Source organism: Pyrus communis, chromosome 13, assembly GCF_041283825.1.
Source record: "Pyrus communis isolate YQ-2024b chromosome 13, ASM4128382v1, whole genome shotgun sequence".
Taxonomy (NCBI): domain Eukaryota; kingdom Viridiplantae; phylum Streptophyta; class Magnoliopsida; order Rosales; family Rosaceae; genus Pyrus; species Pyrus communis.
Genome location: NC_142577.1, coordinates 13,706,737 through 13,778,825, shown reverse-complemented (window position 1 = coordinate 13,778,825; position 72,089 = coordinate 13,706,737). Strand labels below are relative to the sequence as shown.

The window sequence follows — 72,089 nt, the reverse complement described above, 5'->3', positions numbered from 1 at the left end:
CAGAGCCCCAAGGCCCAAGGCCCATCTTTTGATAATTAATTACTACATCCCAAAGCCCAACCCCAAGGTTGAGCCCAATTTCATTCTCAAAAGTCCATTACTCCAATCACTATCTATAAGAGACAAAACATTATAAAGTGAGGAAACCTTTTAGGAATGGTCAATATGGGACAATGAAATTTCTACTCAAAATTTCCAACAATACCTCACATTTGAGTTGAAATTTCATTCAAACTCCAACAATACCCCACATTTGAATGCAAATGTATGACTAGGCTGCCTAAAACTGAGAGAGAATAGACATGATATGCATCGAGTGAAGTGTCTTTTGGACTTGAACCTACCCTAGTGAAAACATATCGGGTTTACTTAGTGACGCAGTGGATGTGGAAGATCTTGAACTGTTCACCGCAGTAGTAAACCGAGACAATATGCTACACACATATCACGTCTGCCACATGGCAATTCATATGGTTGTGTTCATTTTGGCCCTGGACAGATCTCGGATTTCGTATGAGCTTTAGAGAATTTAGCCATTTCAATTCTCATAAATGCGGCCCCATTTACTCTTATATAGGTGACATTAATTAAGAATAGTCTGTTATATTCCTCTTGATAACAAGATATTAATGTCATTAAATGTATAAAACATAACCCCTCAAACTCAACAGACAACACACATTTTATCATAAGAATGGGTAAGTTGTGTGTTCAACTTTTGAATCAAACCCAACCAGTTTGCCTATTAAACCTAGACCATGGGATCTCCAATCAGCTAGGTTAGGTTTCCGCCCAGTTCGATTCATTGAATTGGCTTGAGACCCATTCCCCTCAATGTAAATAATAATTGCTGTCTTGGTAGGCCTTTTATCAAAGGATCAGCTATATTTTCTTTTGACTTTACATAATCAATGGATAATATTCCATTGGAGAGCAATTTCTTAAGAGTATTGTGCCGACGCCTGATGTGTCCCGACTTGCCATTGTATACATAACTTTTGGCCCTTGATTGCGCAGCCATACTGTCACAATGTATACATATAGCAGTTACAGATTTTGGCCACACTGGAATATCCTCTAGAAAATGTTTGAGCCACTCGGCTTCGTCACCAACCAAGTCTAAAGTTATAAACTCAGACTCCATGGTGGAACGAGCTATACATTTCTATTTAGAGGATTTCCAAGATATTGTTGCACCTCCCAAGGTAAAAACATATCCACTTGTCAACTTGGATTCTGTAGTGTCAGAAATCCAATTGGCATCATTGAAGCCTTCTACAACAGGTGGATACTTTGTCTAGTGTAATCCGTAGTTAAGTGTATTTTTCAAATAACTTAACACTCTTATTAAAGCATCCCAATGCGCTTGTGCCGGATTACTTATATATTTGCTAGGCCTACTTACTGCATAAGCTAAGTCTGGCCTAGTTGAATTCATCAAGTACATTAGACTTCCAATTACTTGAGAATATTCAAGTTGAGATATGGCATTGCCTTTATTTTTCTCCAACTTGCATCCAGCATAAAAAAGAGTTACAGCAGGTTTGCAGTCAAATTGACCAAACCTTCGTAATATTTTTTCTGCATAATGGGATTGTGTAAGGACATACCCTTCACTATTTCTCTTAATTTAAATTCCTAAAATGACATCGGCTTGACCCAAGTCTTTCATGTCGAAATCTGAATTCAACATTTTCTATGTTTTGTTTATTACATCTTTATCGCTTCCCATTATGAGCATATCATCCACATACAAGCAGACAATAACGCAAGTTTTATCATTACTCTTAATGTAGACACATTTATCAAATTCATTTATTTTGAACCCATGTGTCAACAAAGTATGATCAAATTTCTCGTGCCATTGTTTTGGTGCTTGTTTAAGTCTATATAATGACTTAACTAATTTGCACACTTTGCTTTCTTGTCCTTTAAGCACGAACCCTTCAGGTAGTTCCATGTATATTTCTTCATCTAGTTCTCCATTTAAAAAGTTGTTTTTATATCCATTTGATGTATATCAAAGTTGTATACAGCCGCAATCGCTATTAACATCCTAATTGACGTTATGCGAGAAACTGGAGAATAGATGTCGAAATAATTCAACCATTCCTTTTGGCGATAAACTTTGGCTACTAAACGTGCCTTGAATTTATCAATGGTTCCATCCGCCTTAAGTTTCTTCTTGAAAATTCATTTATGACCAATTGGTTTACTACCGGGAGGTAAATCAACCAATTCCCATGTGTTATTTTCCATAATGGATTCCATTTCACTTTTAATTGCTTCCTTCCATAAAGGAGTCTCGAAAGAGGTCATTGCTTCTTTAAAAGTTCTAGGTTCATTCTCGGACAAGAAAGCAATGAAATCTGGTCCAAAGTTTTTAGAAACTTTGATTCTTTTTCCTCTTCTTGGTTCCACATCTTGGACACCAGAAGAAGAGGCTTCATCATGACTATGATCATGAATACTCTTTGTATTAGAACCAGATTCTTTTTCTTTGTAAGAAAATATATCCTCAAAGAATTCTGCATCTACTGATTCTAATATAGTGTTAACATGTGTGTCAGAAATCGATGATTTTACAACAAGGAACCTATAAGCAACACTATTTTTTGCATATCCAATGAATACGCGATCAATAGTTTTAGGTCCTAGTTTCGTTCTTTTTGGTAACGAAACTTGCACCTCTGCTAAGCTACCCCACACTTTTGAGGGTTTTATAAGTGGGTTTATGTCCTTTCCATAGTTCATAAGGTGACTCGTCAATCTTATTTTGAGGAACCTCATTCAATATGGTATTTGCAGTAAGTAAAGCTTCACCCCACAAATTGTGTGGAAGCCCTGAACTATTTAACATGGAATTAATCATATCTTTGAATGTTCTATTTTTTCTTTCGGCAACACCATTTTGTTGTGGTGTGTATGGAGCCGTTGTTTGATGTATAATTCCATGTTGTGCACAAAAATCTGAGAAGGCAGTAGACTCATACTCTCCTCCTCTATCGGATCTAAGTGCTTTGATTTTTTTTCTCAAGTTGATTTTCAACTTCGGCTTTATATGTCTTAAACATATTCAAAGCTTCGTCCTTACTATGAATCAAATAAACATAGCAATACTTACTGCAATCATCAATAAAAGTGACATAATAATTCTTCCCTCCACGAGTTGGTGTGGATTTAAAGTCACAAAGATCACTATGAATTAATCCAAGTAATTCATTTGATCTTTCCAGAATTGACTTTCTCGTTTGCCTAGCAAATTTAGATTCAGTACATATTTCACACTTATGATTAAAATCAATTTCGAATTTAGGTAATAATTCTAAATTAACCATTCTTTGCATGGAATGAAAACATGTCATAATCTAGCATGCCAAATATTAGAAGACTCAACAATATAAGTAGAAGCATTTATTTCATTAGCATCATCAATGGTGGATTCAAAATCTGTTGTCTCTCAGGTCGAAGAAATCCAGAAATTGATCTATGAACTGCACTTTGAGGGATGCGAGATCAATGAGCATTTCCAAGTTGGGGTGATAATCGAAAAGTTGCCAACTTCCTAGAATGACTTCAAAATTTATCTCAAGCACAAGCGTTGTGAGATGAATATGGAGGATTTGATTATGAGGCTACGGGTGGAAGTAGACCACAGAAACGCAGACTGTTCTGGAGGGTTTGTTACCATTGAAGCCAATGCAAATTATGTTACGGGAGGAAACTCCAAGGCCAAACCAAAGAAGAATACGGCTCCGAAAACCAAGCAGTTTATACAATTTGCCCTTGCTCCAAAGGGCAAGAATCTGAAGAAGATTAAGGGTGCATGTTATGTGTGTGGCAAATCTGGTCACAAGGCACAAGATTGTTATCATCGCAAGGATGGAAATCATGCCAACGGAAACAACAACAACCATGCTAACATGGCAACCACCAATGAAGAATTGGCTGCTGTTGTGTCCGAGGTCAACATGGTCTCAAATGGGAGTGAATGGTTGATGGATACTGGTTCTACCAAGCACATCTGAGCTAACAAAAATCTATTCACTGAATATCATCCTGCTACCCATGGAGAAAAGCTATATATGGGCAATTATGCCTCATCTGCGGTAAAGGGCAAAGGCAAAAGTGGTACTCAAATTCACATCTGGAAAGAGTCTCAACTTGCTAAATGTGCTACATGTTCCTGAAATGAGGAGGAACTTGGTTTCTAGACCTATTCTAACTGCTAAGGGCTTTAAACTTGTAATGGAATTCAACAAATTTGTACTTACCAAGAGTGGGATGTTTGTTGGAAAGGGTTATGTGGCTAATGGCCTCGTGAAACTCAATGTAATTGTCATTAATGATGCTAATAAAATAAATGCTTCTACTTATATTGTTGAGTCTTCTAGTATTTTGGCATGCTAGATTAGAAGACTCAACAATATAAGTAGAAGCATTTATTATTTATTAGCATATATAATTTTATCACAGATTGTTGATATATATCCAACAATTATCTGTGTGGATGATCTTATCCATGATGTCTTGACTATTAGGCCTCACTTCAAGGAGGTAAACAACTTCCTTTGGCCATTTAAGCTCAAGGCACCTCTCGGTGGTCTAAAGAAGAAGAGAAATCATTGTGTTGAAGACGGTGATGCTCGAAACCGTGAAGACTGTATTAACAGGAGGATGAATTAGATTAAAGCAAGATTTTTTTTTTCTTCTTGAAATTTTGAGGTGTTTACGTATTTTATTTTTTTGTCAATCAAATTTGTTAGACTTTTAGTTCTCTTATTAATGGTTACAAAAATGGTTCTGGGCCGTTGGTTGCTTGGGTTGGTACTGAATCAAGTGGCCTCAGCGTGGAGCAAGGTTGATGCAGTGGAAGGCTGAAGCAGAACTGCAGGTAGTGGCAAAGACTCCAAAAATATTAGATGAATTGACGGGGCCTCTGATTCAAAATGAGACATAAGTTCCTTGTAGGGAAATGTTATTTTATTAAATTGAACATGACGAGAAATGTAAACCTTACCGCAAGCAACATCTAAGCAGTGATATCCTTTGTAATTTATTGTTGGAACTAATTCGCGCACCGCCGTGAAAGGTGGAGATGCATGAATCTGTTTATCTATGAGACATAACACAACCGTGGGTTAGTCAAAAACCCAGGGGAAGGGGGTCTGCCGGTAAAAAGATCTCTGACGGTTACGTTAGCAGTATAAGACTTAAGAGTGTGCAAAAGAATTAGAATGCGATAATTGTGCTATTACATATAAACTTTAGAAGAGTGTATTTATACCAATCGAGGATAAGACCTTTAGGATAGGGAAATCGTATTAAACCAGAAGAATCTAAAGGATATCTAGAAAGTAGATATTACTACCTCTTAGGAGTGTGATTATGATCCAAAAACTTCTTGGTGATATAACTTATTAATTCCTAATTGTAGGAGTATGGAGCCTCGACTTCTCTTTGGAAGTGGACTTCTATTAAATGAGAGGAAACTAATTAAGAAAGAAAATGAAGAAGATAATAAAGAAACTTTGAATTGCTTTCAAAATTGCTTGTTTCCTTTTAATGAATAACTTACATATTTATACAATATTTGATTGCTAAAATTAACTAAATTAAAATAGTAATTTTTTTTTTTTTGAACAAACGATATTATTTAAATTGATGGGTGGGGGAGTGAGCTAAGCATCACAATGGGTTAGTAATAATATAGTTCAAATTCACCTTTGGTGATAATCAAACTTAAGAACTCTCACTTACAAGTGTAAAGGAATACCACTTGAGAGTAGTACTAAGTGACAAATAATAAATAGTTTTAAACCATAAAGAATGAATAACTTAAAACCTCAAACTCATTAAAACCATTAACCTTTCTATGGTTGATAACAATTCATTATAAACCATTAGGTTCTTATGGTTTTAAGTAATTTAATAATACAATATAATTAATTATTTTGGTAGATCCTCCTGGATCATGGCTCCCCCATTTAGAACACTTGAGCTCCTGATCAAGCTAGACTATGAGATAAGGAAACTCTATTGCTGCCTGGTCTTGACTATACCACTTTGACTTGCTAGGAAGTTGCCATTTCTTACCAATGCAGAAATTTTCAAATTCCCATACCTTGTTTCATGAACCTTTTGCTCCAAGATAATGTCCTTCTCCAAAGGATCTTTTCGCTCCATCCTTAAGTCATCAACTGAATGAAGACGAGTGTCTTCGTCAGGATCATCATCCAATAAAGGTGGTTCAAAGAACTTCAAATTCTCAGCATTGATGATCAAGTACATATGCATGTATGGTGGTAGAATGAGTTGGAAGGCATTATCACCAACTTGTTTGATGATTTTGAACGGTCCAGAACAGATAGGCTTTTGTTTATTTCCTTCTCCTTGTAAATGCTCTTTAACAAGGTATAACCATACTAGGTCACGTTCTTTGAAGTTGCATGGCACACGATGCTTGTCATGATGGTCTTATAGCATTATTGTGACCGTTGTAAGTATGTCTATACCTCTTTATGGATCTTGCTTACTTGTTTGAGAACTGTTTGTGCTCGAACATGTTCTTCTTACTTTCCACTAAGTGCATTGGCACTTACAAAGAGTACCATATCAAAAGTACTTTGTGGTAGAAAACCCAAACAAACCTCAAGTGGAGATTTGAGTGTAGAACCATGAATTGCTTTATTAAAAGCAAACTGTAAATAAGGGAGACTTTCATCCAAGCTTTTTAGATGCTTGGAATTATAACCTTTATAAATATACCATAGTCCGATTAACGACCTCTGTTTATCTATTGGCTTATGGATGAAATGGAGTGCTACGCTTCAACCTGGTATCATCATTCCTTATAGTCACCGCCAGAAATGCCTAAGAATCGATTATCTCTATCTGAAATTATCGACACGGGCAAGCCAAAATGTTTGCACACATGTTGTAAAAACAACTTAGCTGCTTATGGAATAAGAATCACCATTGTCCAATAATGCTCTTCTTACATATAATAAGAATCACCATCTTGCTGAAACGATCTACTACCACAAATAAGTAGTCAAATCTAGACTTGGTATTAGTTAATCCACCAATAAAATTCAATGAAATGCTCTCCCAAGGTGTCCTAGGTACTGGTAATGGAAGATACATTCATGACTTCTTATTAGAAGGCTTCAATGTGTTGCATATAACACAACCCTAATTGTACCTTGAAACATCGAGATGCATCCTTGGCCAATAGACATAACAACGAATATTCAATATTGTTTTCTGTACTCCAAAATGTCTGACTACTTTCGAAGTATGAGCTTCATGAATCCACTGCAATATGTCTCCATCATTTGAATGCATAATGTGTTCCTTTGTACATTAGACTTTCTTTCAGTTGGAACTCACTAGTCTTTCCTTGTAGCTTCGCATAGGCTAAATTTAAATCAACATATGTGTCATACCCTTTGGTGTACTCTAAAGGAATAATAGGTTGGATTACATAGCCTCCATTAATGCTGAAACTGATGTTGGTGGTCGAGATAACATATTTGCCAACTTATTAGTCGCTCCCTTCTGGTACTTGATCACTATATTGAATTGTTGTAGGTAAGACATCCATTTATATGGCGGGCTTGTTGCAACTTAGACTGCGTAGTAAAAAATTGTAGAGGTTTATGATCTGAGTGAACCACGACTTCTTTCCCTAACAAGTAAGATCTCCAAATGCTTCACTATTTGACACAAGGCATAAAGATCCTCGTTATAAGTTGGATAGTTCAATACTGGCCCACTGAATGTCTGAGAATGGTATGCAACTGGCTTGCTATCCTGAAATAAGTCTTTGAACTCCTTTTGCAATTTTCTAATTCGGAACATTGTAGAGATATGATAGATAAAGTCACAGCTCCATAACTCTAATCTTGTGGTCGAATCATTAGTAGAATAAATCTTCCACACAAATCAACCAACCTCTTAGCTTGGTTAACTGTTAACAAGTTTTCGGTACTTTGAGGTGTATAGGCGTTGACATGGAACTCCCTATCCTTCATAAGACAATAATTACGAAGCCTTTTGTAGTGAATTGCATCACCATCTCATAAATATAGACTGCCGAGAATGACTTGGCACACATCTAATGGAACCACCTCGCATGTCACCTCATCAATGAAACGATTGGTGATTGCAAACTTAAAGGTACATTGCTTTGTGATCTGCAAGTCAACGTCCTTCTGAATCCATCCTAATGGGTATGGCTTAGGATGAGTTGTGGTGTTTAAGCCCACTTTCTAAACTTGAGCCTCTGAAATCAAGTTTTTTCGACTTCTAGGGTCAGTGATGCTTGCACTTCTCATGAGACTCACCTGAATATTCACATGAAACAACTTTTTACGGCTATGAGAATTTACAACATATGTTGGTTTGGTCATAAGGGCAAGAGTAACATCAGGCTGCCTCAGTTCTGGAAGCTTTTTTACCTGTTGCGTAATCAAGCTAGCCTTTCTATCATTTCTCCCTTGGTTGTTTTTCACCTGCTTCTATCGCAACTCAGGGTGAAGTGTCCAGCACTTCTCTGTGGCATGTCTATTTGTTTGATGGTGATCACAATAGTTCTTCTATGTTGGATTTTCCTTGCTTTCTTTCCCTTTTTTTCTTCCAATTAGATTTACTGTTAGGTTTCTGTTTGTCATCTTTCTTGTCAGCTCTTTTGTTTTTGGCTTCAATAACGATGACCTTAATAGTAGCTTCTTCAATAGTATCTATAGTGAACAATTTCATTTCTTTCCATATATAGTTAGCAATACCACTGATGTACTTCAAGAACACATCGTGGTCATTGACATTGAGTTCCAAAACCATAACTTGGTTATAGAGCTCGGTAGTATACTCTTTGACAGTTTGCCTAATCCATAATTTGATCTTCTGAGAGTAAAAGTATTTATACACAGTGAAATAAGTTTCTAAGGTTTCTATCCAATTGTCTAACTTGTCTGCATCAACATCCCCTCTGTAACACATGGATATCAATCTTAAAATCAATTTTTATGGTATTTGCGAGAGTTTTATTCTTGCCTGATGATTCTTCTTTGTTATGCTCGGTTTCGAGATTGATGTCATCATCATTTTCTGTCTCTTCATCCATCATCTTCTTGAGCTTCCGGTGAGTCTCACGTGAAGTGGATACACTGGAGGACTTTTGTAGACTTAAAGCCATGAACAAGTTAAGAAACTGACTTTGTCGAAGTTTGAACTTGTTGTTCGAGTTTGGTGATTCGTACCTCTCCACTAGATGTTCCATCGCTATTCTCTTCTGTCATATTTCCTCCCTTAGTCCTTGGTTTTCCATGAACCTTTAAAGGACTTGAAAGTTATTCTCTCGAAATTTTGTGTTAGCCACGAGTCAGGACCATAAACCACCGCCACCCTTTTCAGATTTGAGACTCTGATACCACTTGATCCAAAAACTTCTTGGTGATAGAACTTAAGAATTCCTAATTGTAGGAATATGGATTCTCTACTTCTCTTTGGAAGTGGACTTCTATTAAATGAGAAGACACTAATTAAGAGAGAAAATGAAGAAACTAATAAAGAAGCTTTGAATTGCTTTCAAAATTGCTTATTTCATTTCAATGAATAACTTACGTAGTAAATATTTTTAAACCATAAAGAATGAATAACTTTATCACGCCCCCAACCCGGGGTTGGTGGAAAAATAAGACCCCGCGCCCGGAACGCGAATAAAAGTAAAAACAAATAAAAGGAAATTGACACGGGTTGGAAAAATAAACTCCTCTTATTAAAATAACTCCATAATCCTTACAGGGTGTACACAAATAACAAATTATAATCCTTAAACTTCTCCTCAACAACAACCTCAGCTCTTCTAACACCTGTCTTGCCAAATAACTCATCTGTAAAATAATAGGTAAATGGTGAGCAACAACCAACGTCGTTCAGTAGGGACATAACCTTATCACAATAATTGACAATACTAAATTAAGTGTCATAAAATCATGTAATCAAGTACCAAATCATTATCAATAACATTGCATGAGTGCAATGCAATACTCTTCATCTCTACCCATTAATTCATATAATAAAATATGCGGACCTGCACGTCCCATACCGTGCATTTTACCTCTGCAGTGGTGGTTCGGATTTTCTAATATACAAATTAACCCCTTGTAACTCAACCATCCCAATTTCCCCTTTTGTTAGTCATCTTGCCAAAACCCTTTATCGCCAATCCCGAATTACCCAAAAGAAACTGTGCACTGTGGACTCGCTTGAGACTTGGTACCTACTAAGAGTTTGGCTCAACTACACAAAAGATCATTTCCAACTACTCTCATTTCCAATTCCTTCTCACCACTGAAACTCCAACCACACGACCAATTATGAATGATTCACAAATACTTTCATTTATCATTCACATATACCATAGTATATTCTCAACCAATAGCATTTTACCAATAATTCCATAACCAATAACAAGTAAACATGCAAGAGCAGTATTTGTCCAATTAGCAACCCAGATCACATTAATCAACCAACAAGATTGCCAATAATAATATAATGCTTCACGAAATTTAATAAAGCCAATCTCTGTAAAGGTCTGTCGTATTTCCCCTACCTAGAGTCCAAAACAAGCAAACAATATCTCTTATCAACACCTCAATTAAACACAACCGTTGCGGTAACTGGAGTCCCTAATCCAACAAATAAACTATATCACTATATAATCCCTATATCTAGCAACCAATATAAACTCCTTTATTTTAGAATTCCGATATTGGGCTTAACATCACCTTATCTCAGTTGGACCCTTAAAACATTTTTCTTTCTTATTTGGGTCCTCCAAAATTTCTTAATTATATACATGCTGCCTTGCTGTAAAAGCAGCAAGCTTCTGTCTCCAAAACAATTCAAAATCACAGTTCTGTCCCAAGCCTTTGGGTAATAACAAAACTACCCCAAATTTTCAGAGAACTGTAAAATGGCCCCAAATCTGAAACTTATATTTCAGTTTGGTCCCTGCAGCGTGAATAGTGATATTCATGGCTATTTTCCAGATTGGTTCCTCCTGTCTTTCAATCCAAAACATGTCCAAACCCATTTATCATGATTTCTAAGTACCAAATCACCATTCCAGTTCACCAAGTTTCCTTCATTTCGTAACAGCCACAAAATACCAAGGTTTAATAACCATGAAATAATTCTAGGGTTAGTAGCAGCTATCCCATGTAGAAATTAACCTCAATTCGTTCAGTTAAGCTTCCAATAAGCTTAATCCACCATAAACAACATTTAAATTTGAAGATTAAAGCTTGTGTAGGAATAAATCCCAAAAATGGCAGCTTTCAAAATCTGCAGTAAATCCATAAATTATTACCTGAGATTTGTAGTACTCTTTGTTAGAATATATAGTCAATGGTCCATGATTGTGACACTTGTCACAATCTTGGTGTATTGGTTCATTAGTAACTAGTTTTGTAACTGCCTATATAAGGCAAGGTTGTTGTATTACTTAGTAAGAAAGAAATACACTTTATAGAAATAATCTCTCCTCTTCTTCTCCTCTTTCTCTCTCCCTACTCTCTCTCTAGTTCTTGCATACTATAGAAAGATTATAGAAAGATATACAGTTCAATTCATGAAGATTAACATGGTATCACTTGCCATTGTTGCTGACGCGTGATCTTCGATCCTTCTTGCTTCCGCTTCTTCCTTCTTCATCTTCGGTATTCTCGGATTTTCTCTGATTGGACTCAATCTTCTTTGTTTTTAGGGTTTTGTTGGTGATTATTCATTGTGATCGATTGCTGGTTCAGTTTCTGGTTCGATTTGTTGTCTGCGATCTTTGCACATTACATGTTTGTGAAAATTTCCGACTGAAATTGGGGTTGTGTTTCAAGAATCTGCAATCTTGCGTGAAACATGGTGACTGTGTCTCAACTACAGTTACTTCAATCTTCGGTTACAAACCTTATTTCGTCGATCTCGATCTCTATTAACGTCAAGCTTAATGACTCCAATTATCTTAATTGGCATTTTCAGATGCAACGCTTACTAGAAAACAATGGTCTTATGGAATTTGTGGACGGCTCGACCTCTTGTCCATCTCAACACCCCTCATAAACTGGTGAATCTGGTATTAATCCTTCTGTATCTTCTATGTCTAGTGAGAATGATGCTTTTTTGATTTGGAGAATGCATGATAGGGCTATAATGCAATTGATTACTGCGACTCTATCACCTGTGGCTATGTCCTGTGCTATTAGGAATCAAAGTTCAAAAAATCTTTGGAATCGTTTAAAGGAGCAATTCTCCACTGTATCCAAAACAAGTATCTTTCAGATGAAGTCGAACTTGCAGACAATTAAAAAGGGGTCTGATTCCATTTCAGTTTATCTGAAACGCATTAAAGAAGCTAGGGATTATTTGTCAGCTGATGGAGTGTTCTTTTAGGATGAGGATATTGTAATACTCGCTCTTAATGGCTTGCCTTCTGAATACAATACTTTTCGTTGCGTGATCCTAGGTCGTGAAAGTGTCATTACCCTGAAAGACTTTAGGGCAAATTTACTTGCTGAAGAAGTCATTGTTGAGAATCATTCGAATGCTTCCTTTATGACTGCTATGGTTGCTAATTCTCAACTTAAAAATGTGTCATCATCCTCACAGTCGTTTGGCAATATTCATGGTCAATCTCAATTTACCTCTGGCGGTTACAAAGCTTACAATGGGAATAAACATAAGGGCAAAGGAAAGTATCAGGGACACAGATTCTTCAATCCCAGACCTGTGTACTCAAATCAGGCACCTGGTTTGTCTACTTCTGCATCAGGAATTCTTGGTCACTCTCCAATATCTTCAGTGGGGTCTTCCTCTACCTCTATGTTTCCTACATGTCAGTTATGTAACATTGGTGGTCACACTGCTCCATTTTGTGGTGTCAAGCCTCCAGAAAGGCATGGCTGTCAAATCTGTGGAAAAACGAATCATGTGACTTGGTTTTGTTTCTACAATGATAAAGGACCTAACTACATTGGCTCTCCTAGTTCGCCACATTCCAATGGGTTCCCATCTGCCCCTCCTAACTATCACATACTGCCTCATTCACCTCAGTATTCATATCAAGCATCTCCACAACCACACACACATCAGTTACAGCAATCTCCAATGCATGCTATGCACACTGTGTTCAATTCTACACCTCAACCAGCAACTCCATCAGCACCTCCCCAAGTTTGGTTGACTAATTCTGGAGCAACCAATCATATGACTGCTGACAGGAACAACATATCCTTGGCATCACCTTATCCTACCAGTGGGACCATACAAATTGCCAATGGTGAAGGTTTACAAGTCTCCCATATTGGGAATTCTATTATTCATACTCCAGCAACACCAATCAAATTAAATTATGTGTTATATGTTCCCAAGATAACACACAATTTATTGTCAGTACATAAGATTTGCCTTGATAATAATTGTTGGCTAATCTTTGATGCCTTTTGTTCTTGGATTCAGGACAAGGCCACATGGAGGATTCTCTACAAAGGGCTATGTAGTAATGGACTATATCCTATTCATTCCCTTTACTATCCCAACTCCGGTTCTTCACAAAGTTCACTATCTGCAAAAGCTTTTCTGGGACAACTTGTTAAATCTCAGCTTTGGCATCATATGTTAGGTCATCCAACAAATCATGTTGTTTCTCTTATGTTACATAAAGCCAATGTACCTGGTACCCCTTCTAAGTCCTTTGTTTTGTGCCATCATTGTCTTGAAGGCAAATTTAGCAAATTACCCTTTCCAACTCATGTCAATAAGTCTGTTAAGCCCTTTCAAATTGTGCATAGTGACTTGTGGGGTCCTGCACCTTGTGTTTCTGTTGATGGTTACAAATATTATGTAATCTTCATTGATGAATATAGCCGACATTGTTGGCTTTTTCCATTAATAAACAAGTCTGATTTGTACTCTACCTTTCTTGCATTCTATTCTTTTGTACTTAATCAGTTCTCTACTACGATTAAGATTTTACAAAGTGATGGTGGGGGAGAGTATATGAGTCAAAGGCTTCAATCTTTTCTTCTGGACAAAGGTATTGTTCATCATAAGTCATGTCCATACACCCCTGAACAAAATGGGTTAGTTGAATGTAAACATCGACATATTATCGAAACCACTGTGACATTATTGCAAACTGCTACACTGCCACATCAATTTTGGTCTTATGCATGTCAAACTGCTACCTATCTGATAAATAGAATGCCAACTGTTATTCTTCAAAGCAGGTCACCATTTGAACTCTTATTTGGCAGTGTTCCATTGTTATCCCATCTTCGAATTTTTGGTTGTGCCTGTTTTCCTTTGTTAAAACCATTCAACAGCACCAAACTTCAACCCAAAACCACCAGGTGTGTTTTCCTAGGCTATGCTTCTAAGTATAAGGGATATATGTGTTATGATGTGCCTAAGAAACGGATTTACATTTCTAGGCATGTTATTTTTTATGACCAACAGTTCCCATATGCAGATTTACTGACACAAGCCACCATTACTCACCCTAATTCATCAGTTCTCACTTCATCTTCCCTTCCCATAGCAGTGGTTAATACAAACAATGTTATTGTGTCTTCATCACCAACATCTTCAAATCCTTCACTTCATCCTTAGTCCATTACTAGTGCACATGCATCCTCTTCTCAGCTCCCTGTGGTACCTGATCCAAATCCTCTAATAAGTACTGAGAACACTGAGTTTCATCCTGATTCTCTGCAAGCTGTTTTGGATATTCCTCCAATCAATTTACATCCCATGCAAACTCGAAGCAAAAGTGGTATTTGTTAGAAGAAGGCTTTCCTTGCATCTGCTCAAACCTGTGAGGGGATTGATTTGTCTCTAATTGAACCAAGCTCTTATAAGTCAGCTCTTAAAAATCCTATATGGTTCAAAGCTATGCAAGAAGAACTAGATGCTCTCCAAGCTCAGGGTACTTGGACTCTGGTTTCTTTGCCATCTACTAAAAATCTTGTTGCCTGCAAGTGGATCTTCAAAATCAAAAGACACTCTGATGGATCTATTGCTCGACATAAAGCTCGTTTGGTAGCTAAATGGTTTAGTTAAGAACCAGGTTTGGATTATGGTGAGACTTTTAGTCCTGTGGTTAAATCTACTACTGTGAGGTTAGTCCTTGCTCTTGCTGCACATTTTGGGTGGGATCTTAGACAATTGGATGTTAAAAATGGATTCTTGCATGGAGTTTTGGAAGAAGAAGTTTATATGGCACAACCACCTGGTTTTCAGGATCCAATTCAGTCTCATTTAGTGTGCAAACTTCATAAATCACTCTATGGCTTGAAGCAAGCTCCTAGAGCCTGGAATGATCGATTTACAAAACTCTTGCCTCAGCTGGGATTTGTCAATACATATGCAGATTCTTCAATGTTTGTCAAATATGTTGAAAATAAAGTTGTGATATTATTGCTTTATGTGGATGATATAATCATCACCGAGAGTGCTACAACTTCAATTCCACAGGTTATCAGTGCTCTTACTACTGAGTTTGATATCAAAGATCTGGGGCTCTTACATTTTTTCTTAGGCATTCAAATTTCCAAGACTCCCAGCGGATTGTTTCTGTCCCAAACTAAATACATTCATGATTTGTTAGTGAAGACTGAAATGCTTGACGCCAAGGCCTGTGATACACCATGCCTTCTATATAGTCGACCTCTTAAAGATGATGGTGATCCTTATTCTAATCCTGGTGTTTATAGAAGCATTGTGGGAGCTTTACAGTATCTTACTTTCACTAGGCCTAACATTGCATTTTCAGTGCATCAGGTATGCCAGTTTATGCAGCAACCTATGGTCGCTCATTATACTGCTGTCAAACGAATTCTCTGGTACTTAAAAGGTACCATGAATGTGGGTGTGACCTATACTCGCGGAGATCTTCACCTCAAGGCCTTTAGTGATGCAGATTGGGCAGGAGATCCCAATGACAGACGATCCACTACAGGGTTGGTTGTGTTTTTAAGATCAAATCCCATATCTTGGTCTTCAAAGAAACAACAAACTGTGTCTAGATCATCTACTGAAGCAGAATATAGAGTTCTTTCTTCCACTTCTGCAGAATTGGATTGGATTAAGCAATTGCTTGTATTTTTGCATATTCCCGTGCCTATACCTCTAGTTCTTTTCTATGATAACTTGTCAGCTATTGCCTGTCCTTTAATCCTGTGTAACACCAGAAGACTAAGCATGTTGAAATCGATGTCCATTTTGTTCGCGAACGGGTAGCCAACAAACAATTGACAGTGCAGTTTGTTTCATCCCAAGAATAGTTTGCTGATATATTGACCAAAGGTTTAAGTGGTCATCTGTTTAGAACTCATTGTATCAATCTCATGCTTAGTTCATCAAAGCATGAGCTTGCGGGGGGATGTTAGAATATATAGTCAATGGTCCATGATTGTAACACTTGTCACAATCTTGGTGTATTGGTTCATTAGTAACTAGTTTTGTAACTGCCTATATAAGGCAAGGTTGTTGTATTACTTAGTAAGAAAGAAATACACTTTACAGAAATAATCTCTCCTCTTCTTCTCCTCTCTCTCTCTGCTCTCTCTAGTTCTTGCATACTATAGAAAGATTATAGAAAGATATATAGTTCAATTCATGAAGATTAACATTCCCCGTATATTCGTAAGCAAAAACGAAATCAAATTCGAACTTCCAAATCAAAAGTTATGAGGAAAATGGGGTTTGATTTAGACAATGAGATGAAGCTCCTTGCTTCCTCTCCGCATCTTTCCTCGAAGAGAAGAAAACCAACACTTTCGATTCAATATATATATATATATATATATATATATGCACCAGCACCTTTTCTCTTCATTTGTTCCAATGGTAGCTTGCCATGCGTACGCAAGACGGAAATCTGATCTCTCTTTTCCTTTTCTTTTGGTCGGATCAGGATCCTCTCCTAATCTAAGGATGAGGATCCTCATGACCAAGGGATGTGGGTCGTAGATGGAAATTCAACGGTTATAATTATTATAACTTTAAAGGGACCTCCCTGTTTGTAGCCGTTGGATTTTCATCCAACGGCCCACATCCCTTGGTCATGAGGATCCTCATCCTTAGATTAGGAGAGGATCCTGGTCCCTTTTGGTCCATCTCGACTCCAGGTGTTGTAAAGATTAAATGACACTAACCATAACACCCTTTCGCTGGTCATCCCATCTGTTGTCACGTGGAAAAAATCAGCCACACCTTGGCTTACACATGGCACTTCATCATTGGTTCAACTTGTAAATTCCATTAAAAATTCATCTAAGCTCCGAAAAAAAAAAAAATCCAAAAAATGATACAAACTCATAATGAGGTTCACTACCTTCATATGAAACCTTTTGAATAAATAAGCGTAATATATTTTTCCAAATATTTCTCTTCTGCGATAATAAATTCTTAGGATATTACAAACTTAAACCTCAAACTCATTAAAACCATTAACGTTTTATGGTTTATAACTAGGTTTTTATGGCAAGTGGCAATTTACCACTGTGGTGGAAAAGTGTTGAGTCATTGTATGTTAGTGTGGGTTCGAACCCTAGGTTTTTATAGTTTTAAATAATTTAATAAAATAATATAATTAATTATCTTGATAAACCATCCTAGATCAGATTACTTACGGCCTATACAATCCTTAGATTGTAAGGACTCCCAGAATATAGGAAACATGTTGATTCCTTACTAGATTACGTTTCTGTATCTTGCGAAACAAGCATGGTCAATCTCAACGAAGTCGTTCCGTTTCAGCAATGCAAAAGAGGCTGTCGAATCCATGACCGAACTTTTGAGATATTCGTATTTCAATCTATCTTACTCCAACCTAAAAAAATTTTAGCCCATAATTATCATAACCAATAAACACGCATTTCATGACTTTGGGCATAAGCTTGTGTTTATTGTAAAGAACCAGACGGGGACAACAGGTGCATCCAAAATGCTTTAAGAAAGCGATAATGCCCAAGATTATGTAGATGCAATCGATTAAGAAGAAATGTGTTAGGGGTGAAAGCCTCCACCCAAAAGCTTGGTGGTAGATGAGACTGAGTGAGAAAACATAGTCCAATTTCAACAACATGACGATGTGTTTGTTCAATAATGTCATTTTGTTGTGGTGTGTAAGGACAACAAATTTGTTGGACTATCCCATGACAAAGAAATGTCAGAATGCAATACTAGTGAATTCACCACCATCATCAGTTTGTAGCACTTTAATTTTGCGAGTTGGTCAATTCTCAAACATTATTTGAAAGTGATAAATATAAGCAGAACATTAGATTTGCGAGTAATAGGAAACAGCCACACAAATCGAGAAAAATCATTCACAAAAAGTGAGTAATATTGTTAGACAAAGTTGGAGCAAGGCCCAAGACATCAAGATGTAGAAGATCTAAAGGATAAGAACTCCAGAAGTCTGGGAAGAAGAAGGTAATCGACACGCCTTGCCTAATGGACAAATGTGACAACTATTATTGGAAAAGACTGCACCACTAAGAAGAATGTGGTATTTATTTGCTAATATTTGAAAAATAGCATCAAAAAAATGGCCCAAGTGGGCATGCCACACATCAAGAGTTGTCTGTTCACCATAAAATACAATCTTAAGAGTGACATGAGAAGCAGCCTGAATATAGCAGAGATCGCCATGGTTATGCCCAATCAAAAGTACATGTCCCGTTCTCTTGTCATTCACACGGAAACACTCATCATCCATCCAAAAAAACAATGATTATCACAACAGAAGCGATGAATTGACTATAAGTTCTTCTTGATGGCAAGTACATACAATACATCATTAAGATAGAGATCCATGTGAACTAGAGACGATGGAATTGTCAATGTGATACATGGGTAAGTGAACACCATTCCCAACAATAATTGAATCAGTAATTGTTATGGCTCAATTTGAGTAAGGTGAGACAGACCATTGGTCACATGATGGGTTGCTCTCGAGTCGATGACCCAAGGTGTGGATGATGAGGAGGCAGCATGACTAGTGGCGTTATATCCGAAATTGAGAACCATGTTAATTTTTTAGGTTGCGAATGATCTAGTTGGTTTGGATTGAGGACTTTGTGTACGTCTTGAGCATTGAGCCCCTTTTTATCGGGGAATGATTCATGCACTTGGCTCCTTGTTTTTCCTTGTCGTTGGACTGCTTCTTATCTGTCTTCTTCTAGGCGGCTTTTGGTTCCTCCTAAGGTTGCTCAGGTGTCTTGTGAACTTGTCGGGCTTTGTCCGAGAGTGCATGCTTTTTTGCTAAATTGAAGAACCTTGCCAAGGTCAAGTCTTATCCCATGATCAATTTTCCAAAAAAGGGTGGCATGCAGAGTCCATTTGGGAAGGCTCCAATGGCTATCGTGTTGTTGCATCTGGCAATCTTGGCATTCTTTGCCTTGAATTGTTTCACGTAACTGTGAAACAACTCATTCGGCCGGGTCTTTGTTGATGTTGAATATATTGATTTATTTCTTCTTGATTGAGTGGTGAGATGATATTCCTTGGTGAAAACCAAGGAAAGTTCGTCGAAGCTCTGGATGGACCACCATACCAGGGTATAGAACCAGTCTTGCAACTCACCTCATAGGGCAGTGTCAACATATTAAGGCATCGTTGTTCCTATAAAGGAACATTGCACTATGGTAGTGCTTTATGTGCTTCTCCTGATCTTCATTTCCCTTGAATAGGGTGAAATGCGGCATGCTAAACTGATAAGCTCATATTTATATATATTTGACATCAAATTCACTTGTCTTTTCTTAGTTAGTTCCTTATATTTTTAAGTTATTTACTTTGTTTTTGTGTTTTGTATGATTTGTCAATCAAAGAAAAGAAAAATAGCAAGTGGGATTTTAAGTAACAAATTCGTCAAAACTCCATGTGCAGTTCAGCTGACTTTGGAAGCAAGTTGCAGACAGCTCAGAATGAATTATAGAATGAGCCTTATATGCTTGGAAAGCTACGGATGTCTATTTTCTGGAGCATTTCACGGATTGCTAATATCATGTTTCTAGAAGAAGTTATGGCTGTTTTAACACTAAAAGGCTCCTAAGAGGTTGAGCAGTTTGTAGCTGACAAGAAAGCATTGAAAGCAATAAATCCAATAAATTTAGCAGCCAAAACTGATGCAGCCAAGAATGAGTCAGCTGACACCTATTCAAATATCAGAGGAAATGGAATTAAAGATGAAGATTAAGTGGGAGTAATTGGCATAAAGGTTGCCCAAAGACTTACAATTGTTTTACCATTTCCTCTCACTTATTGTCATCACTAAATAGTTGTTAGTGGGGTGAGTTATGAAAAAAAACTGTGGCAGCAAGCAAGAACAAAAAGGCTGCAGGTTGCAGTGAAAAAAGATAGGAAAAAAAGAAAGGAAAGGAAGGAAAAAAGGCAAGGATGTTGCGTTGGGGAAGGAAGGAAAGGAAAGAGGAAATCTTGGCATTCTCTTCTTTCGATTTTATCTTCTCAAACTCATGTCTTTCTTTTGGTTTTATTTGAGAATAATGTGTAACTAAATTTTTAGTAGTTAAGGGCTGTTTTGAAGCCCCAAATATGATTGCAAGTTTGTTAAGACATTTCGTTTGAATTACTTTTATGAATGGATGAAAATTGGTTCACTATTTATCTCATTAATGAATTCTTTATGTGTTTTCTACGGATGAATACTTTGTAAGCATATCTAGGATTCTAATGCTATGAATATGTGTGTGCTTGCCCTTGTCGAATGAGGACCTACATATGTTCTAGAGCAGTACTTGTTAATTAAAATTAACATGTGAATCAATTTCTAGGATAAGTAAGACAATGCTAGTACTTACAATGCCTTGTGATGACTCAAACTCTTTTCATTCTTAATGATTTCTACTTGTTAAATCTATGAACACGCCATTCTAGATTGCATGCTAGGGACTAATTTAAGTTGAAAATGCCATTCTCTTAACATACCACATAAGAAAGAGTAATAGGTTGAGTTCTAACATTGAGCCAACTTGAGCATCTTCATCCAGAAATGAAAGGAATTTGAATGAAACATAACATGTTTGTATGATTATTTGGTGGTGGATTGCAATACCCCTAACTCGTTTTTCTTAATTTGTGAATTACTTAAAATATGTTTCTGTTCTGTTTTTGTTCGATTTAATTTAAATAGCAAATCAACTCCAAAAATCCCAAAAATTTGTTGACTGTAGCTCTGTGTGTCTAGTGTTTGCATATAAAATTTCGTAGACTTTAGATCAGTATAAGTCGGTCTAATAATTATTTTTCGGTGGCTGGTCAGTAGGGATAGTAACCCAGTTTTTGTGACATTTTAAGTAATTAGATAAAACAATCTTCTGCGGGAAAGACCGTTATTTTCATAGGCTACAATTGATAAATCTTAGTGTTAATAAGGAAAATCAATAGGATATTTGTGTGCTACTTTGTGGTGTGCTTTTAATCCTATCATAAACTTGCGAGGTGGGTCCGTTTGCTCAATCTCGTCAATGAAAGGTGACCTGCTTATGTTGGCTACGTCCTTTCAAAGTGCTTCGTTAGTGGTTTTGATGTGCCGGAATTCACGCAGTTGCTTAACTAAGAGCCTGCTTACTTCCTTCTAAATTTTCCTCTGTTGAGCTAGTGGAAACTCTAGTTGCCTCGAATGGTGATCTTCAAGTCTGTGTTGCTCTTCCCCGTGTTCTACTCGTCTATGTTGCGTTGCGACACATGTGGTTCATCTCTAATAGGTGAGCGGGCTGCTCGTGGCTGCGTTTGGGGCTAGCTGCCAGTTGAATTCGAGTCAGACTATGATTGTGCTTCTCTTCGTCTCTTACATTTCCTCTTTTGGTGCATGGTAGGAGAATCTCAATGGATACTGTCTGGAATGATCGCCGAGTGTAGACCTAACAGTGAATGCACACAGACTCGTGGGCCAATTAGGGAGTGTATGCTTCTTTGCGCAGTAAGGCGGGAAAAGACGTTTTTTTTCTAAGGAAGAGACAAGAGTGCACCCTGCCATAATGGTCTGTTCATGGTTGGTTGAATGGTTGTTTCATGGGACGTCATTGGAAACAATCACCGTTTTCTGCCATTGTCCTACTTTGGGACACCTTATGTGGGTCACTACATTTCTATATGCTCTAGAAGCTAACTCACCAAGGTTGTTGGTTGTGCAATGACCTTCGTCAAATCTTCAATCCACTGAAACAAGTGGAAAAGCTCGACTAATAAACATCTCCTTGTGTGGTGGAAGTGTAACAAACTGCAAGTGCAAAGTTCCAACTCAGATGAGGAAAAGCTGTAGAAAAACGAGGTGAAAATACCCCCGTTTCAGTTGCTAATCCAAAAGTCGGTTTGGAATGAAGCGTGGGTCCTAGTCGAGGCGTGGATTCGGGTCGACTCGCATGACCCTAGGTTGAAGTTTGGCACACTAGGTTGGCGCAATAGGCTTTTTGCCTGTGGGCTTCCTCTGCTGGCTAGGCCAGTTCCATTGTGGTTTCAGATTTTTCAACCATTGTATTCTTGGCCTAGGGATTGATCAATGAACTTTTCTAGGAAAAATACAAGGGAACTTTAACGAAAACCACATTCTTACACTAGAAGTCAATCTTGGTACCATTCACTTTATCCTTTATTTTGTCCTTATTGTTAAAACTCAAAGTTTTCAAATCATGTTCATTAGTTTTCCTAAAATACAATGACTAAGAGCTTAAAGGAAATTCAACGTAATAAATGATTTTGAAGAATCAATGTGAGAGCCTTTTTCGAGCATATTAAATGGGGCTCTCAATGAAAGCACCAATTTGTGGTAGCAAAATTCTACCAACTTCAGTCCAGACGGAATTTGTACCTATAAAACAAATAAACACCTTCTATCAAGCCCAAAGCCTCATGCGCCCACGAGGTGAGGGGGTTGGCCAATGGATCTCTGAAGCCTAAATTTGGTGGAGATGGTGTATTTACAGAGCTAGGGTCAGCCATGGGGTTAGAGTTTTGCCCTACATACGACGGCATTTGATTGGCCAAGGTGAATCATCTGTGTGAGAGATGAGGAAAGAATCATCCCAAAGATATTAATTATGAGATAAAATCTTGGGATTATCTTGGAAATAGATTGGATATGATTGAAATTCCTTCCCATATTGAGTTGATCTTCAATTATGAGAGTATTAAAGGTTGGATTTGGTAATAACCTTATCTTCGTAGTAGGTTTCTCATGTCTTCAAGAAGGTTGAATTGCGGGTGGATTAAATGTCTCACCAATTTAATGATGGCATTATTGTTTTCTTTGAGAAAAAGTCCACTTGGCATCTTCGGGATTTTTAGAATTATTTTTTGCTTCACAATAACATCAAATATAAGTGATTCATGTATGTGCTGAATGGTCTAGATTCATGGTCACATACAAACAATGGCTACATATTGTAAAATTTAACCAGATTTTTGTGAGTACAAGCAATATTTTGAACTCGTGACGCTGTGGATGAAGATGAAAACCCAATCCGCACCAGAGCAATTCATCGCTCGCATAATTCTAGATTTTAGGCAAATAATGCTAGATTATTGATTTCCTCTAAACAAGTAAATAAATTTAAAGAAAAAGGAAATTACCCTTCTTAGATCTTCCTGGTGTTGGCAATGCTTACACCTGAGAATCATGAATTACAAACCAAAAACAAACAGACAAGACATTCCAACCAGTCAATAATTAGATTTAACAGCAGCAGTTGCATGTCACTGTCATTAGCAATTTAGCATTAAAAACAACCATCTAACAATAATTTGTCCAAAAAAACCCCAGCTGGTTCCTGAATCCCATTAATAATTATACTCAAAACTAAAATAGCATAGAGAGAGAGAGAGACAGACAGAGAGGATCACAAATCTAGCTACGATTTCTTGGGCCTCCGTTACTAATATAATTACATATAGTTGTTGGCGTTATCTAGTAGTCCAGGACCAAGCGCCTGGAGCAGAGAGTACAGAAGTACTTCCTCTTGATCTTGAAGCACAAGGGCAGAAAGCAAAGCTTCCGTTGAGCCTCGACATCCACCGCTTGCACTTTGCCTCGGCAGTGCGGGCATGATCCAGGAGCTTGCTGCCTCCCCAGCTCCTTCTCTTCCTCGTCGCACACGCACGCCAGCCACATTTTTCTCCTGGGATTTAACTTCTCTGGGATTTGTGTGAGGTTAGTGTTATGGGTAAGGTTTGTTTTGATCCGGGTTTTTGAGAGAGCGCTGCCGGATTGGGGGATTTGGGGGGTTGGTGACTTGGTGTTGGACAACTCAATGTGAAATTAATATAAGGAAGCTGAAGCCTGTCAGTGACTGCATAAAGGGATGGGGAGAGAAAAAGAGGTTGAGAACGGGAATATACCCCACGTGTATTATTAACTATTGTTTTTCAAGCAAGTAAACTTTCATCACCTTAAAAACTATTATAAGGTTCAGATAAACAGCGACAAATTAACTATAGGTTTTACCTTTAATTTTACGGCGATGATATTTATGCTAAAGGATGAAGGATTTATTAGTTCGACATAATGAATTGATATAGAACTTGTTATTTACAAGAGTTGAATTAAGACTTTCTACTTACAAATAAATAAGAATATCATTAAGAAGTAGTACTAGTGATTATGATCTCGCTCTAAGCTATTATGTATTACGAAAACTCGACCATAAGCATATAAAGAAGCAAAGTAATATGGCAATGGAAGCAAAGTAATATGGCAATGGAAGGTATCGTAAACCACATGTGATCTAATATTCTAGTGGATAAGATGTTGAATTTTTACCAATGAGTTACATATTCGAAATTTCACCTCCTCTAAATTATTATAATGGTTTCAAACCTTTCACCTTCCCTTATTAATAATAAATTTAGAAGGAAAAAAGTTTCGTAAACTTAGGACATGAAGGTGATCACACTAGTATTTGTTCATGTAATTTTTCTTAGAAAAATTTATATACAAGACAAATTTTGATATGTAATCTTTAAAAATATGAAGAGGATATTTTCCTATGAAATCTTATTCTGCTTGTACTAACCAGCTACATAGTGTGAACAACCGATTTATAGCACGTGTCCTTGAATCTACACACAATAATTTTTCATTTCATGCTCTTTTAATATTGATCTTGAGGCTTGCTTCTTCATTTAGGGGTGAAAAATTAAATTGATAGCAAACTCGTTATTAATAAGATTTAAACTTAAAATTTTTCACCAACGGGAAAAAGTCTGGGCTCGCTTATGGAAAGTAAAAACGAAAGCGAATTAGTTTCGAATGATTAAATATTTATTTATAAATAAAGAGGAATATCATTGTTAAGTCATTACTACCATCTAATTAACTATGGACATCGGTGGGGACCAGAAATATTCACCAATTTCAATTTACTTTTCTCTTTTTGGTGAGTTTGAAATCGAAAACCCAATGACAAATTTAAATAAAGTAACATAAGGTCTATTTCTCTTAAATTGTATTATTCATGAACGCTATATTGTAACATGTTTAATGTTTTATTAGATAAATATAGGCCAAATGGGATTATAATAGAGTCCGTGATCCAAATTTATAAAAATAAAAAAAAAAAAAAAAAAAAATAAAAAAAACTAAGCTTAATCAGGTTTATATTTGGAAAAATTAGAATCCCTTACAGTTTTTCTATATCATTTAGATTAAACATCTGTGCTTTTTTAAAATTTGATTAAAGTGTTTTGACCAATAGTCACCTTTATTTTTTAAAATTAAAATAATTTTTGAATTTATCATTTTATCTGCATGATGCACTTTTCCTTATTTAGTCGACATATTAGTAATTAAACTATATTTTCTCTTCTTCCGAATATGTTTTTTCGATCACAGTTTTTTTTATTGTTGTGCAAACATTTAATATTATTTCTTTTTCCAAATGGTTTTCTTTTTCAAATAGTTGGTAATCAACATAAAAGCTCCGTGTAATTTTTTCAAATTTTTTTGTGAAATTATATATATATATTTTTTGCTGTTTTTTTAAGTATAGTTGTTGACAAATTATTATTAGGTACAATACATTACGTATATATTATCTGCAGGTACGTTTGAATTTACAAAAATAATTAATTGATATGTTTATTTGCAATTTTGGTATGTTTGATTTGATACATATTGTGTCACATCCCGGCCCGGGTCCCCACCACAACCTGGGCCCGATCCACCACCGTAGCACGATATTGTCCGTTTGGGGCCCCGACCACGCCCTCACGGTTTTGTTTCTGGAAACTCACACGAGAACTTCCCGATGGGTCACCCATCCTGGGAGTGCTCGTGTGAGTTCCCAGAAACAAAACCGTGAGGGCGTGGTCGGGGCCCAAAGCGGACAATATCGTGCTACGGTGGTGGATTGGGTCAGGGTTGTGGTGGGGGCCCGGGCCGGGATGTGACAATTTGGTATCAGAGCCTAACCCTGGTCGTGGTGTGCCGACGAGGACGTCGGACCCCTAAAGGGGGTGGATTGTAATATCCCACATCATCCAGGGGTGTGATCCTTAAATGTATATTCTCATCCCTACCTAGCACGAGGCCTTTTGGGAGCTCACTGGTTTCGGATTCCATAGGAATTCCGAAGTTAAGCGAGTAGCGCGCGAGAGCACTCCTAGGATGGGTGACCCATCAGGAAGTTCTCGTGTGAGTTCCCAGAAACAAAACCGTGAGGGCATGGTCGGGGCCCAAAGCGGACAATATCGTGCTACGGTGGTGGAGCGGGCTCGGGAAGTGGTCCGCCCTGGGCCGGGATGTGACATATTGTTAATATTGGTACATTATTTTTATTTTGTACACATTGTGTATTGGTACGTTTATATTAATTTCAATCCTATTTTCTATTAATGTACTAAAAGAAAAACTTATTTCGGTAAGTTTGATTTTGGGGGATTTAAAAATATTTTAAACTATTTTGGAAAGAAAATATCTTAAATCGTAGATAATTATTGCTAAATTGTAGCATTATTGTGAAAATAAATTGAATCTAACCAACTTTTTTTTTTTTTTTTTTTTTTTTACAATTATCTCTAACAGAGGAGAGTAATCAAAAAGCTAGATTATAGGAAATTTGTTATAATATAATGTGCATATAGCACCAAAATTTAATTAAATCACTAAAGGTTCGATCTAGAAAATTCAAAATTAAGGCTCCAATATCAAAAGATCCCCAAGAAAAATGAGAGAAGTTTTGAGGAAATGATTGGAACGAGGGGTGTGCATAAAGTTTTTTTCTTTATGTTAGTCACGGTAATGATTAAGAATTCATGCAACAAAAGGGTGATTATTTAAATTGAACTCGACTATTAATTTACCACAATCGGCTTGTTATTCACTAAGCCGGAAGTCGTAAAAGATTAGATGAGAGAAGCCCCCTAATTAATCATATATAAGCTTGGATAAGCGTCTCGTCAAATAATATGACACTATGTCGTCAAACTTACGATTAATAAACACACCTAACCGTCGTATGAACAATGACACAGCGAAATATGTGAGTTTGTCACAAAGGGAACGGATTCCTTCTAGATTCAAAGGAATTGAGCTCATTAATTAATGTATCCGAACCATTGAAATTTAATCTAACAGTTACAAATAAAAGATCTTTTTAAAAATTACAATAATTATAACCGTTATATCAAATTTTAATGTTCCAAATTCATTAATTAGTGGGCTCAATGTTTTTGGATTTGGTTCCGTCACAAAGAATGGTTTTGATTTACAGGACTTTTACTACAGTACTTACAATTAATACATTACTATTTGAATAATGATTTTAATTAGTATGATGGTACGATGTCAGTATTCCCCACTGCTAAGTTAGAACTTTTACGTTCAACTTATATAAATATAAATGTAACAATTTAGTATTTGTGTTGAGTTTGATGCGTAATTATAGTTAAGTTATGATTTTAAAATTTAGAATCTTATTCTATAATAAAAAATAAATAAAAGCATATATGTGAACAAGGAAAGATTTTTTAATAAGTCAGAAACACGACAATACACTAGTAAGTGTCATAATTCAAATAGTTGAATACATAAAAAAAATAATTTCAACTATTTGTATCATTACATATTTATCGGCACATTAAGTGTCATAATTCAAATAGTTGAATACATAAAAAAAATAATTTCAACTATTTGTATCATAACATATTTATCGGCACATTACAAAATTTTTACTGAACAACCGAAGAACGTAACTCCCATCCTGCCACAATCGGACTCCCGACGTCAGCGTCGGGTGGCAACCGTATATGATACGGCGGGGTCCAAGGCTGACGCCACACGATGCAGACCCACGTTTTTGGCAGGCGCCATTCCAAGAGCTTACCTGGCCAACTCGACCTAAGGGCGGTTGAAGCTGAAGGAGGCCCATTGATTTGCCTTCACTTTCTAAAAGAGGATATTATAAATTACTTCTTATACATTTTTTTAATTTTTTTAAATATTTTTCTATCAAGTGTTAGTAGTATATGAAAAATATTAAAAAATAAAAAAAATATGAAATAAGTAATTTAAGATGTGTGAATATAATCTTACTTTTCCAAAAGAAGCGTCGTCTGGTAGAGTGTGGGACGCAGACGCTGTCGATTCCCACAGTAAACCCTCACGGCTCAAAAGCCTCAATTGGCGTTTTGGTCGTGATCCTGTAACGTATCACCGAACGCTGATGCGGAGGTGCGTGAGCGACTGCGTACGCATGCATTTGGTTCCTTGTGTTTTAATGGATTTGATATCTCCTCTGCAGCAAAAGCCATCTGTTGCACTAGTGAGTTAAGGAAAGCCCTCGCCTCTTGATTTTTTGGCATTGATTGCTCTTGAAGTATCTTTGTGAGCTGATTTTTAGCTTTCTTTTTCTTTTGCATGTATCATCTTCAGTTTTTGAGAACTAATAAGTTATTGGAAATTACATGATTTCATATTATAATTACATATGATAAATTGTTTTAGATAGATATGATACGATACGACCTATCTTTTAAATTACATGATTTCATATTATAATTCTTTCATTGTAGTTTGGAGTTGCAATTATTGCTACAAAACAAAGAATAATGTTAAAAAAAAATACTCCTTCTGTTACAACTTTTCAAGAATGGTCTAGACTGAGGACTACTTTTTAATTAACTTATACAAAAAAATATTATTTTTTGAAAAGAAGTGATAAACAGTTTGAGAATTTCAGTTGGAACTCCCACTAGTAATTTACGGACGTAAAATATATAAGATTATTTTCCCAATACCTTCGTTCTGTTTTTTCTTGTGAATCGTGCTCTGAAGTAATTAATTAATAAGTGATGCATGCGAATAGTGGGGTTATAGTTTATAGGGCATTCAAAATCATATGTAAACTAAATTTTGTAAACTAAAATGTCGAAGTATGATGATTGAATTATTATTTAAATAGTAATTAACGTGTTTATTATTTTATCGATGATACATAATTTAATTTATAAATTTAATCTACGTAGTATTATCTTATAATTAATCTCTGGCAATCCAAAAGTGACAACTATAATTTCACCGAGGAGGGGCTAAGTGCTCGATCTACGTGGAATATAGACAATTACGCATGCTGCATCCAATGCAAATGAAAGGTAACTAACCTCTTCCTACATGTCTCGATCGGTCCACTTGTAAAAGTCTAGTTATCCCATTCATCGTAACTTTATAACTATCTGGTGCAGGTCAAGTCTTCAATGTGCAAGATTCTTAATTATTTAAAAACCTAGCTATGTCATTGATAAACTTGCGTAAATCTGAATAAATAATCAAGCAGCCTTAAGATGTCTTGAGAGAGAGAGAGAGCAAACATTCTTGTTATTCATTGGTCAAGATTTGTGACCAACCAAAGCAGGCAATTTAGAGAGGTCCTTGTGTAGGTAGGGAAAACGGTTATTTTATTTGCATTAAATGGACGTGCAATATAGAGTTGAGTTGCGGTTTGCACAAGTCTAAATAAACAAGAGTTTCAGTCGTAAAAAGCTTTCCAATAGCTCTTTTTGTCCAACATAGTTATAATTTCATGTGGACCTTCTATTTTCATGTTTTTCTCTTTAAAACAAAGGTTGACAGTCGACAACCACGACAAGTGGTCTAGTGAAAAAGTACGAATATCAGCTCCCTAAAGAAGATAACAGAAGGTCTTAAGTTCAATACTTTGTAAATTGTAAATCTACTTGATCGTGGTCACAAGTAGGACGTAATTTCCAACTAACCTCTTTCAGGCTCGGAAGAAGTGAATAACTATGGTTTGCCACCAATTATCTCTTGTTATAGTCTAACCACAAAAAAAAAAAAAAAAAAAAAAAAAAGAAAAAAAAAAAAGAAGAAGGGGTTGGCGGTGGAGTACGTATAATGATCTATTCCTCCTATCCAACACTTCTCACCCAACCAGTCTTCCAAAATTTCAACAAACTCAAATCAAAGTTAACATATCCATCATTCAAGTATCCAATAATGGTCGAAACTTCAACAGCTAGTCTTCATCTTCAAGGAAATAACTGAGTTAAATCCGTATTCCTTGGTTTTTAGAGATTATGACTAAAACTAAAGATTTCAACGATTATTAATATTTGGCGTTGAAACAAAAAATGATAATAACTGATTTAAATCCATACTCCTAGAGTCAAACGTCCACGACCAACTTATTTTCTCTCCGAGTGTGAGAGACTCTCTCTTTGAGGGTGAGAGCTTATTCTCTCTGTGTGAGAGCAGTACAAAACTTTGTTTTCTCTTCTTGCCGCTGGTCCTAATCCTTTTATAGCGTGTTTACTAATCCGTAATCAAATTGAGAGGAATTGGATGAGGAATTGGATTGAGGTGGAATCAGAATCAAATTCCTGTTAAAGTTGTTTACCAAAACTGTCCGGAATCGGAATACAATTTCATAAAGCTGTTTACTAATTTAGCAGAATCGAAATATAAACCAATATGATTACTAAAATGTCCTTGTCTCAAGTCAAATATTTTATGTACTTTTTTAAATAAAATTTGATATAGTATATAATAGTCAGAAAAAAATTAAATTGCTTTTTTATTTCATAGACATACTAAAATGATTTTGTTTATTTTTTTTTATAAATTTAAGTATTCACTTTAATATCTAAATTTTCTCTCTTAAGTTGTAGTTTTTTCTCTTCGGCATATATATGGAGTTGTGCATAATATAAATGAGAATAGAATTATGCTTAACGAGCTAGAAGGACATGAAAAGAAATTGTTAGGAGCATTTTCAGAAAAATAAGTCTAGAGTTAAAAGGATAATCTTGGAAATAATGAAAGTAAGTGAGGGCATAAAGGGAAAAAAATTATCATTCCGATTGCTTGGGCAATCTGGAATCTAAATACCTTGTATATGTTAGAAATCCAAATTCTCCAATTTCAGGAATTGGATTCCATTTTTTGTGTGGGCCCGCACATTTTTGATTCCTCCCAATTTTAGTAAACCCATGTATAATCTGTAATTGGAATCGGATTCCTTATTCTCATTCCGATTACGGATTAGTAAACGCGCTGTTAGGGTTGGTGGAAATCCTCTTTCTTTGTGTGCTTTTTCTTTTCTTTCTATTAGTTTTCCCCGGTTTTTCTTCTTGTTTTTGTCTTGCCTTCTCACCACCAACTATCTTTGTTCTCCTTCCCTTAGATCCACACATCCAACTTTCAAAACCACTCATCTACACACCCATCCACATGAACTTTACATGCCTTCCATCGATTTCACCTCGGATTCGATCTTTAACTAATTTTGACTGCGAAATGTTGCAGTCATCATTTGAGAAGGTGAGTAGAGCTTTGGTGTTTACATTGGCTCTGGGTGACTACACCACCTCCTTCTCTTTGTCTGCTGAATCCGATAGTGTTGTTTGTGGTATCCCCACAAGCTTCTTCTATTTGGTGGTTGTGTTTGATGAGATGTTATTTGCTAGAAGAAGAGATCCTTTTTCTTTCTACCTCTGAAGTGCTGGTTATGGGTATGGTTGGTGGTGGTGTTTTGAGATCGTCCGAGGAGCTGCAGTGGTATCGAAGAAGGTGCTAGAAGAACACTTTTAGGGTTAGGTATCTATTTTCTTTGTTGTGGGCTCAAAACTTTGTTTGGGCCTTTAGGTTACTTTTGAGGTCCATTATTTTGTTTATGTGGATATTGTATTTGGACCTCTAAATATGTATCTGCTTGTTTTGTTAATGAAGTATCTTTTGACAAAAAAAAAATAAAAAAAAATAAAAAAATAAAATTTTGAGATTGCGTATTGGTTAATGTTAAAGATTTCAAGTTGGCATGGGAAAGCCAGTGTTGGTCTTGCAAATTGTTCGACCCTGACATGCCGAATGTTCTCCAGTGGTTCGGTATGAAGCTGTCAAATATGGTGAATAATGTTCAGTAGGAAGTTGTCGACAGTTTTCCAATTTTTTTTTTTCAAAACTTTTGCTCTGCTATGTAACTACCGAACCGTATGTGTTGGGTGCTAAAATGCAGAATAAAACTCAAATGTATAAATTTTTAGAAGTGTGAAAATACATGCAATACTTGGGAAAAATCGTTGGCATACTTAATTTGAAGCTCCCCAGACATCTTAGTCATTCATTCTTCGAAAGTTTTCATTAATCCTTAAAACGTGGAAGGTGAAAGAGGATGCAACTGTGTTTAAGGGTTTGAAGAGAGTGTCCTCTTTTATTCTCATTTCATGCAAGTGCATAATTAGAAGGAAAATTTTCATTACTTTCTTGAGTGTCAAGAGATAATATAACATGAGCTACTTACTAATTGCCCCATGAGCTTGCAAGGCACTGTCAATTTTTCTCATGAACTTTTAATTCATCCAATATTCTATTCATCTTTGTCAAGTGTTTCTCGTGAGAAACTTCTGAGGATAAAGAAGTCATTGCGCCCCTCACTAGTAATTAATTTCAAACAGATGAAAGGGAGGGAACGTGGATGGGTGTTAGTGAGGAAGAAAATATGTCATTTACTCTTGGAAATCTCTCATGTGGACAACACATGACAAAGATAACAAAATGCTGGATGGAAATCCGAAAATCTAACAACATGGGAGATTTGTCTAATTGCAAAAGTTAAGAGGGGTAGTTGAGGAGAAAATTCGAAAATAAAAGTTCAGAAGAAAATTTACAAATTTAGAGGGTAAAGCAACAAATATCTCTTAACAAAAAATTTATATTCAATATGGTCATGTAGAAGGATCCAAATCACAAAATTCCCGAGGCTCGGCCGGTAAAATATAGATGTCAACGGGCCCAAACCCTGCCTTTAAAGAACCGAGCAAATGAACCCAAGGCATGCCCAGAAAAAAAATTTAGACCCGGTCCAGAACCCGGCGACCCAGTGTTGCCGCCAGCTCCGCAAGCCTTTCTGGCAAAATTTCTGTTTCATGCTTTCCTTCTCCTGATCAGAAACAAACACATCTCTCTCTCTCTCTCTCTCTCTCTCTCTCTCTTTCCCCTCCTCCGAAGCTGCTTTGCTCTGCAACTCGATGTTCTATAAAACCATTACGTTCGTCTTCGATCTTAGAAATCGCTACCGCCATGAATTCCAACAGTGAGCTCGCTTTAATCTGATAAATTCCGAAGGGAAAAACGATTAAGAATTCAAATCATGTGGTTTCCGTTTTGGAAGTCCAGGGATCGCTTCTCCTTAGACGAGCTCAGGTTTGTCATTGATTTCGAGCTCGGTTTATCTCTAATTTTAATTTTTTTGTTGGTTTTGGGGATTATTTAGTTGGTGTTTATGGTTAATTAAGGTAATTAAGGGTCTGCTGCGTGTTTGGTTTGATTAATTTGATTGTGTTGTGACGGAGAATTTGAATTTTGAATTTTAATTTGGACTCTCAGAGTTAATGTGGTGCAAAGGCGATTCCTTTTGGTTTATTGTTACGAGAAAAGTGGTTGGAAAATAGGGAAGTAGAAAATTCAGTTTAGAATTAGTGTCGACAGAACCTAACATTGCTGGTATCCAATCGTTTTGGTTTATAGTTCAGTGAGTGAGTTGAGTTTTAAGCGGTGCTGTTCTTGGTTGCCAGAAACTTGGATACCGAATGTTTGAATTGATACCGAGTGTTTGAATTGACAATTACCGAATGATACCGAATGTTTGAATTGAAAATTACGAGCGGTTTCCAGCTTGGCATTAGTGAAAGGAGTTTTATCTTGTCACACACACTTTGTACTTGAGAGATAGGGGAAGCATACCGTGATACAGGGTTTGTGTAAATGGCATGCTGCACCTGCTTGAATGTTCTTTGGAAAACAAAGTTGAATCTTCATCTCGATCAGCTAGTGAACTAGCCGCTCTTGCCATAACTAATTCATCTAGGGTAGGAGAGCAGGCATTTTTAACCCTCTGGGTCTCCACCGGAGCCTGTAAAGATAAGGTGGAAAGCTAGTTAAAATCCAAGTCGTATACTATCTACATTTTTAAGTTGTAAATAATCGATAATGAAGAATACTGCTTGCTCCATGACTAGCCTGGTGAAGGTGAATCTTGATTTGGAAGCGGTTCATGATGATTTACGAATGGCCTACAATTAACTTACTAGACCTTGAAATCAAATGCATAAGCTGGAACTGAGTAAAGGTTTTATCTTCTTGTTTTGATGTTCATGTTCACTTCTTGTTAATTGTAGGATGATTTTTTATCACTGGTGTAGCATGACGAGGAGGGGCGCAGGCCCCTCTCTGTGTACACACACACACACACACACACACACACACACACACACACACACACACACACACAGAGTATAGTTTCAGATGCGAATTTAAACAAAATTACATAAATACTAAATACGAGGCCTCCTTAGGTTCTGCAATACATGACACTGTGTTTTAGTAAAAACTTTTGTTATCAAGTAACTGTAAGCCATCAGTGTACTCTGAAATGAGTATCTCAATCTTCCATGTTTGATCTCTGTCCCGTGAATCAAGATCTCATTTAAGGAATTCGTTTGGTATAGTTATAGGTTTGAAACAAGCTACAGTCATGCTAGATCTTGAAAAATTTGAATATGAATTAGTAGAAATATGACCATAACCAAGTATATGCTATATAATTATTAACCTTTACTTGTATTATCAAAGACTGTTTCATAATCCATAAGAATCTGCTTGTATGTTTCTGGTTGAAGTACTTGTGCTTTTCTAATACATAGTACCTAATATCCTAAGATCCTATTTCTTTAGTCTCTCGTCAAATAGATCCTTATTTTCAATCACATTTTTTCCTTTCGATGTGTTTCCAATCTTGAATCTCTATTGGTGTTTTGGTGGTATATATTTTCTATATACATTTGTTTTAATTGAGCAGGTATTTAACTGATCAGCTGATAAAAGTTCAAATTGTGAATGAAGTAAACAAGGTAACCGGAGTCCATTTTCTTCCTCTTTCAGCTGAATTATGTTATTAGAATTTTTTCCTCAATGTACCAACATGTAGTCTGTTTAAAGGATTTCGTTATTGAGGCGCTGAGATCCATTGCGGAGTTAATAACGTATGGAGACCAGCATGACTCCACCTTTTTTGAGTAAGACTTCTCAATGCTTAGTGTTGCTGGATGTACATATCATATTGCTAGCGTTTCGTAATGCTTTGTCAATTTTGTAGATTTTTCATGGAGAAGCAAGTCATGGGAGAGTTTGTACGTATATTGAAGGTTAGCAGAACTATGACTGTGTCACTTCAGTTGCTACAGACAATCAGCATTATGATCCAGAACCTAAAAAATGAACACGCTATATGTAAGTTGCATTTGAAGAAAGAACCAGATAATTTTCAGTTTCTGTAGTTGCTCCATTTGGTGATGGCATGCTGATAGATTTGGTGCCTTGATCAATCAACTTTCTTTGCAGACTACATGTTCAGTAATGAACATATGAACTACTTGATAACGTTTTCATTTGACTTCCAAAATGAAGAGCTACTGTCGTACTACATATCCTTCTTAAGGTTTGTTTTTGGTCTCTTTGTTGTTCTTTTGGTAATTGATGCTTACGGTTACCATATCCTTACAACTTATCTTCAAACAGTACCTTTCTGACATGTTTGGTTGGTTATGTTGTTTGATTCCACTGTATGGTCCGCGAAGAGCAATAAGTGGGAAGCTAGACAGGAATACAATTTCTCTGCTTGTAAAGACTCAAAATGTAAGTAATGATTCTTTCTTTTTATTGTTTATTTATTAATATGAAGTACAGGGCTTATTATTCATTATTATGAAGAAAAATTACCCAAGATACCTAATGACTTGAATGCAAGATTCCTAATTTATTATTACCCAAGATACCTAATAACTTGTCTATCAACCATATATAGGTTGTCATTTTCTGATGTTATAAGTAACTCTAGGTGGTCTTCTCAAAAAAAAAAAAAAAAAAGTAGCTCTAGGTAGTAAACTTCATTACAAAGGATGAAAAACTACACATCAATATTGGATAGATCCTTTCGAATGGCCTCAACTTTTACAAAATACATTCATGTACAAGGGAGATGTAGTATGAGGAATGGAGGGTTATTTACCCATCACGCCTCAAATTTATATTGCTTGCCTGTCGGCAATGTCTTACGAATTTTGCATGTAAAGTATACATCCATTAGTTAATCTCTTTATTTTCTAGTTTCATAAATGATAGCCATGCATGCATCTCCTTTCAGGATGAAGTGGTTTCATTTCCACTCTATGTTGAGGCAATACGATTTGCCTTTCATGAGGAGAGCATGGTCCGCACTGCCATACGGGCTTTGACACTTAATGTTTATCATGGTGAGTTTCAGTTTTTCCCTCTCTGCTTAAAAAGCTTCATTCCCCCCCTGCCCTCTCTCTCCCTCTCTCAGATTTAAAATTTGTTGTGTGCAACTTATTTTGATACATGAAAGTTTGATGTGATTTTTCAGTGGGAGATGAAAGTGTCAACAGATATGTCACCAGTGCTCCTCATGCAGATTATTTTTCAAACCTAGTTACCTTTTTCCGAAAGCAGTGCATCAATCTAAATGCCTTGGTTTTAGACTCTATGAAGTAAGAGTCATAATTATATTTTGCTTTTACTTTAGAAGAATGCATTTATTTTCTCTGAAATGTTTTATTGGAATGATGAAACAGAAATCCGGGTGCAGAGTCTGCAGATACAACCGCATTAATTTCTGCTGCTGTTGATGAGATCGAGGACAATCTCTACTATTTTAGTGATGTTATTTCTGCAGGAATTCCTGATGTTGGGAGGTTAATTACAGATAACATCTTGAAGCTTTTGATATTCCCGCTCCTTCTTCCTTCACTTACAATAAAAGCTGTGGAAGTATGGATACATACCCATTTTTCTTATTCCATAATTATAAGAATGCAACATGCTCTTATTTAACCTTTGGTAGCCTGTAAATTCAGGGGATACAAATTGGTGCTGCCACGTCTTTGTACTTGGTTTGTTGCATCCTGCACATAGTGAAAATCAAGGATTTGGCAAATACCATTTGTGCTGCTCTTTTCTTTCCGTTGGATTCTTTCTTTCCAAAGTCTGGAGCTAAACCAAATGGCTGTACACCTTTCTATGGTTTTGCACATGAAAGCCAACCACCAGGCAGTAATACCAAGGAAGGTGTTGGAATATTAAGAGTTGACATGCCAAACTTGTCAAGCTCTCCCCAAATCCACTCAGTGGATGTCACAAGAGAAAATGATTATTGTGATTTTCATTTGTCTTTGAGGTAACGTAATAACATTGATTACAGCTGACATCAGAGTTTTGATTGCGCAGTTAATTATAGAATTCTGAGTGAGAATGTTATTGTTGATTTGGTTTACTAATTTTGTTGAGATATAGAGGCTATTTAAGAACTCTTGGTTCGTGACTCTCGATTATAGTTAGAACTTTGAACAAGGCTCTGTTCTTGTTGATAACTGTTCAAGGAAATCAAGCCTTAAACTCTTTAGATCATCTCTAGAGTTTGAATCCGTGCACATGTAATTCTGTCAAACAATCTCAGTAACATCACTCAAATGAATTGGCCTAATCCTAGATCTTTTGGGTCTGCTACATGCATACTTATTCATAAATTATTGGGATCTTCTCATGAATTTTCTTTGACCATTCAATCCAACCTAGAGCTGTGTGTCTTAACTAAATCTTTTACAGAAATATCCTTTTTATATGCTTCTACTAGACTACAAGTGCCATTCTTGGGCTCCATCTCATCATTTTGAATATAGGATGGAGCTTGAGTTTCAAGGATACAACCATGAAAAAGAGTGGTCATGGCTCTTTGATAGACACACAGCTCTTAGGTTCTTTTTCATATTTGAACTTCTATGAGTCATGAGCAGAATTGTGTTTTATGGCAAACTTTTTCACTTGTTTCCTTTGTACTGTCTTGTTTATTGTTTATCATGATGTTGATCATCTGTGTAGGGAGGCTTTGATTTCTTATATTGCGAGTGGGGATGATATACAAGTTGCTGGTTCGTTGAGTGTACTAGCTACTTTACTGCAGACAAAAGGTTATATTGCTGATATGCAGATTTCGTAGCAACTGGCTCTTATCACTTTCTTACCAGAATATACTTCTGTCAAATTAACACATCTGCTTCTTGTCATCGTTTCTTACTAAAATCCCCTCTTTCAAATTTGCAACAATGCTTCTTCTAACTGTTTCTTACCAAATATCCACTTTGTAGAATTGGATGAATCAATGCTAGATGCTCTTGGAATTCTTCCTCAACGCAAACAGCATAAGAAACTTCTGCTGGTATGCCTTTGTAAAGTTACTTTGTGATACTTTTCTGCTTGGGATACGAGTATATAAGTAAAATTCCTAGGACCAAGAGAGTTACTAGAATGTTTGGTATCTTTGTCTCTTGATGATGTAGATGACATATTAAAAGGGTAAAGCAGCTGTTAGTTGGCTTAGGTGAATGCTAATGTAGAGGGATTATTGTATGTAATTTGGTAGACCTATGAGTGGCATCCTTCAAGTCAGCTTGATTACATATTTTTGAAATTTTTGAAAACCAAAGCAGAATTCAATTTTGGAAGTTGAAACACCAAGTCAAACTTTATAAAAACAACAAATGCAGAACTAATCTGGCCACTTTGGTCTGGCCACTTTGGTTTTGAATGGTTGGCTTCAGCAGTTGATTTGGTTTTCCACTACTATATACCCCAAAAGATAAAAAGGAGACTTAGGTAGGACCAATTAATGTCCCCAGATTACAATATGACTTGCTTGAGGTATTGGAATTGTTTGGGCAGTCATACGTCTTGTGCATTTTCTTTTCCTTTCTTTTGCTTTGTACAGACTTCTTTTGCGACTAAGGTCCATTCTGCCGCCTTCTTTAGTAAGCAGTGATTTTTTTTTTTTTTGTCCATATATGCGACAGTGCTGTTCCATTTCCAACCAAGGAATTCAAACAAGAATCTTAGATCTCATTATTCCTCTAGTTATTCGAAATTAGGTCACTATCGAGGAATAATTACTTAATTTCCTTATTTTCATTTACAATTCTTTTCATTTATCTCCTTACTAACTCACAAAAGTTATAACCATGGAAAAAAAATGATACCTTAAAAAGGATGTCTAAGTGTTTTGTGTAATCGAGTGTATATAAAATTCACACTGCATATGTTGCTTTCTGAATTACTTGATATTGGCCTGGGTTTTTACCACCACTTTGTTTTAAAACTCATATCCAGAGCAATGTGCTGCCTCAATGTTTGGTTATTCTTCTGGGTATCTTAATCTATGTATTCCCTTTTTGAGGTTTTGATGCTTTTACTCTGACTATCTACATTATATGAAAGAAAATGTTACTGTATTGATTAGTATGCAATTTAATGCATTTTTTGTTTTATTCTTGCAGCAAGCTTTGGTTGGTGAAGTCTCAGGAGAAGAGCAACTTTTTTCTTCAGAAGGTAGCTCGTCAAAAGATGGTATTGAATGTGGTAGTGAGCTTGATAGTTCTCTACAAAAGCTTAAGGTAGTCATGGTCTCCCCCTCCCTCTCTCTCGTGGGAACAAATGGAAAGGTTATGACGAGTGATGGTCTAAACTAATTTATACTATTCTAACCTGTGGGGAGTGGGATTCGAACTTGGGTGCAAGGTGGTGGACATATTGCCCTTGCCAACTGGGCTAACTCACATCTTCCTTGTTTAATAACCTTTTGATTTTTGTTTTGTTTCCAAGGAAAAAAGAAATCTATTTGATTTCAACTCGGGTGCAAGGTGGTGTATGCATTGCCCTTGCCAACTGGGCTAACTCACATCTTCCTTGTTTGATAACATTTTGAGTTTTTGTTTTATTTTCGAGGAAAAAGAAACCTTTTGTTTTCGTTATTAGTTTTTTGTTAGGAAGAGGGAAATTACAGTGGGGGAAAAGCGAGGTGAAGAAGGTGGTGGGAGGGAAGGAGAAGGGAGAAATAAAGGCAAAAGCATGAAGCCAAAACTTTTTCTATTTATTTTTTATTTTCTGTAACACCATACACAATTTTTCCAACACCCTTCTTCTATCCTTTTCTCATATATTTCCTGTCTATATCTAACAGAAAAAAAATGTTTCAGTACTAGTGATTTCGTCAGTGACTCATTTGTATTTGCGTACAAGAATGTGTTTTCATTTGTATCCAATTGTTCAGTGCAGTTTAAAGAACTTAGGTTTCAAGTTTTATATTTACTATGTAGGGAGAAATTTTGTGCACTGTCATTGCCAGAGGTTTTACAAGTTCAGAAAGCCATGTTTGACTAGTATGATATATTTTATAAAGCTTAAGTCGCCTTGTTTTATATAAAGGGTTCCAAGATTTCAAAGCGGGTACATAAATTAACAATTGAGCTATCATTATGTAGTAACACTTGGTTTTAAATTGTTATGGTTATTCATCAAGTTCACAGCTTATAAAGGTTAAATGGTTTCCAGTTCTAGAATTTTTTTTGTTTGAGGTTATGGTATGTTTACATTGTGAGTTGTTGTCTATCATGATAATTCCTTCATTGGTTGGTTAACTTTATATTTTTTGTAATCTGCAGGAACAGTTTGGACTGTTGTGTTCTTCTCTGGAAGTGAGGGCTAGTCCTCGAGTACATAGATTTCAGGTAATTGGGGTAAAAAATTTGAATTTAATTGAATGTTGAACTTTCAAAACAGTTTCTGTCAAATGGTTGGCCTTGTTGAATCTTCTTGGTTAAAAAATAGGCCAAGTTAAAGTTAACTTTGGTGAACTAAATAAGATGAAGCACCAAAAAGCTCTCAATGCAAACCAATGATTATTTTGAGATAACTCTCACTCCCCACTGACTTGTGGCGGTTGCATCTTTTAGAACTTTTAGGAAACTAGCCTCAGGCATGGCATTTTGATTTGAATTTTACTTCTATTTCTTTTGGTTTGTTTTGCAAAGATTTTACTTAATTCACTATATTACAGTCTTGTGTACTTTAACCATTGATTAGGAGATTCTTTTAGGGTTTTTGACACGTAGGCATAGTTAGAATATAAAATGATAGTTAGTCTGACATCCTAACTGCTTAAGCTTTTGGGAAACAGTAGTCAACTGTCAAAATTATAAATGGTCGCAAGATTTTATGAGTCTGCAGCTGGATCCACCCAACTTTTGTTGGTTTACACATGTGGGCTTAGTGATGTCGGAGAGGTCCTTATGTGACACATAGAGCTAGAGTCAATAGTCACTTACACTGTCTCCAATAGCTTAAGCTGTTAGGATGTGAGCCAACTACTACTATATATTCTAACACTTCATATCATGCAAGGGTCTGTCTATATCACTAGAGAGTCAAAGCTACTAAAATTTGACAGATTGTGAGGCCGTATCCGGAGAGATTTAAACTCATGATTTCTTGTTTTGAAATTATATTAAATTGTTCTGGTTTAAAGTCATGATTTCATATTTAAAGATTACATTGTTCTTGTTAACCACTGTTCCATAAGTTTAAGATGTTTGGATGTGAGCCAGCTGTTATGTGCATAATTTCATTTGTTCTCATTAATCCCTAAATTTATACAATAAGAGTGTATTTGTGGATGCATTTATACAATAAGTGGTACACACAAAGCTTCATTTTCCCCTTGTATTATTCAATTGAATTGCAGTCTACAGTTTACCTGTTTTGAAACTTGCAACCTAATTTTATTTCTGGGTGTGCTACCTAGGTGCTTGATGCATTGGTCAGTCTTTTTTGCCGTTCAAATATATCTGCTGAAACATTATGGTATGGTGGTTGGCTTTTGCGCCAGTTACTTCCTTATAGTGAGGCAGAGTTTAACAGCCATCATCTCAAGATGCTGAATGTAAGTTTTCATTTCTTATGGAATGATATAAGAATAGCATTATCATATCTTCTTTACTAAGTTTCATTTCGTATGACAGAATGATCTTCTTTTCTTCTTTTCCCAAAAGAGTAAAATATAGAATTATTCCCTTAACTTGGAGCCTAGTTTAGAATTGGTTCTTGTTGGAACCAAATTTGGAAAATCATGGTCCCACAGTTCTTGACCTAAAATTCCGTTAATTTTAGTCCTTGAATTTGATAAAATGTGCAGAACTGGTTCTTTTAATTGACACTGTTAACAATTCTGTCTAAAATCACCATGTGACGTCACATGAGCTTCATTATAAGGGTATAGGGAGCTATCTTGAAGAAGAAAAGAGAACGATGGAGAGCGAAAAAATTAATGAGCTGTTTTATTTTCTTTCTTAATGAAGTACAATAAGGAAGAGTATCAGATTGAACTATTGTTTTTTGATTTCATGGTATGGTATCAAATGGCGTTGGTTCTTGATCTAAAATGGAAAGAATCCAGCCTCAGTATGGAGGGGGATTTGGAGGAGGTGCAACATGAACCATGAAATTAGCTAGCACTCCCCTTGCTACTGCGGCATGGAAAATTTCAGAAAAAAAAAAAAAAGAAACAGAAACCTCGAATCAAAAATCTGCAATCGTGAATCTCATGAGCAAGGTTCCTTATTCTTTGATTACCGCATGGGAATAAAAGTGTGAGCATATTTTAAGATGGGAGATGACTCCGATGCTTCTGACACACAAGTCCCCCTTGAGACCCGACCTGGAGCCACCTCTCCAGTTACCACACAACCCAACCCAATCCAGTTGCACCCTGAATAATGTGCAAATTTGAAGATGTGACCTGTTCTTTAGCACATGGGACTCGAAACCCAATTACAGCTACACGACTCCACCGCGAGCAGATTTGCAGCAGCACCATGTCAACTTTCTACGTCAAATGGTTGGTGTTTTTCCTGATATACCCCTATTGTGAAGCTCATGTACGTGTCACATGGCGATTTTAGACGGAGTTGTTAACGGTGTTGATCAAAAGGACTGGTTCTGTATGTTTTATCAAATTCAAGGATCAAATAACGGTTTTTTAGCTCATGGACCAATTCTAAACTAGGCTCCAAGTTCAGGGACTAACTATATTTTACTCTTTCCCAAAATGTTTTAGCTTTTTAATGGTAATAATTAGTAGCTGCCTCTTTAAGTTGCTGTGCTGGTGGCGGTTGTGTAGGTCTACAAAGGGCCTTGTATTATATGTATGGTACTTATGTTGGTATATTATTTGGTTGATTCAAGCTTGAGTAGAAATCATTTCTTAGTGAAATGAATTTAAGTACTAGGACATTTGGCACTCTTCTGTCTTCACAGTTGCACATTGTTCGAACTGGGTTTAACATAACCATCTAGTGAAGCCAATTTTGTGGTACGAATCTTTTTCTTATCAGGTTCCTACATTGGTTTTTCTTTCTTTATGCAATATTTGTGAATGTTATAAAAGTTTATGCTATGCTGGTAAGACTTAATTGCTCTAATGGCAAGGGGATCCTTTTGTCTCTTATTTGTGGTTTTGTACCATCTCCCATGCCTTGTAGAATTAGGAGGTGCCACTTAAGGGGGGACCTTTGTTTCTTGAAATTTTAAAATTTATTGATAGAATTTTTCCTCATTTTAGGCGTAGGCCAATGTTTCTCCCACTATGGAAATTTGACCTGGCATGAGAAGTCAATCGTAGACAAACTGTTTGCAAATCTCTCGTTCCATCCATGGAGTATAGATGTAGATTTCCACATGAATAGAACAACAATGCATAGACCCAAGTCCTAATAAGAAAAATAATCTCCTATTCTTATTCAAAAATCTATGTCAAAACTTTTATATATAATAAACATGACAATGTTTAATTATACCATTTTTCTCATACAGGATTCATATAAGAACTGTGCTAGTGCTCTTCTAATGGAGACTAGAGGAGTCTGGCCGGATCTTCTTGTAACAGTCCTCTGCGATGAATGGAAACGGTGCAAGAGGGGTAATTCATGTCATGTTTTGTAATGACTAATGAATTGGTTGTTTGAGTGTTTACTGATGTGTTTTCGAAAATTTGTAGCAATAGAGGCTTCCTCCCCTCGGAAAGAGCCCAAGTGTATTCTGGTGTCATCTCAGAGGTTCTCGTCTGAAGGTAGAACTGAAGACCTGTTGTGGATTTTTGAATTGAAGGATTTTGAAACCTGCACGGTTGTTTTGAGTAGGCTTTCAGTTAACGCGTCTGTTTTTTCTGATAGATGGTATCACAAGTGATTCATCATTTGCTGCTGGTGAAAGGATGTGTGAATTGGTCAAGGTTTGTGTTGGTAGTTGGTACTCTATTAGAATTCTTAAATAGTAAAAGGACCAAATTATAGACTTATATAACAATGCATTAAACACGTCATATATTCGTCTTTTGCGGTGGTACCTGAAACTTTGTTCTGGTCCTAATCTTTATCTTACTTCAGGTGTTTGTAATCCTACATCAACTTCAAATTTTCTCACTTGGTAGAACTTTGCCCGAGAAACCTCCTATTAAACCTCCAGCTGATGCTTTTGAAAATTCCCGTGCACAAAGTGCTGGCCTAGATGCTGCAGGTCCAAAGCTTGGCACTGAGCTAAGACTTGGTGAGTTCTCTATCCTGCACATATCCATACCTACATAAATATATATATTTTTTTAACTTTTATCAAATACGACTGGTAATTCAAGTTACAGCCACCATGCCCAACTTTGTACCATTATTTTATTTCTAGAACATGGAGAATTTCTTGATTAATTCGCTGTTGCTGGCATATGCAGTTGATGCTGTACCTTGTAGAATTGCGTTTGAGAGGGGTAAAGAACGTCATTTTTCCTTCCTAGCAATCTCTTTGGGTGCATCTGGCTGGGTTGTTTTAGCTGAAGAGTTACCCTTAAAGGAGCCTTATGGAGTTGTTCGTATGGTTGCACCTTTGGCCGGTACCAATGTAAGTTGCACAGCTGTAGTGCTTTCTATTAGCCGTTTTCTTCCTTGGTTTAACATATTTGTTGGTCATTTATAGCATCAGTGCTTCGTTTAGATTTATTCCTATTTTATTTTATAGTTTCTTAAACGTATGCCATGTTCAATATGTATATTACTCCTAAGGTATTCCTCTTCACAGTTCATATTGGTAAGCAGTACCAGATTCTTTCTATTGAAGGTTTGTAATTATGATTTAGTTTACTTTTAAATTTCGAACTTTTCAAGGAAGCTGTAGTTTTACATGTATCTAATGTCTTCTTGTTATTGCCTTCAGCCAAAACCTGATGATAAGCATTCAAGATGGTTACACTTGCGAATCCGTCCCTCCACTTTACCGTTTGTGGAGCCTGCTAGATATGGTGCCTACGGGAAAGCAAAGACAAAAGCTTTGGTTGATGGAAGATGGACCCTAGCATTCAGGGATGAAGAGTCTTGCAACTCTGCTTTGTCTATGGTTTTGGAGGAGAGAAACCTACAGAGCAATGAGGTAGAGAGAAGATTAAAGCCTTTACTCGACCTCGAGAACTTTGTAGAATCTTCAAACTCTTCTCGAGGTCCTCCTCGAACTTCCTCTTCTCATTCAACACTTTCCAATTCTTTTTAGGTCTCCAACTTGCTTTAGTTCCTCAACAATAGGTTGCTAACTCGCTCTAAGATCCTTTTTCAAACCTCCATTCCAAGTCAAGTTTGCGTTGATTGTGTGTGTTGGTAGTGAAGGGGTCGAAGACCGAGAAGTGACTTATTCATGGGGTGGGAACATATTATTTTCTTAGTCACCCTTTGTATATTGTCCAAACAACCTTAGGTATATACCCAAAAATGTAGAGTAGCACCCTCATTTTTGTACCATTCTTTGTATATTAGCTTTGCTTGTCCTGATTTTCGAGTTTACGAGGTTTTCCCCCGCATTCTTTAGCAGTTTTGACCCTAGGCTTTTACTTCCATAATTTGTTGCCCCCTTAACAACATTGTGTAAATGAGTTGATTCCATAGTAAAGGCTTTCTGTGTGATGTTTTCGTACCAGATTTAAGATCTCGTGTGCATGTGATTTGAAATTTCATCGACGAGGAATATGAATTGCTATCCAGGCTTAAGGTTTCCCGTTTTACCTTTTCTTTCAGTCATTTGTTTTGTGTGATCTATACCAATATCTCATCACCGTATTTCGCGTTTCATCAGGAAATGATTTCCGCACCCCTCCACATTTCAACAGGAATTTTCCACGTGCATGTGTTGTACAGATGCGTGTGCCTGTTACTTTATACCCCTTTATTTTTCTTTGATTTATTCATTCGAAAGGCTAATAATAGAGAAGGGTGTACGGAACAAGAAAATGGAGTGTGAAAATCAATTTTCCATGCCAAATCCATACAGGGTAACAGCTTCACTGAAATACCCTACAATCCCAAAATCCAAAATCCTCCAGATCGTTCAAAGTCTTCAACGGGAAAAGTGGAAAAAGAAAATATCATCTATTTTTTAAAATCTTCTTCACCCTTAGGCTTGAGCCCAAAAGCAGAAAATCGAAGTTAAAGACTTTTCTTATTTCTCACTTACATGTACAAGGGCATACCTTTGCCGTTGAGTTGGCCACAACTAGATATCAGACTCATCAGAAATATATAGGGTTATCGAATCCAAGTGAGTCGAACTTGAAACTTCTCCCAAGTGGAGACAAAATTTACATGGTTAAAACAACTAATTGTCTCCTTTCTCTTTAATGTTGTAACCTTGTTGCTGATCCTTTGCACCCAGCATGTTTACTTTCAACAATCATTTTTAATGAACTTTCACGTGATGACCTAATGATTAGGGACGAATTTTAGGTCCGTATTTCACAAAGCATTATTGGGTTCAATTTTTAGAGCTCGTGAATCACACGATGGTGGTCACAGGGAGGTCGAAATGCCTCAGCGAGTATTCCCAGCATCCGAAAAGGTGGATTGTCGAGGCAAAGTCACCAACTGATCCCTTTTTCCAAAAAAAATAAAATAAATCATTTTAATGCATTGGAGATAAGTGTAAACTTGACCTTTTCTTTTTATGAACCAACTAAGACACATCTAATGATTAATGGCTCTTTTTAACCTCATTTAGGTGGTGATTTAGATATATATTTTGTTATCAATTGAAGATAATTAATACCTCTTTTCGAAACAATTATTGAACAAAAGTGCGGGGGTCCTAGTTAGTAAAGAACGGCTTACCATGGAGGAAAAATGGGATTCCTCATCATTACTAAACCAAATTAGTGATTAGAGTCTAGAGACATGATTCTTTAGAAATTCTAGTAATCATTTCGATACTTTTATGGAAACGGTGAAAGGTTCATTGCCAAATACCAAGAATAATGTGACGCTTGCAAAGCACTAAAATTCAATCAATTCACTAAACTATTTGTACCATTCACCATGGGGATATATGATCAATAACCTAGTAATACGATTAGTAAATGTAGTAGCAAACGTAGCATTACTCTAATTGAATGAAAGTGTTGAGGTCTGAGTCTTGAGTGGTTTTCTTCTTCTAACGTAGGAATATTCTTTTTCTACTGTTAAGAAAAAATAAAGCAGGTATTCACATAATCAATAATATAGTTAATAAATATGGTACGTATAACATTACTTAAAAGGTGGTGAAAGTGTTTTGGGTTGGGGATGGAAGGGTCATCATTCATTTTTGGCAATACTCTAATTAATAATGTTTCCTATTATTTTATTTATTTGTGCTGAAAATCCATTGAATTTGTTTGTTGGGTATAAACCCTAGTAGCCTTTTTCCCCTTATTATGTTCCACTAATTGTATGGGGCATGTGAGTGTTATTATCGCCCACTAATTGTATGCAAAATATGCGTTCATCATTCCCCTATAATACACCACTCTTTTTTGCTTAATATATTAATATTGGACACTTGACACAACTTTTTAATTAATTATAATTATCATAAATTCACATATCCGCCGTTCGATACAATCATACGGTTTGCTATTATGAACTCTTTTGGGTCAAACTAATCATATACTAATTGCAAAGAGAGGAGAAATTTGAAGCATAAAGTGCAATTGGCTTGTAGTGGAGATCGGAGATTAATATTTGTTTTGTGAAGAAGAAGAAGCCCAACGAAATACGTATGAATGATTACTCTTTTTTTTTGTGTGACAATAATGACCGACATATTAAGAAGAGTCATTGATGGAGGAAAAAGTAAAGAGTGAATTATTTATTAGGAAAACTAACGAAAAGTTATCAAAAATTTATGTTTTAATGAAAATGCCAAAACAAATGTGTGAGTGAATAGTACTAGGAAAGGTAAAAATGTCATTTTTCGTTACAAGTGAACAATACTGAAAATATTTCATTAAAACTCCCTTATTTATTTCTTCAAGTCACTACGTTTCGAATTTATGGAATTTTTTAGCTTAACATATAATAGTAATATCACTTGTAAAAGTAGAAGATAAAAGAGACAAACACCAATTCCTACAATTTTCATTTTGTTGCAATCCTATCAGATCAGCCCTATTAGATTAGAAATGTGATTGTGTAAATCTCTAGGGATATTTTGGAATATTCTCTAGGGTTAGATGTTATCCTATTAGAGTTGTAATCCTATTTGGATAAGGATTTAACCTTCCCCACTACTATAAATAAAGGCACAATTTGGTGATACAACACACACCTCACAATTACATATTTCTCTCTCTTCTCTCTCTATGCCGCACCCCCTCTCTTTCTGACCTCTATAATTGTTCAGTAAATTATGTTTACAACACGTTTTCAGCACGCTCTTGATGCTGTGCTAAAGAGAGTTTGATCTTCAATCAAGGAGTATTACGTTTCAATCATTTTTTTATGATTAATTTATTATTTTATTAAATTGATCTACATGCTATTGATTCAATTTAGTTTTTTATTTGTTGAACGTGAAACAATGCATTGGAGATGCAATTCCGGCTTTTCGATCTTTTACAAATTCGAAGGCTTTTGGTGTTTTCTGCCAAATAGGTATGCTTAAAATAAAGTAAGATATTTGAAACAACCATGAAGCATGAAAACATTCCCCATGATGCATGAACCCCCTATATTTACATTTACCTTTCGATATAATCGTTTCATGCATTACACAAATTTTGCTATGTGAAATTTGTGAGTCAAAGCATATAAATAAAGGAAAACTAATGAAAAGGGCTTGAAAACTTTGAATTTTAATCAAAGGGACAAAAAAGTGTTGTAAGTGAATAGTACCAGGAGTGTATTTTAAGAGTAAAAATGTCATTTTTCGTTAAAGTGAATAGTACAGGGAGTGTTTCGTTAAAACTCCCTATAAATAAATTAGAACCAATTAGGGTTTTTCAAACCCTAGCAAAAGTTGAAAAAAAATAATTGTGGGATTTTTGTAGCATAAGCTGCACCATCGAGCCAATGACGTGTTGCACCAAGCTTGAAGCTTGGATCTGCGACATGGTAGCGCTTTGGGCTTTGTGCTAAAATTGGACCAGGCCTGCGCTTGGGTCCGTGATACATGGACTTCATGCCCTCGGTCTGTTTTAGAAGCCAGCAACCATTGCTGGGCTTTTCAATATTTGGCCTACTTTTTAGAAGCCAGCAATAGCTGGGGTTGTCCCATGTTAACCAGAAGCCAGCGAAAGGTGGCTTCTTTTGCACCACTGCCCAAAGCCAGCAAGCCTACCGTTGCTGGGTTCTGCCCCCCCTTCCCTGGCCCGTTGACTTGCTGTAAGGTTGGGCTGCTTTACAGCCATGTTCTCAAGGCCCAATAGCTGCAGGGTCTTGACCCGTGACTTTGTAGCCAGCCCAAGTGTGCTGGGCTGCGTCATTTTATGTTTTTTTTTTTTTTCCGACCTGATAGCATATTTTTGCATCCCTTACTTCTTAACCATACCTAAATATTTTTGGGACATTTTTGGTTAACGCTAATCAAGTTATAATTCACTTGTCACTTGGCCCGCCGCCAATTGAAGCTAATAAGACCTGTATGTCATTATCGAACCCGTATGGTCCCAATCTATTGAATTAATTAAAAGTGACCAGCAATCCATTAATTTGACAAGACATCTAAAATTATTGGCCCGAATATCACTTTTGGACATCAGCGATTTAATAATTTATTTTTCTTCTTTGAATCGTTGACATCCTTTTGTAGTCCCGAAGCACTCACACTTGAGTTCCTGAAGCAACTCAAATCCACTGCACTTAAATCAGTACCTTGTATTCTGTGTTATTACATGAACCTCTCTTTTATGAACTAACCGTTCATAAACTAAATTGAGCCTGTAGTTTTGAATTTAGCGCCTTTGACACTCGAAGTTTTCATAAAATAAATACACCTTTTCATGAAAACCATGTCTTAGAACTCGGATGTTCAAACTTTGATGCTTATGGATGATTCATTCCCATAGAACCAATCATAATCTTTTTCCCTCCAATTCAGTGGATTGTCGAACTGTCACAAATTCCATTTCCCTTATTTGGATGTTTCTATCATAAACCACTTTATGTGGGTACAAGACATGAATATTCACTTGACTATCAAGTAGATGAGAAACCATTGAAGCCAACAATGGCATGGAAAAGATGAATAAGCCTCCACCATGCTCTTCATTTGAAGACTTATGCTCGAAGCATTACAAACGGAAGTACCACCCGAATGAGGATTCCATGGCTCTTTGGCTTGCTCCTACAGACTGTCTAATTATGCGAGATATTGCCTGAAGCACACCATGATTACATCCATAAATGAGTACGATTCTGAAGTTTATAAATCCGATCAAAATTTGATTAGAGAATAATTTTCTCGTCTTTCCATGTTTCTAACTTGCTCCTTAAGTAGCAGTGTAGAAAGCAGAAGTTTACCAAATTCTTGGATCTGATTACTACAATAAATGTGAAAACATGGTATAGACTCAGCTTCGACTAGAGTCTACCGAATGGTGATGCCTTACTTTGGCAGGGATGCATCGAAGGGCATGCTATGCTTCGACAAAGATGTATTGAATGGTATTGCTCTGCTTCGACAGAGTCCTACCAAACAGACCCCTCATGCTTCGGCTGGAGCCTACTGAACCAAAGTCTGGGTCTGTCTCTCTCATAATCCAATTTTGAGTTTGTTTGTACAATATATGGTAGAATAAGGGCCTGCCAAGGTGTGGCATCATGCCCGAAGAGTGATCCTTGGCACCTAAGACCTAAAACTTCAAGAATAAGGGATAATATTCCAAACCTTAACCCTGCAGAATCTACTTTCGTCTTGCTGGAATAGATCATTGGTTATGCACCTGTTTGTGCCCCTACCAATGTCGTTGAGGAGGACCATTCTCGTAGTCAATATGCGAGACTAATTTTGCTTCACCAAACATCATTGGAAGAGCAGAATTTTGACATGGATGACCTTGTTGGCCGAATCCCCTTAGTAAACCATTTACTTTGTGAACATTTTTTTAGGTTCTTGGATTCACATTTGGTGTTTGTTTTAGTTATGGATAATCTTATTGATATTGTCCTTGAATATGAGTTAATTGAAACATGTTTCTTAAAACATGTTACCGAATTCAATTAAATATGTGATTAGGTATGAATGTGGGAAAGTTAGTTGTCTGGATGAATGTAATACTATGCACACTAACTTTATACTTAAATCACATCTCTAGCAACGACTTCAGGTATATCCAACCAGATTAAGAGCATTGCTACGCTTCTTGTTGTATGAATGGTACTAAATGATCATTTCAGAGACCTTATATTCTCTTTATTCTGGAAGAACGTCATTGAGCATTAATGATATTCGAGATGACAATGATCATGAATGAAACCACTGATGGAAAATGGAGTGAAATATCTTTGCACCACCTCGAAAAATGAGTCTAAAGCTTCATTTTAGGGCCAATGGGCCACCTCCCAATTAGGATACACCATATGTGGCCAGCCTAGAGCCTGGTGATTCGAATAGTTTACTTGCCTTGGCACGACCATTTAGGACACTTAGGTCGAACAATGATGCTACGATGCATCTCCTTACTCGAAGTAAGGATCTTGTGCTTACAAGCACAATTTGCCAAGCTTGCTCGTTGGGGAAATTGATTTTCTACATCATCCTTAGCAAAGATATGAAACGACCCTCTTTTCACAGTGGATTCAAAGGAATATATGTGGACTCATCCAACTAAATTGCAGACCATATAAATATTTATGGTTTTGGTTGATGATTGACAAACTAGTCATATGTTTGTCCACACACATTGCTGCTAAACCTCATGGCCGATTTTAAATGGTTCATCACCTTAATTATCCCATAAAGTCTAGAAGACTAGATAATGCCGAAGAGTTTATATCGATAATTTTCAATAAAGTATTGCATGTCTTTTGGATTTATACTTGGACATCGAATTCCCATGTTCACCCCAAAATAGCCTTGCATAGTGATCATAAGGCACAATTTAAATGATCGCCTGGACCTTGGTGAATGCACCAAATTTTTCAGTTTCTGCCTAGGGCTATGCAATCTTATACGCAGCTATGTTGGTTCGCCTTGAGGCCCATTGCCACCTAACCTATTCGACGTTGCAGTTGGTTACTGGGTACGAACCTGATGTTTCGTACTTACGCATTTTGGGTGTGCATTCCATGTGCCAAGTTGCGCTGCTACAACGTACCAACATGGGTTCTCAAAGAAGGAAGTGAATATTTGTCGATTATGATTCTTTTTCACACTAGCTCTCTTAGAGCCCTTGCATGCAATCTCTTTACCGCTCATTTACGGATTGTCACTTCAATGAAACAATCTTCCTGCCATTAGGGGGAGATAAGAACGCCAACGTTCTTGTAGAACGATGCGAATTTGCGTAGATGTTACCCACTATGTCTCATCCCGATCCCTGTACCGCACAAGTGTCATAAGCATATGCGATGAATTATAGATTTCAGAATGTTGCTCCAGATGCATTCATTTCCTTTAGCTAAAGTGATGAGACCATATACTAGCTACAAACATGCATGCAAGGATAGACGTACTTAAAGGACATCGAGTTAACATCCTCGAAAGGTGTGCCACCTTGTTGGATGGTTTGGTCGTTCCTATTAGACGGTCCGATACACCGACGGATAGCCAATCAATTTGTCTAGGGCTGAAGTATGATAAATCACTCGGTTTATAGGATTCACTTCCTTATAAGAGGAAGGTCACGACACAAAATGAATCCATACTCGATCGTTGTCTCAAATCATTTCCATCTCATAAGATTAATCCGAATTACTCCCAAGACTTGAAGTTCTTGGTCCAATATACTAGTTTGGATGAGATAATGGAATTGGAATGAGATTATCATTGTTGATGTTTTCACTTATAAGGTATTTACCGATTTAAATGAAAGCGGCAATATTGAACCGTGTTCCGTTGATAAATGAGTGCTCTTGTTGAGCATATTCGAAGTAATTGCTGTTTTCATCCATCGTTGAGTCCCGATGATGATCCATGAAGGCTATGCCGCATGTATCAACCCGACCAAGACATGATACATTAACGAAGTCAACACCAAGACATTGCGTCTACATCTACATCAGCAAAGCATCAGGAGATTAAAGTCATGCAAGCCGATCCTAAACAACCTTGCCGACCTCTACACGACGTCACTGCTGAAGTTAACCTTCCAGAAGCTTGTCCGAGGAATTGGTATGCCTAACTATTCATATGCAATGGTTGTAGTTCTTATTTGGAAGTTATGTCAAACTTAGAGGGAGTATCTAGAAGTATACTCACTTAATCTTAATGTAGTGTTTTTCCCTACGATTAGGAGCGTGTTTCCTACTGGGTTTTTGCTACCTAACTAGGTTTTGACGAGGCACCCATCTTGGGCTGATCATACCTTTATGATATCTTCTATTTGCGTCTAGAAGACTTATAGTTTTGACTTAATGCAACTTCTCACTTTTCTCCTTAGTCTATGGGTTTTTCTCCCACCTTGGGTTTTACTATATCGAGGTTTTGTGAGTTTTACCTTTTATGCATTCTTCCGTTGATCTAAGGCTCGCCTTCGCTCATTGTGTCGACGACTTCATCAACTGTACTTACTTCATCGCTAAAGACCTGATGTGCCATTTATTTGAGTATTTACACACTCAAGGGGGAGTGTTGCAGTCCTATTAGATTAGAAATGTAATTGTGTAAATCGTAGTTTACTAGGGATATCTTGGAATATTCTCTAGGGTTAGATATTATCCTATTAGAGTTGTAATCCTTTTAGATTAAGGATTTAACCTTCCCTACTACTATAAATAAAGGCACAATGGGGTGATACAACACACACCTCATAATTACACATCTCTCTCTTCTCTCTCTATGCCACACCCCTTATCTCTCTGGTCTCCATAATTGTTCAGTAAATTATGCCTACAACACATTTCATTAATTATGATAAATGTTTTAGGCTTTTTTTGTTAGCATCTCACGTAATATTGAATACACTGCACATTAAAATTTAATAATAAATGACTTATATACCTTAATATATAATGACAATTTTGACATCATAAGGTTTTAAAGAACAAAAAAAATCAAAATACACTCCAAATCACTTTTATCGTGTATATCCCAAGAATATTTATCTCTTCAACTCTCAAAACCAATCTCACCCTACGTTTTAAAATAAATCCCTAACCAATGAAACTACAAACACATTGACTTAAAAAAACTATTCTCGACATTTCGGAAGCTTCGCATGAGGTAAGATTTCATATTTAGCATGCAACGAAGAGATGGACAATAAATGAAGAGTGTATGTACAAGATTGATGTGATTGGACAAATTATCTTGTAGCTCCAAAATAGAGATTTTTTGTTCTCTACGTGAAATATAACATGTACACTACACATCGAGCTATTTGTAAGATTGATGGGTCATGAAATTCGCTATTATTTTTTCATCGAGAACATAGAGGTTTGTGTTAATACTACTTTTTGCCAATTCATGATCAGCGATGAGTAATCTTTGTTGGATGTTTAGAATCGAAATCATTGTTCGTCTTTAGCTTGAATTTGGGTCAGAATAACACTGTTAGGTTGAAGCTTTGATACCATGAATATAGTAGAGTGTGGAGAAAAATCCAAGAGAAAGTGCAAGAAAAAGATATAAGCCTTAAAGAAAATTCTCGAGATGAAAAGTTTTAGAGAAGGAATATTTTTTTTGGTTGCCTTACAAGAATAACTAAATATACAATTTTAGCTTTAGGTTGTAGGCTGAAGCTGGTTCGAATAATTATTTCTCTTATTGCTTGATAGTTTGATGTAACGCTGGATGAAGTACATAGATTTCAATCCAACAACTGCATTGTACTTGTTTGGGTGTAAATATTTAGATATAGAATATTAACGTAAAAATGATCCCTAAATTGCTCATGTTTTTGACGCATGTATGGGAGTAGCACCATCAATTCTCATGGCTTCCAGAGTTGAATTAAATTAGGTTTTCTCCCTTAATGTGTCATGCTCCTATCCCAACATACGTTCAGGATTGACACATGACGCTTGGGTGAAGGGTTGCGAGGAATACGAACAAGATACATAAATGAATATTGGTACTGAAATTCACAAATAAAAGTAAGGTGGTTGGGCCTCTGTCACAAATATACAACAACTGTACAACAAAAACAACTAACCCTCATTAAGGCGACATGCCCGTGGGCTCCCAAAACAAAAGTCCAAAAGAAATACAAGGAAAGATATAGGGGTAACCTAATCACTCCAAGCTCTTTGACCTCTAACTGCTACCCTAAAAGCTCCTTGTATCTACTAACACATGTCACCTGATCAATCGCCCTTACACCTTGGAAATGGTACACCAGGCAAAGCAACAAACCAGATAAGCTGTGAAGCTCGTGTGAGTGACAATAATCTAACGTATGTGATTATCATAAAACAAGTCTATCGATCACAATTTATAAACATCAATCATAAAACCATACTTTATAAAATCATAAACAATTCGCTTGAAGTCTCAAAGGAATCACATAGACTTCCATCAACCTTTTTAAATCAACCACAAAAGGTTCTCAAATGTCTGGTTCATAAAAACACTGAAAATTAGGGCTAGAGTAACACCGTTTCACCGGATCCTACATATCACAAGCTTCCATATTAACTAATTCCAAGGGACCAACAAAGACAGGGGATTGGATTTTGGACTACTTAACAGAATCCAATGAAGATCGGGTTCTGGACCACTCAATGGAACTGTATAAGAATATGAGTTCCAGACCACTCAACAAAATCTAACAAAAACAGGGTCCGAACCACTCAACAGAACCGAAAGGAAACGGGATTCTAGACCATTTAACGAAATTCGAACAGAAAACAATTATAGACCAATCAATGAAATCATGGAGAAAGAGGGATTCCAGACCACTCAACGAAATCCAAACCAAGCACAGTACAAGACCACTCAACAGAACCTTAGCGGGACCCAATTCCGGATTACTCAACATAATTGAGAAGGATGCAGGAACTTAGTTCAGAACGACTCAACAAAATGAGACATGACATAAGTATGATGAAATAACTCCCATATCAATGGGTTAACGGTCCTCTACTAGTTTTCACATTTAACAAACATTTCAAATATGTCTTTCAAATCATATTTCATAAAATAGATCGGTGACTGAATTTAAAAGCAATATTTATTTGAAAACACATTTTGTAGATCCATGCTATATCCACTAAGTATACTAGCATGAGAATTTTCAGGGTAATAACCAATATCACATATATTAAAGTCATTCACTTGAGTCCGTGCTACGCACAAAGATTGAGGCGTTCACGTGCAAAGATTGATGCGTTCACGTACGATCATTGCCTAAAAAAAATCACAAGGGCAATAACCGAACGTCGTTCAATTGGGAAGACTTGCACATCGTATTTCCAATCCGTAACTTCCTAAGGGCCTCCTTATTCTTCAACAAAAACATACTAAAATTTCGTGATGATCCGATGGTCGGGTCTCTACCAATCGCGAGTTTAAATGGCGGCTAACTATGAAACTAGGTTAAAACAATAAAATTACACTAAACGGATGCCAAAAACGGATTCAGGGCAACAAAATTAATTTAGAAAGACATTTTAGGTCATCAGTCACTGGCCGCTGCCACACACAGCCGCACACTGGCTATGCGCCCTTACTTGCAGGGCTGGGTTGATTGGAATATTCTGTAACGAGACGAAATATTCTGTTAAATCTAAACGAACCTAACGACATTAAGGAATATTTTAAACAGTAACCAAATACTTTTCCTTCTTCGTTCCTCCGATCACTGGTGCACCGCCGAAGTCATTGAATCTTACAGAAAAATGTTGATTTTTTGGGTAAACTTCAACTAACCATAACTTGCTCAAATCTCAACCAAATTCGATGATCCTTATATCAAAATGAACCTAAAGAGGAGGAGAACAAGTGTATACTTGTTTGGAGTATGAGAAATGGCTCGAGATGGCCTAAAATTGGACGGAAAACTTGATCCTCTTTGAAGCTTATGCTTTCTTAGATTTTGTCCAACTTTTCACGAAACAAAACCCATGACTGGGTTCGTGGGGACGAGGTGAGCATGATGGTGGTGTTTGTTGGTCGAAGCTTGTTGGAAAAAATGGTTGGGTGATGGTGGTGTGTACTTGGGCAAAGTGAGAGGGCGAGAAAGTTCGGGAGATGAGAGAGTCCAGTGAGGTTGAGAGAGAAGAGAGAGAGATGAGAGATCTAGGAAGTGGGAGTGGCCTCCACATGGCACACACACCAAGGCTAAAACATGTCTAAATAAGGATCAAATTATCAAAATGCCCTCGACTTCCAAGCTTTGTAGAAATCTTCGTTCTTACTCCAAATTTCATTCCACTTGCGCCCACATGTTTGTATCGACACGTATTATCCAAATATGCCAAGAAAGGAGACAAAAGACGAAAAGAACTTAAACGTCCATGTAGATCTTTGTGTAGCCCAACAAGAGCATTTTCATCCCTTTGCATCGAAAAATTTTCTACACCGATAATAAAAATGTGTTGTTTCAACTACGAATACGAAATGTAAATAGTAAAATATGGGGACAAGATTTCACATAATTTCTTAGCCTTAAACTACTATAGTGCTCATGAACTCATATTTGATTTTTATTCCAATGCATAACAAAAGTATGAGTTTTTTTATTTTCATTTCAGACGGGTAAATGGGTAAGGAATTCGACAAAGAGGGTAAAAGTGAAAAGTTTGGGGTGTATGTAGAAAATATAAGGTGTATGTAAAAAATGTGAGGTGTATGTTGAGAGTGTGGGGGTGTGAGGGTATTATGGGTTTGTCAAATGTTAACGATAGGGTCAACAACCGAACGTCGTTCAATCGGAAAAACCCGCACATCGGATTTCCACACTGTAACTTCGTAAGGGTCTCCTTATGCTTCAACAACAATATACTAAAATTTTTTGATGATCAGATGGTCGGATCTTTGCCAATCGTGAGTTTAAATGATGGCCAACTACAAAACTAGGTTAAAACAATAGAACTACACTAAACGGATGCCAAAAACAGATTAAGGGCAATTAAATTAATTTAGAAATACATTTTGGGTTGTCAGTCACGGGGTTGCCACACACTGGTCATGCGCCCTCTCATGTGGGGCTGGGTTGCCTGGAATATTCTGTAACGAGACAGAATATTCCGTTAAATCTAAAGGAACTTGACGGCATTAAAGAATATTTTGAATAGTAACGAAATATTCTTCCTCCTTTTTCCGTCCATTTTTGTGCTTTTGCATCAAAAAAATTTCTATGCCAATAACAAAAACGTGTTGTGACAACTACAAATACGAAATGTAAATAGTAAAATCCGGGGACAGGATTTCACATAATTTATCAGTCTTAAACTGCTATAGTGCTTAGAAACTCATATTTGATTATTATTCCAATGCATAACAAAAGTATGAGTCTTTTTATTTTTGTTTCAGATGGGTAAATGTGTAAGGAATTCGAGTAAAAGGGTAAACGTGAAGAGTTTGGGGTGTATGTAGATAATGCGGGGTATATATAAAAAATGTGAGGTGAATGTTGAGAGTGTGGGGTGTAAGGGTATTATGGTTTTGTGAAGGTGTTTGAGACATATCAAAGGGAACCAAAGTCATATAACCTGATGCCATATAATGACTAATGTATTGATGGGTTCTCTTGGTTCGTCAATAATTTGATTAGTCTAAAACCTAAAAGATCATCTTTGTAAAATATTATGCAAATAATACTATACCTTAGGCAAACGTTAAATTTACATTGAATTTTTGCAAGAATAGTCCTTCAATAAAAGGCCTAGAAGCTAGAGGTTGTCTCATTAAAATGCTTTGCATAATGAATCTTGAAAGAGCATCCCTCAACTAAACAAACTTATATGAGGAGTTGAGTAAAATTTTGATGCTGTTAGCTACTGTAGTTGGTAATTGATTTTTCCTCACTTTAAAAAGTAAAGATATTAAAAATATCATTGTTTAGAAAAAGGTGATATACAGCAAAAGAAAAGTTTGGTGGTGACCGGCAAGTGGAAGTGGAACTCACCTCCCGAGGCTATGAAATCTTCCACTTTGATAATATTTGATACAAAAGTTTAACCTAATATTTTTTCTCATCAAATATTGAAGCTTGTTGATTGTCTTGAAAAGTAATCATTGCTTGGCCACTCTTTTCCCTTCCTTCTCCCTTATAAATTCTTTACAATTAGTTTATCTGTCATGAGGATTATACAAATAATTTAGCATTACGATGTAATGATGAACAACATGCACGGTTGTTTTCATAATAACGTTATCTTGCACAAAAGGCCAATAGAAGTATAATATAAACAGGTGATGCTAGCAATTTTATATTTTTTTTAATCATATTTTGTAATTTACATGATGTGACAGATGTTGGTTAGACTCATTATTTAAATCATTAAAAATGAGTCCAATCCTGAATCGTCAAATCATGTTATTTACCATATATGGTAAAAAAAGATGGTATCCCTTGAATTTTTCATTATAAAAATGTAAAGTTTGTTAATCTCCATTTAAGTTGTAATTAGGGAAGTAGGCATAGTAAGCTAATCAGATATTAATTTGGTTTTATAATGTCACAGGAATCAAATCTCTTTTAGAAGATGGTGAGGAACTGCGGATTAGATAGCCTAAGCTAGATTAGATACATAAAAATCATATTTTGTAAAGGAAATTGCAAAGGAAAGATTTGCAATATATGTAATATTTGTTTAAGTACTAAATTCCCTCAAAAGCCTAAAAAGGTTGTTCGTGGTAGAGTGGCTGTGACTTGTGAGTAAGCATGCTTGCTGAAAGAGTACGTTGGGAACTTCAGTTTATGGGGTTTAAATTTAGTTTGATGATTCGGGACCATTTCAACATGCATGGTTCGTACAAACGCACCTCAGCATGTACACACACCTATACATATAGTTAGAGTGAAGGTTAAATTGGAAGGATCGAATCTTTGGTCTAGTTTATTTCTCGTTCGTTCTCACTACCTTTATACTTTAGTTAGTCTATAAATAATGTAAATAAGATTGAGAAATAAATTGATCAAGTTGAAAGGTGCAATTCAAGTAATAAGAATAAAGCTTTGAAGATTTGAGCTCTGGTGTTTATTATCTGCTATTTCGAAAGAGAAAGACATGCATCAAATATTTACAGTGTTTTTTATGGCTCTAAGTTTTAGGAACCATTTGGTATTTTTTTATTTGTTTAACGATTACTTAGGATCAGTTTGCGAATACTGTAGTAGAATCATTATCAATTGCACGTTGTGCGCCTAACTGTGAAAAGACAGTGCAAGCTTTGTTATGCAAACCTAAATGTTAAGCCAGCATAATCGTCTCTTACTTTTTGGTGGATTCTAGTTTTGTTGTTCTTTAAGGTTATTGTTTGATTTCAATTTTTTATTTTTTATTTTTTTATTTTTTTTATTTGAGGCAATTAGCAGGAATGATCATTTTTTGATATATAGTTGTAGGAATATTAATGTTATATCATCGTTATATGGTTGTTATTTCATTGTTGAGCCATCAATATATCGTCGTTACTAAAAATTGATCATTTATGTTACCAATTTTCAAAAACTGATCATTTGTACTAGTTGGCTTTTTTTTTTTGTCACGTTGCGTTAATAAGCTCCTCTATCACTCTAGCCTTCGGCTTTTCGAATACTTCTTTGTTTTGAGAAACTTAAAACTATTCTCCACCATTTTAAAATAAGGAAATTGTTAATGGCACTTCAAAAATCTTATTCTACACTCCAAACTTTCTATATTTGAAAAGAAAAATATTTGAAGTGTCAATAACACTTTCCTAAAATAAAAACAAAACATTTGATGTGCCCTTCGAGTCCCTCTTTATTTTGAAAAACATCTAACGAAGCAAGCCTCTAATTGTCGTCGCAGGCAAATCGGATCGACCAAACTAATTTCATGGCATATTGACCATGGTTAGTCTTGGTGCTTGACCTTGGCTTGCTGTCTTAGACGGTCCGGTGGCGGTTTTGGCCAAGAAACCGATCAGACTGAACTGTGTTAAGGCCTAATAACATCTCAATAAATCGTGGTACACAAATGTGGTAAAAAAAATGTCTCCCTACTTGCTGGCACAAGAAGCTATGTTTTTGGATGTCCTCCATAGCAACTTTGAAATCTTTGGAGATTAGTCTAGGGTTATGAACCTTGTGCTAATTAATTTGGGGAAACCAAAATTATTTGGTTTGCAATTGAAGGTGGGAGGAAAAGGGCAATGCTAGAGAGACTAAATTTGGAAAACTAAATGACATGAAAGTTGATGATTAGATTATTACTTAAGCGTTGATAAACGTGCTCATTTTTATTGGGGACACGTTATTTAATTTGTAAATTTTATCTACAAATTTAGTCTCTCTAGCATTACTTGAAGAAAAAAAGATAGAGAAAAGAGTGTGGAACTACAGGAAAAATAAAACACATGGTATTTAGAAAATTAGGAGTTGTTACAGAAGCAGACATTTGGGAAGTTTTCCATATAACCACTCGCTCAAGAAATATGGATTTTCTTAGGAAGACAAGAACCCAAGAAACCCTCCAAAATGCCATCTTCTTTGTCACCCAAACAGAGCCTTACAAGTATACCCTCTTTCCCGCTAAGTTTAAGTTTAACCGCCCTCAAGCTTGTCTGAAAAATGTCTTTCAGCCATTTCTCAAACAAGCTATTGGGAAAATATCCAGACCCAATACAAACCCCCTCTAACACCCTCTTATCCACACTAAAACTAACCACATTTTGTTTCCCGTATACCTCCCCGAAACACCTTTCCATCTTGGACAAGAAAAGCTCGGTTGCCTCTCGATCTCTGGCCGGACTTCGATTGAAAACAAAGAGGTTCTCCATTGATTCGAGAAACCCATGTGGGGTTTGGAGATCGGTGTTGGTTTCGCGAGTCAAGTCACTTGAAATGGGGCTAAACTCCCCAGCCTTGTCTTCGTTTTCATCGTCCTCCCCGGCTTTGAGGTTGAGATCAAGGGTGTTGAAGCTTGATTGCCTTGAGAAGACCTTCTTGTTATTCACATTCTCAACAGCAACCACACTTGGATCTTCCTTCTCTTCAGTTCTGGGACTCTTGGTCTTGAGTTCTAGCTCCCACTCAGCCTTTCGCTTGTGATCGAAGTTAACTCCCTGAAAAAGTGGACTAGTACTACTTTTCTCATCAACCTTCAATGTCTTCAATGTCATTTGGATTACAGTATCCAGGTACTTGGCCTGATCTTCATATACTGTTGAGTCACTCTTAGTCAAGATGAATATGGTTTGGCTTTGAATCCTTTCTCTTCTACTCACTTCTCCGAAATTTCGGTTTTCAAAACCATCAGCTAAAAATTTCAAGAACTGGGTATCAGCCAAATCAACATCTTCTACCAAGACAACAAGTTTCTCATTGGATTTCAAGGCTCTTGCTACAACTTCTGTTCTCGGGTTCATCTCATTTTCTCTTTTGTTCATGTCGATATGGAGGAGTGAATCAGCAGATCCCAGAACCAATTCAGCAATTGCATGTGCCAGCCTTCTTTTTCCAGTCGAATCATTCCCCTGAATCAGCAACCAAGTCTCCTGCCTGGCAGTTTTAGAGTCGATAATTGCATCTACTATCGAAGGAATGGATTCGGATTGCCAAGGAACATTCTCTTTCAGTAGCTTGCACATTTCAGCTATTGTTCTTTCAGTGCATTTTCTCTCCACCATTTTCTCCGAACCTGAAAACACAGAGTTGCCAAGAGCAAGAGTGATCTTCACTTCCTTGCCTTCAGTGCTTTTCAGAGAATCCAAACTCGGTTCCACCACTTGATTCTTTTGGATCCCATTGTCAAAGTTGAACTCGATCGTGCACGATTGTTGTCTCCTAAACTGAGGCACAAGACTAGAGCCGTGAGCAGGCTCCGAAGGTGGATCATGACAGAAGGAGATTGAATCCGGATCGGGAGAGATGCCATTCTTGGTAGACCACCAAGGGTATGTTGAAACATAAGAGGAGTTATTTCCAATTAAGCTTTGATTGTTGTACAAATTAGAAAAGCTCAAATTGTTCTGAGCTGCATGCCTTCCTTGGTGCAGACTGTAGCATAACCTGTTCCACTTTCTCCTCAATTCAGTTACTTCATCCTGAAATTTTTTATTAACACATTAAAATAAGAAACATAGTAAATCAATTTTGCCGATTTAATTACAACTATAGCTAATGTGCCCAGTATCCCAAATCAAGCACGGTGTGCTAGCATTATGTGATTGGTTTAGGATACCGTTACCTTTGCAAAGTAACTTATTCTCCTAAAATTGTGGTACCAAAAAGTTAATTTAAAGAAGGTGGAATGGTTAGTACCTTTTGACGGGCTTCGGTTCCATGTGGTTGCAGCCAGGCAGGCAATTTCTGCTGGCCAGATTTCAAGAGCTGAGATTCTTTTTCATAATTTGAAGTGCATTCTTGACAGCAAGTGAGCTTGTTATTATCATAATAATGTTGCTCATCCTTGCTATTGAATACTGGTTTTGTTTCCAGAACTTCAGATGGTTTCTGAGACAAGATTATTCGCGAGTCTTGGACGCTGATAAACACACAAGCACAACATACAAACGTTAATACTAACCTCATTTATCATATAAAATATTTGATTAATTAAGATAAGCCAACTATATGTAAATACACACACACACACACACCCACACATTTATATTAGCTTTATCTTATTATGATCATCTAAAATCTCAAGGGTTGTTGGCGTTTTCATTAAATTGGTTAAACCGTCTCTATAAACTAATTTAAATAATTAGCAGGCCTAGGTTTCATTTCTGATCCCAAATTAGGTTCCTCATTATGCGGATAACCAAAATAAGCAAAATGAATTTCTTTATGTTTATTCTTTTGTAATATATATGGATTGCATTTCTGGAAAAGAAATTTGGGTGCATAAATGTAGGAAGACAAAATGACCTCGTGAACTCTTTTTTTTCCTTCCATCCTAAATATCTAGCAGTGAAACATGTAATTTTGATCCGTGGCTACATATCCTGACAAAACAAAGAGCAAAGGAAAGGACAGTGGTTCCTGTATCTGTCTCTCACTTTTCCAGTGTTTCTGGTTTCATGCAGACCTTGTAAACATTAAAGCAACACTACAGTACAAAACATTACACCAAAGCTTCAAGGAATCACCATCATCCATGGAGTACTTATACATACATACATACACACACACACACACACACAAACACACATATAAAATAACAGTGAACATGAATAATAATAATAATAATAATAATAATAATAATAACAATAAAATAAAGTTAAAAGAGAGAAAAATAAACAACTAACCTGGAAGCATGAAGGGAGAGACCAAGACCACCAGAAGGAACAGAAACAGCTTGAAGACACCATTGAATTTCAAGAGGTGGCTGCCTCATTTGGCACCTCATGTATGTCTGGTAACTTGCAGTTCCCATCACCCACACCTTCCCCCTTGAGTTATCCGAAGAGACCAACCTTGCAATCTCTGAAACCAAATGCTCAACTGGGCTATAATACCCACCAGAGTTTTGGTGTTGATCTCTCTGCTCATCAGTAACAGCCCACTTCAGATCTCCGGTATAAATAACAGCACCTCCTCCTCCTCCAACAAATGATGAGTCCACTTTTCTTCTGAGCTCTGAGAGATTTGCTTCCACATATTCCTTTTTCATGAACCTCACAGCCACTGGTGAGAGCTGAAACTTGATGAACTGGGTTGATTTCAGCTCCTCAGGAACTCCAACTCCACCTCTCTCTATCCTCCCCATAACTTCAGAGACAAGCCCTTCAGTCATGGAAGCTGAATCACCAACTATCACAGTGTTCCTCCTCTTCTTCCTCATCAGCACCTCCAACACCAACTTAACATCTTCTTCCTTTGGAGAACTACCAGAGTATTCAGTGGTGGTGGTGGGGTTACTGATTATCAATGGAGGTTTTGTCTTTTGAGGGGAAAAAAGAAGTGGGTTTTGCTCACAAGTGTAAGCCAGGAAATGGGGTTGCCAGAAACTCCCAGGAATGATATTGTTTTGGTGGTGACGGTCCGAGGGAGGAGAAGGAGAGCAAGGAGAGGAGAAAACGCCGCCGGAGCTGCTATAACACTGGAAAACGGAGGACGTTGAGGAGTCCTCCAAGTTGTTCTTGACGTTGGTACTGGAGAAACCTGCCTCTCTCATGACTCTGCTGACACTCGGGTCGTCAAGGATGGAGATGATGAGCTGCTCGAGCTCGACTTTGATGGTTAAGAGCGGCTGCTGCTGCTGCTGCTCGATGCAGCCTCTTCTCTGATGGGCTTGGGCTCTCTTGAGGGCGGCGATGAGGGCGTTGGAGAGAGAGGGCTGCCCGTGGAGGAGAGGGCCGGGAGTTGTTGGGAGGCGGTTGAGAGCCACATTGAAGCAGAGCTCGAGAGCTCGACATTGGAGAGGATGAGAGGTTTGGTGCGGCTGAGATTTGAGACAGGCCCGCCGCAAGAGGCTAGTTCTTGAGCTGAGAAGAGTGGCGGCCACGTGGAGAGGAGTGACCTGAGCATGGCCTCTCCGCCTTGCTAGGCTGAGAGAGTGCTTCAACACCGAAGCAGCCTCCGCTGTGAGGGTCTGCTGAACTGCACAACCTCCTGAGCGCATCACTTGTTCAAAACCCACCCCCCACACCCACCCTTTGTTTTTCCACAAGCAATTTCTTCACAACCACAAATAATCACTTCTTTTTTTTTTTACTTATATTTCTTATCCCCTCTAACCCCCCACCCAAATATTAACCTGAGAAGAAAGAATAGAACTTAGAAAAAAAGCTTGGAGCTTTGGAAGGCTTGAACACCACCACCTCAAGTGCAAGGGGAGGGAGAGAGAGAGAGAGAGAGAGAGAGAGAGAGAGAGAGAGAGAGTTAGAGAGAGTAGCTATGATCAGCTGAGAGAGGGGGGAGTTTTGAGTTGAGTTTCAGTTAGAGAAAACCAAGCTAGGCAAGGCCACCTTCTTTATACTTCCTGCTATTGAGTTTTTAATTATTTATTCATTACTCTTTTTTCTTTTACTTTTTCTGTGATTACTCGGCTTTTGTTAGCTTTTTATTTTCACTACAAAAATCCTATTTTTACTATTTACATGTAGGATCATTTGTACAATTTCTCTAATAGAGATGAGATCCACTGTGTTAGTGAGCTTTATCTCTATTAGAGAAATGATACGAATGATGGTAAATATAACACTAATCTTTGCGCTATTTCATTAATTAAGATTTTTATTTTGGGAGAAAATTAGTATAAGAGGGTAAATTTTTATAATCATTCTGCAACTGTTGGGAACTTGCATATATCAATGTATAAGTTTCAAGGATAATGCTAGGTAAATTAATTTTTTAAACTAAATTTGTAAATTATGGGATATGTCACCAATAAAAGTAAGCATATTAATCAACATTTATGTAATAATTTTTTTTTTTGCACAAATAATATTATTTACACTAAGGGAAAGGGGGTGAGCTTAGCTTCACATGGGCTAACAATAATTTCAAATTCGTTTTTGAGGAGAATCGAACTTAAGACCTCTCACTTATAAGTGAAGAGAAATATCACTACTCTGTAGTACTAAGTGGTACGTTAATCAAGATTAATGTAATACTTTTTTTCTAACAACCGATATTATTTATTCTAAGGGAAACTATTTACACTAAGAGAGAGGGGTGGGTATGTAATAATTTAAATATAACATTTATGTCATAATTTAATCATTAATAACCATGTTATATGATTTATAAAATATAATTTAAATAGATGATTTGTCTAAAATTACCCATTTTAATGGCATGATTCACCCGACAGTACTGCTAGGTAGACGACCTTTGTAGACAAAATTTGCAAAATAAATGAGGTGTTATCAATAAAAAATAAGCATGTTAATCAACACTTTAGTAATAATCCAATCATCAACTTTCATGTCATTTAGTTTACAAAATTTTGTCTAGGTATCATCTTAAGTAAATTTACTCCCCTCTCACTAGTAGGAAGTAGTCAGAGAAAACCAAGATAGGCTAGGCCACATTTTTTATACTTCTTGCTAGTAAATTAAATAGGCACATTAATTAACATTTAAGTAATAAGCACCATCTTTATATTTCCTGCAAGAGGAGGGGATTTCCAATCTATCTACTCTAACTCTTTTATTTTTCCTGTTTCTTTTGTTTGTTTGTTTGTTTTATATTGATAATTGTACTATTATGACTGCATATGTTTTATTTATATATTTTCAACAACAAAAGAATAAAAAAGCTTATGATTTATACTATATAGTAACCCTCTGAAGCCCTTTTACATATAAAAGAAAATAGCACGAAGTCCTTTCAGTTGGGAAATATTTTTACTCATCACTCTCAAGTGATGGTGATGCTTACCACTCTATATTCACTTTTAGATAAATTTAAATAATGAGATCTGTATAGTAGATAACCACAAATCTTAGAATTTAAACTTATTCAATGATGATATATTAATAGAGTGGTAACATTATCATCACGTGAGAGCGGTGAGAATACGTCGTGAGATTGGTTTCGTTTCTATGCAAATAGGATTTCATGAAAAGGATCCATTGCAATGGGACCCGTAATTTCAAAAAATTTTATCATGGCACAAGTGAGAGAGAGCTTCCCTTCTTTTTACACATCAGCCTTTGAATGGACAAACAAAGCCAGCAGAAATTCAAATACAGTGGTAAAGGGGAAAGGTGGAAAGAAGCCAGCAGAGAGAGAGGGTACAGTTATTGTGATGAAAGATAATAAGTTCATCTTATACTGCTATATAACGTTCCGTGCTAATAATATAGAGATATGCACGTGAATAAATATTTATACATATCTTTATTTTATCAACACAAAATACTATCGTGACAATATCTCCTTATTATGTAAGTCCTTCACCACTCCATGCACACAAAAACTCCTATATTTTTCATTTATTTATTTTTCCATAATTTCCTTTTTCATGTTTATCATTTGTTCTTTAGAAAACTAAATTTTAATCCTTAAATAAGACAAAGTTTAGAAAAATGTCTTGTACAAGATTAAAAATTGATTTTAGTCCCTAAATTGTATTTAATGCCAGCATATACATTCAATATCTTTTTTTTTTTTTTTAAATACTTTTATGGTGTCCAGAATTACATTTTCATGTAAAATATTGTAAATTTTAATATCATTTGAAATTCAAATCAATTAGTTTTATTTGTTGACATTTTCAATACCAATTTATCGTAAGTGTCTTATATAATAAGGAAAATATTTTGGTAGACTTTGCTGTACACTTACATTTTTGCATATTTTCTTATATATCGCTAATTCATTACAAAATATTTAGGTACAGACATTTCGGTACACTAGTTTAGTGTAATATGTTTAGGTACAGATATTTCGGTACATTAGTTTGGTATAATATATTTAGGTACGGACATTTTGGTACACTAGCATAATATGTTTAGGTACGTGCCACAAATGGACTTTTTGGTACGCTTATGTTTTTGCATATTTTCTTATGTGCCACAAATTCATTACAATATGTTCAGGTACAGACATTTCAGTACACTAGTTTAGTAAAACAAATTATGGTACGGACGTTTAGGTACATTAATTAGAGGAAGTTAAACAAAATTAAAAAAAATTAAAATGTGTACAATAATAAATTTAAAATCTAATATGAAGATACTAAATTAGACATCTATTAAATATTAAAATAAAAATATAATATAAATTTGAATTAAGTACGCTTTAAAGGACTAAAATGAATATGTAATCTAACACCAAATTTTTATCAAATTTTGATCTTCTTCGAAGATTAAAGTTCAAAAACCCCTTTGTTCTTTACATGCATGACAGATATGTACAAGTATTGGCTTCTTGTTCACAGAGAGAGAGAGAGAGAGAGAGAGAGAGAGAGAGAGAGAGAGAGAGAGAGAGTCTCTCCACGCCAATCCTCGTAGAGAGACAACATTTTATTCCCCAAGTACCCAAAAAGCAACCCTCTGTCTCCTATCCTACATTGCATTATTGCTTCTCTCCCTCTCTCTGCAACTGCAAACTGCAATATTACCTTTTGCTTAATCTCATCTGATCATTTCCAACCACACTTATCAGCTTTCAAATTTTATCAAATAAAGCAAGTTAATCAGATTCCTACAGTTCTAATAAAACCAGAAACGAGTTCACAGCACAAACCCTAGTTATTTCGTAGACCAAAACACGTCCTGCACTGCATGCAAACACAATTTACTTACCCGGATAATACTTTTACTAATAAGACTTTTTAAACTGGTTTAGGTATCACCTTTTTACCGCTCTTTACTTTTAAAATCATCATCTTTTTCTTGTTCTATAGACCAGTGCAGTACTTGCTTTATTTTTCGTAATTAAATGACTCAAGGTTGAAAGCAATTGAACTGCATATCTGAAACTTTTTCCTGCCTTTTTTTGTACCTTATTTGATATATACTTCATTTAATTAGTAGCAGACAAAATAGTCTGCTGGTAAACCATGAAAATGGTACAGGCCACTACATGCCAAAAGATTATTGCAAATCAGTTTGATATCAAATCAGAAAAAAAAAAAATTATGCTGGAGTAGAAGAAGCTCTTGAATATTTACCAAAAAGCAGATATATACACACATATATATATGTGTGTGTATAGAGTCGAGTCCAGCACTAGGCGTGCATCTCAAGAATAGCATGTAAATGGATGATAAAAGGAAGATTGAAGGGTGATTTCCCAGTTTTTATTGCATTAAAAGGAGCCAAAGGAAACTTGCTCAAGAGAGCTAGCTACCTTCATTTAAAAGCATATATCTGGAAAGCATATTCAACTAATGTTTTCTTTTCTGGGTAAATACATATTCAACTAATGTAGTTATATATATATGTCAGCTAATTCTGATAGACAAAGTGTAGAGATTTATTTATATGTTCAGTAACAAGCAAATTCAGTGATATGAATTACTATTGCAGTGTGTGCTATATATCTAGTAGTAGTAGTAGTACTGTGTGTGGAGAGCTTGATTACAATCAAAAAGCACTTTTTGGGTCAAAAAAGTAGAAGATATGGATCAAATCAAACAAGTTTTATCAGATCGAAGTTGAACTTTCGAACTTAATTAGTTTAACAATGAGAGCACCACTTTGGCAGTCAAAGTCATAGATATCGTCTAGGTTAATATTTCATGCAAAATGAATAATGCCATTATTAATCATTACCAATTATCTGATTAATTAATTAATTACACTTTTTTAATTAACGTTAACTTCTCCTCTTGTCATTTACCAAACCCAAACCCTAATTACTCCCATCTCATGATTCAAAACTTCATGTGAGATTTTCACTGTGATGATAAAGCTAAAAAGTTTGGACTAGGATTATCTCCCCCATGCCATCCCCTCATTTCACATTCTCTATTTTGTCTTTCTCTTTCTATAAAAAATCTTATATTAGTTGACGTGGCTTAACCGTAACTGTTCAAATAAAAAGGAAGAAAAGAGGAAGAAAAAAATAAAAGAACAGAGATAAGCCTACTCCAAAAAGTTTTAGACAGTGAGTAATGGATGTCATAATGATGATGAGGTTAGGGCATTTCTGCAAATTCAATATTGGGCAGCTTTTTGCAATATTTTGGGGTTATCATTTAATTATCAATGCCAATTAGTTTTGAGTAAAGGGGAGTGCCCAAATCATTGGGACATTATTTTTCAAAGTGGTGAGAAATGGGTTTACTCTAGTTTGAAGAAAAGTATCACTTTACGAATTAATTGGGATTACGATATTCCATTTGTTAAAAATGAATGCGTCATCTTATGATTTGGTTTACATTTTCCCTAACACATTTTCAACAAAGCAAGAAAGTATAAATTACAACCTACACTAAACGAAACATTTTGGCCCACATACCAAAAGCTATCGTATATCACCAGGTAAACCATTTACCGTCAAGTAAAATGTTTCCTAAACTCTGTTAATTTCCTCAGGTAAACCTTTGTTGTTGATGTAACGTTTTCATTTGTATTTAGTGGCGTTCATATTGTTTGACAGTGTATAATTGAGTAAAAGGGCTGTGTA

General features: G+C 36.4%; 4 protein-coding genes and 1 long non-coding RNA gene across 10 annotated transcripts; 3 read left to right on the top strand and 2 right to left on the bottom strand.

Annotated features, from left to right (window-relative positions):
- Positions 1 to 11,922: 11,922 nt before the first annotated feature.
- Positions 11,923 to 13,559, top strand: LOC148691806 (uncharacterized). The gene is made up of 2 exons (XM_088682613.1): positions 11,923 to 13,345; positions 13,519 to 13,559. Exons 1-2 carry the CDS (start codon positions 12,616 to 12,618, stop codon positions 13,557 to 13,559), a joined length of 771 nt encoding a protein of 256 aa, XP_088538739.1. The 5' UTR covers positions 11,923 to 12,615.
- Positions 13,560 to 23,677: 10,118 nt separating this feature from the next.
- Positions 23,678 to 24,408, bottom strand: LOC137736568 (uncharacterized). The gene has a single exon (XM_068475819.2). It carries the CDS (start codon positions 24,194 to 24,196, stop codon positions 23,993 to 23,995), a length of 204 nt encoding a protein of 67 aa, XP_068331920.1. The 5' UTR covers positions 24,197 to 24,408; the 3' UTR covers positions 23,678 to 23,992.
- Positions 24,409 to 33,370: 8,962 nt separating this feature from the next.
- On the top strand, positions 33,371 to 46,441 carry LOC137737135 (protein TRANSPARENT TESTA 9). Of its 6 annotated transcripts, none has more exons than XM_088682558.1 (22): positions 33,371 to 33,739; positions 35,394 to 35,445; positions 35,534 to 35,610; positions 35,691 to 35,824; positions 35,936 to 36,032; positions 36,172 to 36,229; positions 36,738 to 36,846; positions 36,978 to 37,101; positions 37,186 to 37,381; positions 37,468 to 37,787; positions 38,489 to 38,577; positions 38,755 to 38,825; positions 39,937 to 40,053; positions 41,101 to 41,166; positions 42,240 to 42,377; positions 44,306 to 44,411; positions 44,490 to 44,561; positions 44,665 to 44,723; positions 44,878 to 45,037; positions 45,213 to 45,379; positions 45,557 to 45,595; positions 45,692 to 46,441. In XM_088682558.1, the coding sequence occupies exons 1-22, from the start codon at positions 33,687 to 33,689 to the stop codon at positions 46,019 to 46,021; spliced, it is 2,634 nt and encodes an 877-aa protein (XP_088538684.1). In that variant the 5' UTR covers positions 33,371 to 33,686; the 3' UTR covers positions 46,022 to 46,441. The 6 variants fall into 6 exon arrangements, with proteins under 6 accessions (XP_088538684.1, XP_088538686.1, XP_088538682.1 ...); XM_088682560.1 differs by having other exon boundaries at positions 45,541 to 45,595; XM_088682556.1 differs by having other exon boundaries at positions 39,937 to 40,101.
- On the top strand, positions 46,441 to 46,641 carry LOC148691805 (uncharacterized). The gene is made up of 2 exons (XR_015954786.1): positions 46,441 to 46,513; positions 46,598 to 46,641. It is a non-coding gene; the product is annotated as an uncharacterized LOC148691805 (long non-coding RNA).
- Positions 46,642 to 62,397: 15,756 nt separating this feature from the next.
- On the bottom strand, positions 62,398 to 66,950 carry LOC137737519 (protein SMAX1-LIKE 4). The gene is made up of 3 exons (XM_068477029.2): positions 65,312 to 66,950; positions 64,323 to 64,545; positions 62,398 to 64,105 (listed from the first exon to the last, which is right to left on the bottom strand). Exons 1-3 carry the CDS (start codon positions 66,625 to 66,627, stop codon positions 62,486 to 62,488), a joined length of 3,159 nt encoding a protein of 1,052 aa, XP_068333130.2. The 5' UTR covers positions 66,628 to 66,950; the 3' UTR covers positions 62,398 to 62,485.
- Between the last annotated feature and the right edge of the window lie 5,139 nt (positions 66,951 to 72,089).

Excerpts from the sequence above, each read along its gene's own strand:
- LOC137736568 (XM_068475819.2), bottom strand. The coding sequence starts at position 24,196 with ATGTGGCTGGCGTGCGTGTGCGACGAGGAAGAGAAGGAGCTGGGGAGG.
- LOC148691806 (XM_088682613.1), top strand. The coding sequence starts at position 12,616 with ATGACTGCTATGGTTGCTAATTCTCAACTTAAAAATGTGTCATCATCC. Across the intron at positions 13,346-13,518 it reads ACAAATTGCCAATGGTGAAG|GACAAGGCCACATGGAGGAT; the intron begins GTTTACAAGTCT and ends TCTTGGATTCAG.
- LOC137737519 (XM_068477029.2), bottom strand. The coding sequence starts at position 66,627 with ATGCGCTCAGGAGGTTGTGCAGTTCAGCAGACCCTCACAGCGGAGGCT. Across the intron at positions 64,546-65,311 it reads CTCTCCCTTCATGCTTCCAG|CGTCCAAGACTCGCGAATAA; the intron begins GTTAGTTGTTTA and ends TGTGTTTATCAG. Across the intron at positions 64,106-64,322 it reads GAACCGAAGCCCGTCAAAAG|GATGAAGTAACTGAATTGAG; the intron begins GTACTAACCATT and ends AAAAAATTTCAG.
- LOC137737135 (XM_088682556.1), top strand. The coding sequence starts at position 33,687 with ATGTGGTTTCCGTTTTGGAAGTCCAGGGATCGCTTCTCCTTAGACGAG. Across the intron at positions 44,412-44,489 it reads ATGGAAACGGTGCAAGAGGG|CAATAGAGGCTTCCTCCCCT; the intron begins GTAATTCATGTC and ends GAAAATTTGTAG. Across the intron at positions 45,038-45,212 it reads TGGCACTGAGCTAAGACTTG|TTGATGCTGTACCTTGTAGA; the intron begins GTGAGTTCTCTA and ends TGGCATATGCAG.